The 72,089-nt window shown below is 37.6% G+C and overlaps 1 protein-coding gene and 1 long non-coding RNA gene across 2 annotated transcripts; both read right to left on the reverse strand.

The window, feature by feature from the left end:
- Positions 1–21,807: 21,807 nt before the first annotated feature.
- Positions 21,808–23,067, reverse strand: LOC125781109 (uncharacterized). Its single transcript, XR_007424254.1, has 4 exons — positions 22,824–23,067; positions 22,534–22,726; positions 22,269–22,443; positions 21,808–22,164 (listed from the first exon to the last, which is right to left on the reverse strand). It is a non-coding gene; the product is annotated as an uncharacterized LOC125781109 (long non-coding RNA).
- A 1,163-nt stretch (positions 23,068–24,230) lies between these two features.
- LOC111190046 (uncharacterized) lies at positions 24,231–40,732 on the reverse strand. The gene is made up of 4 exons (XM_049463632.1): positions 40,682–40,732; positions 34,901–34,929; positions 30,626–33,024; positions 24,231–29,647 (listed from the first exon to the last, which is right to left on the reverse strand). The coding sequence occupies exons 3-4, from the start codon at positions 33,022–33,024 to the stop codon at positions 24,271–24,273; spliced, it is 7,776 nt and encodes a 2,591-aa protein (XP_049319589.1). The 5' UTR covers positions 34,901–34,929; positions 40,682–40,732; the 3' UTR covers positions 24,231–24,270.
- Between the last annotated feature and the right edge of the window lie 31,357 nt (positions 40,733–72,089).

The raw sequence follows: 72,089 nt of genomic DNA on the forward strand, positions 1-72,089 counted from the left end.
TGGGCCAATGCTCGATAGCTGTTTCTCTAGAACCATACAAGCTATCAAGGTCATCCTAGCCAATTATCATCTATGGCCCATGCACTAATGGTACACCAAATGAAAATTTGATATGGACACTTTTGTGGTCACTATTAGCCAATCACATTCCAGCAAGCTTTTAACAGGCGGAATGTTAATCAGGTCAAAACTTATATACTATATACGGGTTATTTATATGCCCTTTTTATGCCTTGTGTTTTTTCAATTTAAGAACTGAATTTGTTTCACCAAATGCCCACTAGAGTGCAGTAAGACACCACATAAAACCTGATGAACACTACAGCTCAATTTATCAATGCTTTTCAACTAGTTTACTCACACCACTCATCTAGCATTGCCATTATGGTCTTTATGGTCACGCTGGTCACCCAGCTTGGTCATGCTGGCCATTCACATTGGTCATTATGGTCCTGCTGGTCATTCAGCTTTGTCCTCATAGTAATGGTGGTCTTCCAGCTTGGTCATACTGGCCAACCACCTTTGCCATGCTGGTCATCCAGTTTGGTCATTATGGTCTTCCAGCTTGGTCAATATGGTCAACAAGTTTGTCATCCAGATTAGTCATGCTGGTAATCTAGCTTGGTCTTCACGGTCATGCTGGTCATCCTCATCCAGTTTGGCGATGCCGGTCAACCAGCAACATGTTTTAAGCCTAACTGGCCTCCAGGGGTCTCTTTGCCTGTAACGCTCGAACCCCGTAAATCGCCGCTTGCGGCTATATTTATTAGGGGTTCGAGCACGTAGTGCTAGAAACCCTATTGTAATTGTTCTGATTATTAGGGGTTCGAGCACGTAGTGCTAGAAACCCTATTGTAATTGTTCTGATTATTAGGGGTTCGAGCACGTAGTGCTAGAAACCCTATTGTAATTGTTCTGATTATTATTATTATTATTATTATTATTATTATTCTTATTCTTTTTCTGCCATAGAAGTGATTGGGCAGAAGAAACCGTAAGGCCTACAGGGCTGAGACTTGGTCATATGGTAGTACTTCTCACCGCTACTCGGATTCAAAAGATGAGCCCGATCGGCCTCAAGGGGGCGCTATGGCGAAGGTCAACGCGTTTGGCCTCGTAACTCCCACGCCCTGATAGCTAGAGCAAAAATTCTTGCATTATATGATTCCTTGGTTAATGGCAAATCAAAAAGGTCAATAGAACCACTAAGCTCCGCCCACTTAGATTTTTTGCTATTTAGCATAATATGCAAAACCTACTTTTGAGAACTTGTCCTAGGGTCATTGACCAATGCTGTCATATTTGGTGTCAAACAACTCAGCAGAGTCCCAAACTCAATAATTATCGAAAAAATTGTGAAATTTGTAAACAATATGGCCGCCATATGCAAATTAATCTTACTGTGGCACACCCAAATTTACTCTAACAGCTGTAACTTTTGAATGCTTAAACCTACACTAATGCCACTTTACAACTTTGATGCCACCATGATTCTGAGGTAGCCCGTCAATCTGTGTAGACATACGCCCCCAGGGGGCGGAGCCAAAGCTAAAAATCTGTTTCTCAGGAACCGTACAAGCTATGAAGCTCTCCTTTGACATGTATCATCTATGGCCTATGTCCTAATGTTTTCCAGAAGGAAAATTTGATATGCAAATTTTTGCGATCGTTATTAGCCAATCAGATTCCAGCAAGCTTTTGACATGCTAAACAATGACCAATCAGGACGATACTTATACCCTACATGTATCTCAGTGCCTTCTATCATCCATTAAAATATGGCGTTGATTGGCCTCAAGGGGGCGCTATAGCAGAAAATCAGTTATATCTAAAGGTACAAGTGGCCTAGGCTTGTTATTCTTTTTTGGTTGTATACTTTGCTGTACCCTTTACAACTTTGTAATTACATATGTTTACCAAAAATGCAAAGATTTTCATCAGTGGCCAAAAGAGTAAAAATTGCTCTTTTCGAACTTGTCTTTAAGTCCTTAATCAATCAAAACAAATTTGGTCTTGATGCAATCTTGAGACCCTGTAGGTAAATAATTATCAAAAAAATCTTGACATTTTAACTATTTGAGGCCCATAAACCTTGATCAAACATGTACGTGAAAGCCTTTTCAGAGTTATTTGGCCAAAACTCTGTCAAAGTTTAAAACATGCCAAAACTGTTGAAGCTACTAATTAACAATGACATTTGAAGTACATGTGCCAAGTATGAGCCAAATAAGTCTTCAGTAGGCTCTACAGTGAAAAAATAACTATTTTCAATTTATTCTATTTATCGCTATTTTCCAACCTAAATGGACAGAAGACAGGAACCTTTCACCCTATCAACACACAAATTTGTACACATATATAGACTGATAATCAGATCTTGATTGCAAATTTTCAGCCAAATCGGACATGTTTTGTCTCTACAACGGCTGGAAAACTACAGCGATTTTGTAGGCCTCAAGCCTGTATTATCGCTTTTTTCAAATCTAAATGGACAGAAGTCAGGAACCTTTGACCCTATTGACACAGAAATTGACACACATATATAGACTGATATTGTGATCCTGATTGCAAATTCTGAGCCAAATCAGATATTTTTTGCCTCTAATATGGCCAAAGAGCAACAGCCATTTTGTAGGCCATAAGCCTGTATTATCGCTTTTTTCAAGCCTAAATGGACAGAAGTCAGGAACCTTTGACCCTATCAACACACAAATTTACACACATATATATACAGACATCTTGATCATGAGTACCAATTTTGAGCCCAATCGGACTTTTCCTCTCTTTGTAATAAATAGAAACACACTGATAGGGAATGTTCTGTCTTACTTATAGAGTGATAGATTTCCAGCAGGTTATATGTGGTCTCTTGCTGCGCTCTGGTGGTCATTTGGTGAAACAGCTACAGGTGAATTATTCTAAATTAAAGCTCTGCTGAACTTATTCAATCTTGCTTGTCTTGCTTAATTGAACATATTTATCCTTCTTGTTCATGCTGGTCAGCCGCCTGGGTCATTCTTGTTTATGTTCCACCCACTTAATTTTTTTTAAAATTAGCATAATATGCAAAACCTACTTTTGAGATCTTGTCCTTGGATCCTTGACCAATCATGACATGTTTGGTATCAAACAGTTCAGCAGAGCTTACTCCTCAATAATTATTAAAAAAATCTTTACATTTATAAACAATATGGCCGCCATATGCAAATGAGTTCTACCATGGTGCAGTAAAATCTCTTTAACACTTATAACTTTTGAATGCTTAACCTGACACTAATACCACTTCAGTCCTTTGATCATTACATGATTCTCAGATACCCTGTCAGTTTAAGTAGACATACACCCCCCCAGGGGGCGGGGCCAATGCTCGATAGCTGTTTCTCTAGAACCATACAAGCTATCAAGGTCGTCCTTGCCAATTATCATCTATGGCCCATGCACTAATGGTACACCAAATGAAAATTTGATATGGACACTTTTGTGGTCACTATTAGCCAATCACATTCCAGCAAGCTTTTAACAGGCAGAATGTTAATCAGGTCAAAACTTATATACTATATACGGGTTATTTATATGCCCTTTTTATGCCTTGTGTTTTTTCAATTTAAGAACTGAATTTGTTTCACCAAATGCCCACTAGAGTGCAGTAAGAGACCACATAAAACCTGATGAACACTACAGCTCAATTTATCAATGCTTTTCAACTAGTTTACTCACACCACTCATCTAGCATTGCCATTATGGTCTTTATGGTCACGCTGGTCACCCAGCTTGGTTATGCTGGCCATCCAGCTTGGTCATGCTGGCCATTCACATTGGTCATTATGGTCCTGCTGGTCATTCAGCTTTGTCCTCATAGTAATGGTGGTCTTCCAGCTTGGTCATTCTGGCCAACCACCTTTGCCATGCTGATCATCCAGTTTGGTCATTATGGTCTTCCAGCTTGGTCAATATGGTCAACAAGTTTGTCATCCAGATTAGTCATGCTGGTAATCTAGCTTGGTCTTCACGGTCATGCTGGTCATCCTCATCCAGTTTGGCGATGCCGGTCAACCGGCAACATGTTTTAAGCCTAACTGGCCTCCAGGGGTCTCTTTGCCTGTAACGCTCGAACCCCGTAAATCGCCGCTTGCGGCTATATTTAGGGGTTCGAGCACGTAGTGCTAGAAACCCTATTGTAATTGTTCTGATTATTATTATTATTATTATTATTATTATTATTATTATAGTTCTTATTCTTTTTCTGCCATAGAAGTGATTGGGCAGAAGAAACCGTAAGGCCTACAGGGCTGAGACTTGGTCATATGGTAGTACTTCTCACCGCTACTCAGATTCAAAAGATGAGCCCGATCGGCCTCAAGGGGGCGCTATGGCGAAGGTCAACGCGTTTGGCCTCGTAACTCCTACACCCTGATAGCTAGAGCAAAAATTCTTGCATTATATGATTCCTTGGTTAATGGCAAATCAAAAAGGTCAATAGAACCACTAAGCTCCGCCCACTTAGATTTTTTGCTATTTAGCATAATATGCAAAACATACTTTTGAGAACTTGTCCTAGGGTCATTGACCAATCCTGTCATATTTGGTGTCAAACAACTCAGCAGAGTCCCAACCTCAATAATTATCAAAAAAACTGTGAAATTTGCAAACAGTATGGCCGCCATATGCAAATTAATCTTACCGTGGCACACCCAAATTTACTCTAACAGCTGTAACTTTTGAATGCTTAAACCTACACTAATGCCACTTTAAACCTATGATGCCAACATGATTCTGAGGTAGCCCGTCAATCTGTGTAGACATATGCCCCCAGGGGGCGGAGCCAAAGCTAAAAATCTGTTTCTCAGGAACCATACAAGCTACGAAGCTCTCCTTTGGCATGTATCATCTATGGCCTATGTCCTAATGTTTTACAGAAGGAAAATTTGATATGCAAATTTTTGCGATCACTATTAGCCAATCAGTTTCCAGCCAGCTTTTGACAGGCTAAACAATGACCAATCAGGACGATACTTATACCCTACATGTATATGAGGGCCTTCTATCATCCATTAAAATATGGCGTTCATTGGCCTCAAGGGGGCGCTATAGCAGAAAATCAGTTATATCTAAAGGTACATGTGGCCTAGGCTTGTAGTTCTTTTTTAGTTGTATACTTTGCTGTAGCCTTTACAACTTCCTAATTGCATGTGTTTACCAAAAATGCAAAGATTTTCTTCAGTGGCCAAAAGAGTAAAAATTGCTCTTTTCGAACTTGTCTTTAAGTCCTTAATCAATCAAAAGAATTTTGGTCTTGATGCAATCTTGAGACCCTGTAGGTAAATAATTATCAAAAAAATCTTGACATTTTAACTATTTGAGGCCCATAAACCTTGATCAAACATGTACGTGAAAGCCTTTTCAGAGTTATTTGGCCAAAACTCTGTCAAAGTTTAAAACATGCCAAAACTGTTGAAGCTACTAATTAACAATGACATTTGAAGTACATGTGCCAAGTATGAGCCAAATAAGTCTTCAGTAGGCTCTACAGTGAAAAAATAACTATTTTCAATTTATTCTATTTATCGCTATTTTCCAACCTAAATGGACAGAAGACAGGAACCTTTCAGCCTATCAACACACAAATTTATACACATATATAGACTGATAATCTGATCTTGATTGCAAATTTTCAGCCAAATCGGACATGTTTTGCCTCTACAACGGCTGGAAAACTACAGCGATTTTGTAGGCCTCAAGCCTGTATTATCGCTTTTTTCAAACCTTAATGGACAGAAGTCAGGAACCTTTGACCCTATTGACACAGAAATTGACATACATATATAGACTGATATTGTGATCTTGATTGCAAATTTTGAGCCAAATCAGATATTTTTTGCCTCTAATATGGCCAAAGAGCAACAGCCATGTTGTAGGCCATAAGCCTGTATTATCGCTTTTGTCAAGCCTAAATGGACAGAAGTCAGGAACCTTTGACCCTATCAACACACAAATTTACACACATATATATACAGACCACTTGATCATGAGAACCAATTTGGAGCCCAATCGGACTTTTCCTCTCTTTGTAATAAATAGAAACACACTGATAGGGAATGTTCTGTCTTACTTATAGAGTGATAGATTTCCAGCAGGTTATATGTGGTCTTTTGCTGCGCTCTGGTGGTCATTTGGTGAAATAGCTACAGGTGAATTATTCTAAATTAAAGCTCTGCTGAACTTATTCAATCTTGCTTGTCTTGCTTAATTGAACATATTTATCCTTCTTGGTCATGCTACTCAGCCACCTGGGTCATTCTTGTTTATGTTCCACACACTTAATTTTTTTTTTATTTGCATAATATGCAAAACTTACTTTTGAGATCTTGTCCTTGGATCCTTGACCAATCATGACATGTTTGGTGTCAAACATTTCAGCAGAGCTTACTCCTCAATAATCATTAAAAAAATCTTTACATTTATAAACAATATGGCCGCCATATGCAAATGAGTTCTACCATGGTGCAGTAAAATGTCTTTAACACTTATAACTTTTGAATGCTTAACCTAACACTAATACCACTTCAGTCCTTTGATCATTACATGATTCTCAGATACCCTGTCAGTTTAAGTAGACATACACCCAGGGGGCGGAGCCAATGCTCGATAGCTGTTTCTCTAGAACCATACAAGCTATCAAGGTCATCCTAGCCAATTATCATCTATGGCCCATGCACTAATGGTACACCAAATGAAAATTTGATATGGACACTTTTGTGGTCACTATTAGCCAATCACATTCCAGCAAGCTTTTAACAGGCGGAATGTTAATCAGGTCAAAACTTATATACTATATACGGGTTATTTATATGCCCTTTTTATGCCTTGTGTTTTTTCAATTTAAGAACTGAATTTGTTTCACCAAATGCGCACTAGAGTGCAGTAAGACACCACATAAAACCTGATGAACACTACAGCTCAATTTATCAATGCTTTTCAACTAGTTTACTCACACCACTCATCTAGCATTGCCATTATGGTCACGCTGGTCACCCAGCTTGGTTATGCTGGCCATCCAGCTTGGTCATGCTGGCCATTCACATTGGTCATTATGGTCCTGCTGGTCATTCAGCTTTGTCCTCATAGTAATGGTGGTCTTCCAGCTTGGTCATACTGGCCAACCACCTTTGCCATGCTGGTCATCCAGTTTGGTGATGCCGGTCAACCAGCAACATGTTTTAAGCCTAACTGGCCTCCAGGGGTCTCTTTGCCTGTAACGCTCGAACCCCGTAAATCGCCGCTTGCGGCTATATTTATTATTATTATAGTTCTTATTCTTTTTCTGCCATAGAAGTGATTGGGCAGAAGAAACCGTAAGGCCTACAGGGCTGAGACTTGGTCATATGGTAGTACTTCTCACCGCTACTCAGATTCAAAAGATGAGCCCGATCGGCCTCAAGGGGGCGCTATGGCGAAGGTCAACGCGTTTGGCCTCGTAACTCCCACGCCCTGATAGCTAGAGCAAAAATTCTTGCATTATATGATTCCTTGGTTAATGGCAAATCAAAACGGTCAGTAGAACCACTAAGCTCCGCCCACTTAGATTTTTTGCTATTTAGCATAAAATGCAAAACCTACTTTTGCGAACTAGTCTGTGGATTTTTGACCAATCCTGACAAGTTTGGTGTCAAACAACTCAGCAGAGTCCCAACCTCAATAATTATCGAAAAAATCTTGAAACTTGTAAACAATATGGCCGCCATATTTAAATTAATCTTACCGTGGCACACCAAAATTCACTCTAACAGCTGTAACTTTTGAATGCTTAAACTGACACTAATGCCGCTTTAGACCTTTGGTAATAACATGATTCTGAGGTAGCCTGTCAATCTGTGTAGACGTACGCCCCCAGGGGGCGGAGCCAAAGCTAAAAATCTGTTTCTCAGGAACCGTACAAGCTATCAAGCTCTCGTTTGGCATGTATCCTCTGTGGCCTATGTCCTAATGGTCTACCGAAGGATATTTTGATGTGTGAATTTTTGTGGTCGCTATTAGCCAATCAGATTACAGCAAGCTTTTGACAGGCTAAACAATCACCAATCAGGACGATACTTATATTGTACATGTATATGAGGGCCTTTTATCATCCATTAAAATATGGCGTTGATTGGCCTCTAGGGGGCGCTATAGCAGAAAATCAGTTATATCTAAAGGTACAAGTGACCTAGGCTTGTTATTCTTTTTGAGTTGTATGCTTTGCTGTAACCTTTACAACTTTGTAATTACATGTCTTTACCAAAAATGTACTGTTTTGCATCAGTGGCCAGTAGAGTAAAAATTGCACTTTTCGAACTAGTCCCTGGATATTCAACCAATTAAATCAACTTTGGTCTTTTCACAATCTTGAGACCGTGTAGGTAAATAATTATCAAAAAAATGTTGGAATTTTAACTTTTTATGGCCCCAACACCTTGATCAAACATGTACGTGAAAGCCTTTTCAGAGTTATTTGGCCAAAACTCTGTCAAAGTTTAAAACATGCCAAAACTGTTGAAGCTACTAATTAACAATGACATTTGAAGTACATGTGCCAATTATGAGCCAAATAAGTCTTCAGTAGGCTCTACAGTGAAAAAATAACTATTTTCAATTTATTCTATTTATCGCTTTTTTCCAACCTAAATGGACAGAAGACAGGAACCTTTCACCCTATCAACACACAAATTTATACACATATATAGACTGATAATCTGATCTTGATTGCAAATTTTAAGCCAAATCGGACATGTTTTGCCTCTACAACGGCTGGAAAACTACAGCGATTTTGTAGGCCTCAAGCCTGTATTATCGCTTTTTTCAAATCTAAATGGACAGAAGACAGGAACCTTTGACCCTATTGACACAGAAATTGACATACATATATAGATTGATATTGTGATCTTGATTGCAAATTTTGAGCCAAATCAGATATTTTTTTGCCTCTAATATGGCCAAAGAGCAACAGCCATTTTGTAGGCCATAAGCCTGTATTATCACTTTTTTCAAACCTAAATGGTCAGAAGTCAGGAACCTTTGACCCTATCAACACACAAATTTACATTCATGTATATACAGACCACTTGATCATGAGTACCAATTTGGAGCCCAATCGGACGTTTCTTCTCTTTTTGATAAATAGAAACACACTGATAGGGAATGTTCTGTCTTTCTGATAGAGTGATAGATTTCCAGCAGGTTATATGTGGTCTCTTGCTGCGCTCTGGTGGTCATTTGGTGAAACAGCTACAGGTGAATTATTCTAAATTAAAGCTCTGCTGAACTTATTCAAACTTGCTTGTCTTGCTTAATTGAACATATTTATCCTTCTTGTTCATGCTGGTCAGCCGCCTGGGTCATTCTTGTTTATGCTCCACCCACTTAATTTTTTTTTAAATTTGCATAATATGCAAAACCTACTTTTGAGATCTTGTCCTTGGATCCTTGACCAATCATGACATGTTTGGTGTCAAACAGTTCAGCAGAGCTTACTCCTCAATAATTATTAAAAAAATCTTTACATTTATAAACAATATGGCCGCCATATGCAAATGAGTTCTACCATGGTGCAGTAAAATGTCTTTAACACTTATAACTTTTGAATGCTTAACCTGACACTAATACCACTTCAGTCCTTTGATCATTACATGATTCTCAGATACCCTGTCAGTTTAAGTAGACATACACCCCCCCAGGGGGCGGGGCCAATGCTCGATAGCTGTTTCTCTAGAACCATACAAGCTATCAAGGTCATCCTAGCCAATTATCATCTATGGCCCATGCACTAATGGTACACCAAATGAAAATTTGATATGGACACTTTTGTGGTCACTATTAGCCAATCACATTCCAGTGAACTTTTAACAGGCGGAATGTTAATCAGGTCAAAACTTATATACTATATACGGGTTATTTATATGCCCTTTTTATGCCTTGTGTTTTTTCAATTTAAGAACTGAATTTGTTTCACCAAATGCCCACTAGAGTGCAGTAAGACACCACATAAAACCTGATGAACACTACAGCTCAATTTACCAATGCTTTTCAACTAGTTTACTCACACCACTCATCTAGCATTGTCATTATGGTCTTTATGGTCACGCTGGTTACCGAGCTTGGTTATCCAGTTTGGTGATGACGGTCAACCAGCAACAGGTTTTAAACCTAATTGGCCTCCAGGGGCCTCTTTGCCTGTGACGCTCGAACCCCGTAAATCGCCGCTTGCGGCTATATTTATTAGGGGTTCGAGCACGTAGTGCTAGAAACCCTATTGTAATTGTTCTGATTATTATTATTATTATTATTATTATTATTCTTATTCTTTTTCTGCCATAGAAGTGATCGGGCAGAAGAAACCGTAAGGCCTACAGGGCTGAGACTTGGTCATATGGTAGTACTTCTCACCGCTACTCAGATTCAAAAGATGAGCCCGATCGGCCTCAAGGGGGCGCTATGGTGAAGGTCAACGCGTTTGGCCCCGTAACTCCTACGCCCTGATAGCTAGAGCAAAAATTCTTGCATTATATGATTCCTTGGTTAATGGCAAATCAAAAAGGTCAATAGAACCACTAAGCTCCGCCCACTTAGATTTTTTGCTATTTAGCATAATATGCAAAACCTACTTTTGAGAACTTGTCCTAGGGTCATTGACCAATCCTGTCATTTTTGGTGTCAAACAACTCAGCAGAGTCCCAACCTCAATAATTATCAAAAAAATTGTGAAATTTGTAAACAATATGGCCGCCATATGCAAATTAATCTTACCGTGGCACACCCAAATTTACTCTAACAGCTGTAACTTTTGAATGCTTAAACCTACACTAATGCCACTTTAGACCGTTGATGCCAACATGATTCTGAGGTAGCCCGTCAATCTGTGTAGACATACGCCCCCAGGGGGCGGAGCCAAAGCTAAAAATCTGTTTCTCAGGAACCGTACAAGCTATGAAGCTCTCCTTTGGCATGTATCATCTATGGCCTATGTCCTAATGTTTTACAGAAGGAAAATTTGATATGCAAATTTTTGCGATCGTTATTAGCCAATTAGTTTCCAGCAAGCTTTTGACATGCTAAACAATGACCAATCAGGACGATACTTATACCCTACATGTATCTCAGGGCCTTCTATCATCCATTAAAATATGGCGTTGATTGGCCTCAAGGGGGCGCTATAGCAGAAAATCAGTTATATCTAAAGGTACAAGTGGCCTAGGCTTGTTATTCTTTTTTAGTTGTATACTTTGCTGTAGCCTTTACAACTTTGTAATTACATGTGTTTACCAAAAATGCAAAGATTTTCATCAGTGGCCAAAAGAGTAAAAATTGCTCTTTTCGAACTTGTCTTTAAGTCCTTAATCAATCAAAATAACTTTGGTCTTGATGCAATCTTGAGACCATGTAGGTAAATAATTATCAAAAAAATCTTGACAATTTAACTATTTGAGGCCCATAAACCTTGATCAAACATGTACGTGAAAGCCTTTTCAGAGTTATTTGGCCAAAACTCTGTCAAAGTTTTAAACATGCCAAAACTGTTGAAGCTACTAATTAACAATGACATTTGAAGCACATTTGCCAAGTATGAGCCAAATAAGTCTTCAGTAGGCTCTACAGTGAAAAAATAACTATTTTCAATTTATTCTATTTATCGCTATTTTCCAACCTAAATGGACAGAAGACAGGAACCTTTCACCCTATCAACACACAAATTTATACACATATATAGACTGATAATCTGATCTTGATTGCAAATTTTCAGCCAAATCGGACATGTTTTGCCTCTACAACGGCTGGAAAACTACAGCGATTTTGTAGGCCTCAAGCCTGTATTATCGCTTTTTTCAAACCTAAATGGACAGAAGTCAGGAACCTTTGACCCTATCGACACAGAAATTGACATACATATATAGACTGATATTGTGATCCTGATTGCAAATTTTGAGCCAAATCAGATATTTTTTGCCTCTAATATGGCCAAAGAGCAACAGCCATTTTGTAGGCCATAAGCCTGTATTATCGCTTTTTTCAAACCTAAATGGTCAGAAGTCAGGAACCTTTGACCCTATCAACACACAAATTTACATACATGTATATACAGACCACTTGATCATGAATACCAATTTGGAGCCCAATCGGACTTTTCTTCTCTTTTTAATAAATAGAAACACACTGATAGGGAATGTTCTGTCTTACTTATAGAGTGATAGATTTCCAGCAGGTTATATGTGGTCTCTTGCTGCGCTCTGGTGGTCATTTGGTGAAACAGCTACATTTGAATTATTCTAAATTAAAGCTCTGCTGAACTTATTTAATCTTTTTTGTCTTGCTTAATTGAACATATTTATCCTTCTTGGTCATGCTAGTCAGCCACCTGGGTCATTCTTATTTATGCTCCACCCACTTAATTTTTTTTTAATTTGCATAATATGCAAAACCTACTTTTGAGATCTTGTCTTTGCCTCCTTGACCAATCATGACATGTTTGGTGTCAAACAGTTCAGCAGAGCTTACTCCTCAATAATTATTAAAAAAAAATCTTTACATTTATAAACAATATGGCCGCCATATGCAAATTAGTTTTACCATGGTGCAGTAAAATGTCTTCTAACACTTATAACTTTTGAATGCTTAACCTGACATTAATACCACTTCAGTCCTTTGATCATTACATGATTCTCAGATACCCTGTCAGTTCAAGTAGACATACACCCCCAGGGGGCAGAGCCAATGCTCAATAGCTGTTTCTCTACAACCATACAAGCTATCAAGGTCATCCTTGCCAATTATCATCTATGGCCCATGCACTAATGGTACACCAAATGAAAATTTGATATGGACACTTTTGTGGTCACTATTAGCCAATCACATTCCAGCAAGCTTTTGACAGGCAGAATGTTTATCAGGTCAAAACTTATACACTATATATGGGTTATTTATATGCCCTTTTTATGCCTTGTGTTTTTTGAATTTAAGAACTGAAGTTGTTTCACCAAATGCCCACTAGAGTGCAGCAAGACACCACATAAAACCTGATGAACACTACAGCTCAATTTATCAATGCTTTTCAACTAGTTTACTCACACCACTCATCTAGCATTGTCATTTTGGTCTTTATGGTCACGCTGGTTACCCAGCTTGATTATCCAGTTTGGTGATGACGGTCAACCAGCAACAGGTTTTAAGCCTAACTGGCCTCCAGGGGCCTCTTTGCCTGTGACGCTCGAACCCCGTAAATCGCCGCTTGCGGCTATATTTATTATTATTATTATTCTTATTCTTTTTCTGCCATAGAAGTGATTGGGCAGAAGAAACCGTAAGGCCTACAGGGCTGAGACTTGGTCATATGGTAGTACTTCTCACCGCTACTCAGATTCAAAAGATGAGCCCGATCGGCCTCAAGGGGGCGCTATGGCGAAGGTCAACGCGTTTGGCCTCGTAACTCCTACGCCCTGATAGCTAGAGCAAAAATTCTTGCATTATATGATTCCTTGGTTAATGGCAAATCAAAAAGGTCAATAGAACCACTAAGCTCCGCCCACTTAGATTTTTTGCTATTTAGCATAATATGAAAAACCTACTTTTGAGAACTTGTCCTAGGGTCATTGACCAATCCTGTCATATTTGGTGTCAAACAACTCAGCAGAGTCCCAACCTCAATAATTATCAAAAAAATTGTGAAATTTGTAAACAATATGGCCGTCATATGCAAATTAATCTTACCGTGGCACACCCAAATTTACTCTAACAGCTGTAACTTTTGAATGCTTAAACCTACACTAATGCCACTTTAGACCTTTGATGCCAACATGATTCTGAGGTAGCCCGTCAATCTGAGTAGACATACGCCCCCAGGGGGCGGAGCCAAAGCTAAAAATCTGTTTCTCAGGAACCGTACAAGCTATGAAGCTCTCCTTTGGCATGTATCATCTATGACCTATGTCCTAATGTTTTACAGAAGGAAAATTTGATATGCAAATTTTTGCGATCGTTATTAGCCAATCAGATTCCAGCAAGCTTTTGACATGCTAAACAATGACCAATCAGGACGATACTTATACCCTACATGTATCTCAGGGCCTTCTATCATCCATTAAAATATGGCGTTGATTGGCCTCAAGGGGGCGCTATGGCAGAAAATCAGTTATATCTAAAGGTACAAGTGGCCTAGGCTTGTTATTCTTTTTTAGTTGTATACTTTGCTGTAGCATTTACAACTTTGTAATTACATGTATTTACCAAAAATGCAAAGATTTTCATCAGTGGCCAAAAGAGTAAAAATTGCTCTTTTCGAACTTGTCTTTAAGTCCTTAATCAATCAAAACAAATTTGGTCTTGATGCAATCTTGAGACCCTGTAGGTAAATAATTATCAAAAGAATCTTGACATTTTAACTATTTGAGGCCCATAAACCTTGATCAAACATGTACGTGAAAGCCTTTTCAGAGTTATTTGGCCAAAACTCTGTCAAAGTTTAAAACATGCCAAAACTGTTGAAGCTACTAATTAACAATGACATTTGAAGCACATGTGCCAAGTATGAGCCAAATAAGTCTTCAGTAGGCTCTACAGTGAAAAAATAACTATTTTCAATTTATTCTATTTATCGCTATTTTCCAACCTAAATGGACAGAAGACAGGAACCTTTCACCCTATCAACACACAAATTTATACACATATATAGACTGATAATCTGATCTTGATTGCAAATTTTCAGCCAAATCGGACATGTTTTGCCTCTACAACGGCTGGAAAACTACAGCGATTTTGTAGGCCTCAAGCCTGTATTATCGCTTTTTTCAAACCTAAATGGACATAAGTCAGGAACCTTTGACCCTATCGACACAGAAATTGACATACATATATAGACTGATATTGTGATCTTGATTGCAAATTTTGAGCCAAAACAGATATTTTTTGCCTCTAATATGGCCAAAGAGCAACAGCCATTTTGTAGGCCATAAGCCTGTATTATCGCTTTTTTCAAACCTAAATGGACAGAAGTCAGGAACCTTTGACCCTATCAACACACAAATTTACACACATATATATGCAGACCACTTAATCATGAGTACCAATTTGGAGCCCAATCGGACTTTTCTTCTCTTTTTAATAAATAGAAACACACTGATAGGGAATGTTCTGTCTTACTTATAGAGTGATAGATTTCCAGCAGGTTATATGTGGTCTCTTGCTGCGCTCTGGTGGTCATTTGGTGAAACAGCTACAGGTGAATTATTCTAAATTAAAGCTCTGCTGAACTTATTCAATCTTGCTTGTCTTGCTTAATTGAACATATTTATCCTTCTTGGTCATGCTGGTCAGCCGCCTGGGTCATTCTTGTTTATGTTCCACCCACTTAATTTTTTTTTTATTTGCATAATATGCAAAACTTACTTTTGAGATCTTGTCCTTGGATCCTTGACCAATCATGACATGTTTGGTATCAAACAGTTCAGCAGAGCTTACTCCTCAATAATTATAAAAAAAATCTTTACATTTATAAACAATATGGCCGCCATATGCAAATGAGTTCTACCATGGTGCAGTAAAATGTCTTTAACACTTATAACTTTTGAATGCTTAACCTGACACTAATACCACTTCAGTCCTTTGATCATTACATGATTCTCAGATACCCTGTCAGTATAAGTAGACATACACCCCCCCAGGGGGCGGGGCCAATGCTCGATAGCTGTTTCTCTAGAACCATACAAGCTATCAAGGTCATCCTAGCCAATTATCATCTATGGCCCATGCACTAATGGTACACCAAATGAAAATTTGATATGGACACTTTTGTGGTCACTATTAGCCAATCACATTCCAGCAAGCTTTTAACAGGCGGAATGTTAATCAGGTCAAAACTTATATACTATATACGGGTTATTTATATGCCCTTTTTATGCCTTGTGTTTTTTCAATTTAAGAACTGAATTTGTTTCACCAAATGCGCACTAGAGTGCAGTAAGACACCACATAAAACCTGATGAACACTACAGCTCAATTTATCAATGCTTTTCAACTAGTTTACTCACACCACTTATCTAGCATTGCCATTATGGTCTTTATGGTCACGCTGGTCACCCAGCTTGGTTATGCTGGCCATCCAGCTTGGTCATGCTGGCCATTCACATTGGTCATTATGGTCCTGCTGGTCATTCAGCTTTGTCCTCATAGTAATGGTGGTCTTCCAGCTTGGTCATACTGGCCAACCACCTTTGCCATGCTGGTCATCCAGTTTGGTCATTATGGTCTTCCAGCTTGGTCAATATGGTCAACAAGTTTGTCATCCAGATTAGTCATGCTGGTAATCTAGCTTGGTCTTCACGGTCATGATGGTCATCCTCATCCAGTTTGGCGATGCCGGTCAACCGGCAACATGTTTTAAGCCTAACTGGCCTCCAGGGGTCTCTTTGCCTGTAACGCTCGAACCCCGTAAATCGCCGCTTGCGGCTATATTTATTAGGGGTTCGAGCACGTAGTGCTAGAAACCCTATTGTAATTGTTCTGATTATTATTATTATTATTATTAGGGGTTCGAGCACGTAGTGCTAGAAACCCTATTGTAATTGTTCTGATTATTATTATTATTATTATTATTATTATTATTATTATTATTATTATTATTATTATTATTATTATAGTTCTTATTCTTTTTCTGCCATAGAAGTGATTGGGCAGAAGAAACCGTAAGGCCTACAGGGCTGAGACTTGGTCATATGGTAGTACTTCTCACCGCTACTCAGATTCAAAAGATGAGCCCGATCGGCCTCAAGGGGGCGCTATGGCGAAGGTCAACGCGTTTGGCCTCGTAACTCCTACGCCCTGATAGCTAGAGCAAAAATTCTTGCATTATATGATTCCTTGGTTAATGACAAATCAAAAAGGTCAATAGAACCACTAAGCTCCGCCCACTTAGATTTTTTGCTATTTAGCATAATATGCAAAACCTACTTTTGAGAACTTGTCCTAGGGTCATTGACCAATCCTGTCATATTTGGTGTCAAACAACTCAGCAGAGTCCCAACCTCAATAATTATCGAAAAAATTGAGAAATTTTTAAACAATATGGCCGCCATATGCAAATTAATCTTACCGTGGCACACCCAAATTTACTCTAACAGATGTAACTTTTGAATGCTTAAACCTACACTAATGCCACTTTAATACTTTGATGCCAACATGATTCTGAGGTAGCCCGTCAATCTGTGTAGACATACGCCCCCAGGGGGCGGAGCCAAAGCTAAAAATCTGTTTCTCAGGAACCGTACAAGCTATGAAGCTCTCCTTTGGCATGTATCATCTATGGCCTATGTCCTAATGTTTAACAGAAGGAAAATTTGATATGCAAATTTTTGCGATCGTTATTAGCCAATCAGTTTCCAGCAAGCTTTTGACAGGCTAAACAATGACCAATCAGGACGATACTTATACCCTACATGTATCTCAGGGCCTTCTATCATCCTTTAAAATATGGCGTTGATTGGCCTCAAGGGGGCGCTATAGCAGAAAATCAGTTATATCTAAAGGTACAAGTGGCCTAGGCTTGTTATTCTTTTTTAGTTGTATACTTTGCTGTAGCCTTTACAACTTTGTAATTACATGTGTTTACCAAAAATGCAAAGATTTTCATCAGTGGCCAAAAGAGTAAAAATTGCTCTTTTCGAACTTGTCTTTAAGTCCTTAATCAATCAAAACAAATTTGGTCTTGATGCAATCTTGAGACCCTGTAGGTAAATAATTATCAAAAAAATCTTGACATTTTAACTATTTGAGGCCCATAAACCTTGATCAAACATGTACGTGAAAGCCTTTTCAGACTTATTTGGCCAAAACTCTGTCAAAGTTTAAAACATGCCAAAACTGTTGAAGCTACTAATTAACAATGACATTTGAAGTACATGTGCCAAGTATGAGCCAAATAAGTCTTCAGTAGGCTCTACAGTGAAAAAAAAACTATTTTCAATTTATTCTATTTATCGCTATTATCCAACCTAAATGGACAGAAGACAGGAACCTTTCACCCTATCAACACACAAATTTATACACATATATAGACTGATAATCTGATCTTGTTTGCAAATTTTCAGCCAAATCGGACATGTTTTGCCTCTACAACGGCTGGAAAACTACAGCGATTTTGTAGGCCTCAAGCCTGTATAATCGCTTTTTTCAAATCTAAATGGACAGAAGTCAGGAACCTTTGACCCTATTGACACAGAAATTGACATACATATATAGACTGATATTGTGATCTTGATTGCAAATTTTGAGCCAAATCAGATATTTTTTGCCTCTAATATGGCCAAAGAGCAACAGCCATTTTGTAGGCCATAAGCCTGTATTATCACTTTTTTCAAGCCTAAATGGACAGAAGTCAGGAACCTTTGACCCTATCAACACACAAATTTACACACATATATATACAGACCACTTGATCATGAGTACCAATTTGGAGCCCAATCAGACTTTTCTTCTCTTTTTAATAAATAGAAACACACTGATAGGGAATGTTCTGTCTTACTTATAGAGTGATAGATTTCCAGCAGGTTATATGTGGTCTCTTGCTGCGCTCTGCTGGTCATTTGGTGAAACAGCTACTGGTGAATTATTCTAAATTAAAGCTCTGCTGAACTTATTCAATCTTGCTTGTCTTGCTTAATTGAAGATCTTTATCCTTCTTGGTCATGCTAGTCAGCCAACTGGGTCATTCTTGTTTATGCTCCACCCACTTAATTTTTTTTTATTTGCATAATATGCAAAACTTACTTTTGAGATCTTGTCCTTGGCTCCTTGACCAATCATGACATGTTTGGTGTCAAACAGTTCAGCAGACCTTACTCCTCAATAATTATTAAAAAAATCTTTACATTTATAAACAATATGGCCGCCATATGCAAATGAGTTCTACCATGGTGCAGTGAAATGTCTTTAACACTTATAACTTTTGAATGCTTAACCTGACACTAATACCCCTTCAGTCCTTTGATCATTACATGATTCTCAGATACCCTGTCAGTTTAAGTAGACATACACCCCCAAGGGGCGGGTCCAATGCTAGATAAGTGTTTCTCTAGAACCTTACAAGGTTTCAAGCTCAACCTTGGCAATTATCATCTACGGCCCATGCACTAGTGGTACACCAAAGGAAAATTTGATACGTTCTTGTGGTCACTATTAGCCAATGACTTTCCAGCAAGCTTTTTACAGGCTGAATGTTAATCATTTTAAAACATATACACTATTTGTGGATTATTTGTATGTGGCATTTTTATTTCTCACTACTAGGCTCTCATCATGGTCATGCTAGTCAACCAGCTTGATCTTTATGTTTAAGTTGGTCATCCATCTTGGTCATGCTTTGATGATTGGTTACTGAGAGATTAGGTACTGAGAGATTTGCAATGTCCGACAGTTCGGCCTGGGTAATAGTTTAATATGAATACATGGTGTGATAGAAATTCATAGTTTTTTTTTTCATTTAATTATTTAGAAGATAACATGAGACTAATTGTTTTAGTGAACTTCTAGTGTGTACAGACAAGGTACAGACACCGGGCCTAGAGCAGTGCAAATGTTACCATGGAATTCAGAATGTTACCATAGGGAGTAACATGAAAATTAGCTATTGAAAAACAGTAAATTATATCTGCATTTAATAAGAGCGGCACATAAGCAGATTTAGGCTGAATGTCCACTAGAGGGTGGTAATGGATCATTTTTTTTCAGGTTTATCCTGTTTTATATGCTGCCAGTCCTTAGTTCACTGGTCCACTCTCTCTGAGTTCTGTCTGGTACTGATACTGTTGCATTCCTGGTGGTGCGGTGTGTTTTTAACATGTGTTAAGTCTTAAAATAGATTATTGCAGGAGAACTCCGCTCTCAGCGTTTTTTACCCATATTTTTTACACCTTTCTGCTGCTCTGTGTTTATTTCACAACAGCAGTGCCTTACTTTATAGTCTCACACCTTTTTGATTGTGTGTCCAGAAACCCTTGTATAGTATTGTAGTGCTCTGAAAACTTCTCCTGTCCCTATTACTTAGTAAAAGTTTTAATTTTATATACACACTAACCCCATGATTGTTGACTTATGTTCAAACACGTCAATTTCACTGGTTCTGGCTTTGAGAAATTGTGATGTTTGAATATATCATCATGGTATTAGGGCATATGAAAGCGTCATGCTTCTTTTAAAAAAACATGTGGGAGATCAGCCATTTCAGAAAGCCAAACAGGGTTGACGGATTTGCAATCAGCAGCTTTAGTGTGGGTTTACAAAACCAACGGCAATGTAAGGAAACTAATTTTTCTCCTAAAACACACAAGATAACAACCTTTTGTCCATGCAGCTGCTTAGTTGACCAGTGTTCCTGATTGCTGGCTATGCATGAATTGGAATTTACGGGGTACCTAATTTTAAATAATACAATTAATACAAATTTTGCAGTTATACCTTTGTGGAGTAATGATAGCTTGCATGTTTGAGCTGACTGTAGTGGCAGTTCAAATATGTTCTCATCAATGTAATAAAAGGCATAGATCAATTTAAATTCCCACAGGTTGGTATGTGAAAGCATTTACAAAACATAAAAAGACCATTAGGTCTAGACAATAATTTAATATCAATACAGATAGAAAATGTTTCTATAAAGGCGATATGTTGTATCATTATTTCCTCATTTATAAGGTTACATTGCATTAGACTGAAGTTTAGTGTTGCTTTTAGTGTGCAGGTACAGAGAGTATGAAATGCAGGTAGCTTCTAACCAGAGATGCTATATGCATTATTATTTACACAAAATGCTGGAGGGTACCATAGCAAATGCTATAGTAACTTTTTAGAAATATGAAATACAGTGTTTAATACATATGTAATCATACAAATGTATGTAAACATTCAGGCTATACATCTATAGTGAGTAGAGGAATGCAGTCCACATTTAGTAAGAGCTATTAATATATTAGGATATTAATAAATTTGTACCCACTGATCAGTAGAGGGAAGTGAACACAAGTCTGTAATGGACACCATAGAGGAATTCTAAATAATCTCAAATTCTTCTTTATTAGAAGTTATTATAAAAATAATATATATATATATATATATATATATATATATATATATATATATATATATATATATATATATATATATATATATATATAATAAGATAATTGTGTGTCCAGAAAGTCCTGGTAAAATATGTTAGTGATCATTAAAATTTTAAATAAAGGTAATTTAATGGATCACACTGTTCTTATGTTGAATGAAGATGTAATATTTATATATACATGAACAGTACTTTAATCCATCTGCTTTTTAAAAATAATATTATTTAAAGACCTTTTCAAATCTGTTGTTTTAGAATTTCTTTTATTTAATCATATATTTATTGTATATACACAATCCCATATATAATTCAATAAACCCCCCACCCCACACCCATCCCCCCCAAACACACACACACACACACGCACACAAAATAAATAAATAATAAAACAACTTGTGGTATGAATAATAAATTGATAGAGCTTTGTGCAGGATATATATGAATATTACTGCTGTCCACAAAAAAACATCTGCCTACATAGTAACATTTTTCCCCTGCAGTGATTATTTTTCCCCACTGCTTCTGTTTATATTATATACATATTTCTTTATGATTAGACAAATACCAATCTATGTTCATTGTGTAAAATATGACACAATTTGACTACATTTTGTTTCACATTGGGATTGTTTTTCCTTTTTTCTGTAAACTAACTATTTTGGACACATGTGATTTTGTTTGGACAGTAGCAAAATTAAATCCATAAAAACAATAACAGGTATGATTAAACATTATTATATAGTGTACATAAAACAGATGTATTGTTAGCATGCCAGCTTGAATACAGTAGTAGAGTTGGGAGTTGTCATAGAGTAATAGTCCAATAGTCCAAGTGCAAAGGATGCATCCAAGAGGAAATTAAAGTGAAGTAAGTGGAATACTTGTCCATGCATAGGTCGATGTAGTGTGAGTTAGCCTTCGCGATTACAGTTCAATTTGGCTATAATGAGTCATTGTCCACATGAGAGCACCTGTTCCGGTTTAGACATCTGTTGTTCATTGTAGCATCAGCCTGGCTTAGTTGTCTTATTCACAGACTGGCAGAGACAGAGAGAAAGAACAAGAAGAAATGTGTGAGAAATAAAAAATGTCTTGAGAAAAGATTAGCTATGCAGAGAATTGAGTGTGTATTTAAAGTTACCTTATATGAGGAATGCTGCATGAATGATATCTTGGTGTGAGAGACTTAGGGGAATACAGCACACTCTGGGTATGATGAATCCTCACCCAGACTACTGCACCACTTCCAGTTTAAGCATCTTCTATTGACTGGAGTCTCAACTTGGCTTAGCTGTCACACACTGGCAACGTTGTCTCTGAGAATGAGAAGGGACAAGAAGACATGTGTGAGCACTATTAAATGAAAACAATTTCTATGCTGAAAATTGTCTATATATTTGACTTACCTTATATGAAGAATGCTGCAACTGCATGGATGATATCTTGGTGTAAGATACTGAAGCTTTTGGGAATACAGCACAGTCTGGGTATTATGAATCATGGCCCATACTGTTGCACCACTTCCAGTTTATGCATTCTCTGTTGACTGGAGCCTCTACTTGGCTTAGTTGTCTCATTTTCAGACTGGCAAAGTTGTCTCTAAGAAAGAGAACGAACAAGAAGACCTGTGTGAGCACTATTAAATGTTGTGCGAAAACATTATCTATACAGAGAATTGTCTATATATTTGACTTACCTGATATGAAGAATGCTGCAACTGCATGGATGATATCTTGGTGTGAGATACTGAAACTTTGGTGAATACTGCACACTCTGGGTATGATGAATCTTTGTCCAGACTACTGCACCACCTTCAGTTTGAGCATTCTCTGTTGACTGGAGCCCCAACTTGGCTTAGTTGTGTCATTTTCAGACTGGCAACGCTGTCTCTGAGAATGAGAAGGGACAAGAAAATATGTATGAGAACTATTAAATGTCATGTGAAAAGACTTTCTATGCAGAGAGTTGGCTATGTATATCTAGTTACCTTTTATAAAGAATGCTGCAACTGCATAGATGTCGTCTTTGGTGCTTGGAGTCAGTGGACAGCTTTGTGACTGTTGCTGTAATGTTGGAGGTCTTGGATGATTTTTAACAAGTGCATATATATTACATAACATACATTTACATATTATAAACAAATAAAATTTTAAGACATGCATAATTTGTAATATTAAATATATCTTGCACAAAGCTCTATCTCAAAAAAATAAAATAAATAAAAACAAAATAGAGCTGAGGTGCCCTATAGTGATTGCCAGCAAATGATTTTTAGAAATCGACGCAGTACATGTAACAATATACACATTTTGTGTGTTCAAGCAACCCTCTGCAAGTTTTAGGGCAAACTACATAATTAAAGTAATATTAAGTACCATATTTTTCGCACTATAAGGCGCACTTACAAATCCAGTGCTCCTTATGTATGAATTTTACCATTCAAGTATTAAGAAGCAGTGAAGCCACTCTGCTGAATACAGCATTATACAGGAGTTTCAGTTTAGTTATCCAGCAGTATTAGCATTAGGTGCTAACTGCGGTAAACTTTAGCTTTTTGCCCGTTCAGAGGCGAGTATATTGGCCTGTAGCCAGAGCCTTTACAATGTTAAAACAAGCTACATGAGATGAAGAGGTAGGTAATATCTCCCTGGTTTAATAGAACACGCAGGGTTCCTGGGGAAGTCTGGAAATCTAAGCTTACTGTAAAAAAAAACAGAAGTGCTTTACTCACCCAAATAAACAGTTTTCAGGGGAGAATTGTGTGTAGAATAGCGTCCAGCACTTGTTTAACTTATCTGACTCTTCAGATTTTTTGCTGTTGTAAGAATTAGTTTTGTTTGGTTAGGTTAGTTGCTCTGAATTAGAAGGAAAACATGTTTTTTTTTTACACTGTTTCTTACCAGTGTCACATAATGCACCTTATAATCCGGTGCACCTTAATATTTGTTGAAAGTGCGCCTTATAGTGCGAAAAATACAGTATGCTGTAAACCAGTTAATAGGGCACCTCAGCTCTAGCCTATACCCACTTCCCACAGGGGCCGTCCAGCTTTTTGTCATACCCCTGTCTCCCCCACCCCCACCCCCCAGGTGGTGGACGAATCTTATGGGACTGCTCTCCATATACTAGTCATTACCTAACCTTTAATACGAGAAATTTAAGACAACACATTCATGATAGCTGAAATAAGTAGGCATTACAGAAACACATATACTCTCAATTGCAATGTCTTTAATATAGATATGATCAATTAAAGTGCCATTTTCAGTGGTTGCATCTTTCACAATTTGAGTGAAGCCATTATGCTGCATCATTTCACTCACTGTATTGGACACAAAAAGGTTTTCATTGAAGTCACCCATAATAATTTTTCCTCCTGCAAACGTGTCAATGACACTGATTACATTTGACAGCTTGTTAACAAATGCTTTTAAACTGTATGAAGGTGGTCTATACACAATTGCAGCTGTTGAGTTCAGGTGGGGAATAGTAAACTGCATGCACTCTATGTTCATACAGGGTAAATCAACAAAACTACAGTTGATCTGTGTTTTGTAATACACACCAACACCACCATGTTCTTTTTCTTGCAACTTAGCAAAGAGTTCCTCACTTTTGTCATATGAAACAGACCTTGGGCTGTTGCAGAATGAAAATCCACTTATTTGTAGATCATTTTCAGTATGACTTGACTGTATCCATGTTTCTGTCATGCAAATAATATCAGCTTCCATATACCTTTTGTCTTGTTTTATGTCTTCCAGGTGACATGACAACCCTTGAACATTGTGCAGAAGTACTTTACATGATAATGATGACAGATGTGTTTCTCTAAGTGGCTCCACAAATGCGGGCATAGTTTGCATGAAACTTTCTATATCAGGTTTTGCATAAATAGCTGTTTCCTTGAAATCTTCTATAATGAGACCTTCCAGAGAAGTCACACGACTTAATGCCACATATGCTTGTCCAGGTGCAAATATCTTTTTAAGTGACACAACAGCTTTATCCACAGTTAGACCTTGTACTTTGTGAATAGTGCAAGCCCAAGATAATTTCAGGGGAAACTGTCGTCGTATGCCACCACTTCTTGTGACTCTCTCTTCTTCTGGTTCAATTGGTGTAGCCTTTTCCAGTCCTGGTTTTAAGGAAGGCCGTTTTGCTCGTAAGCCTCTACCAGCTCTTTCATTGTCAAATGTCACATATACTTTTGATGGGAAATCTTCTCCAGGATTAAAATGTATATCACTAACTGTACCAAAAGCACCATTCACAAGTCCATCTGAAACATCAATGTTTTTAAGGAGCATGACTCTTGCATTAACTGCAATGTGAAGTGATCGTGAAAGACATGTCTTGCAAACATTGCTGTGGTGGCCCTTTACTTTTTGAAAGTGTCCAGTTTTCGGGTCTCTCTCATAATCTTGTGCTCGAATAACTATAGTATCTTTGCATGTCTTGTGAAGCATTTCTCTATTGTGGTCATCAACTTCATTATTTGTGGCATAAATATGCAAATTGGAAGTCATGTGTTCTTCACCAGTTTCACACTGTTTCAGCATACTTATATCTTTTTCCAGCAATGGATGAGACTTCTGTCGTTTCCTTAATCGATTGAGCAACTGTGCGAATTCCACATCTTTCTGTCTCATTATCTGACTCAACTCAGCCAAAGCAAAATGGTCTTGCCACAGATTCATTCCCACATGATCAGCATATAAAGCTTTACCCTTAACTGGATTGAGCTGATAAAAGTCTCCAACTGCGATGATAGAAACCTTTCCAAAAGGTGAATAATCTCCAGTTTGTTTGATCTGCCTCAGTCTGCCATGAACATATGCAAGGAGTTTGTGATCAACCATTGAAATTTCATCAATAATTAATATATCCAGGTTTCCCAACTTTGTTCTCAGAGAATTAATTTTCTCATCTCCCAGTGGTTGATATGGTAGCTTTACATCTGTACCAATAGCTAAAGAAGTATGTATTGTTGCAGCATTAATGTTATAAGCACTTACACCAGTTGGAGCTGTCAGTAACACACGTGTGTCATCAGGATTATTTGATAAGCGAGATAGGATACGATGTGCTTCATAATGTATTGCTTTAATCAGCATAGATTTCCCTACACCTCCAGGGCCTGATATAAACACATGAAAGGGTTCTGGAGTGTCACCACGTGCCTTTTGTAAACACCAGTGTCGGATTTTATAAAATATCTGGGACTGTGTCTCATTCATTGAACGTAGTAGAGCCATGGCTTCTTCCTTTGGCATGTTATGAGAATTATCCTGTAATGAATAGATTTCCTTGGGAAAAAGGTCAGGTATAATGTCATTGTTTTCAGTTATTTCTGGAGTTTCCTTCTGTTTCTGCTCAATGCATTCTAAACGTTCACGCTCAGTCTCTGGACAAAGTTGTGCCCATGCATCTTCCATTGGACCATGTGCATCTAGGTCTTCCTGAGCTTTGTCTATGGAGTCACTCTCTTTTTCAAACATGGCCATATTTGTGTCTACTGTGACTTTCACTGAGACAAGTTCATTATCAGAATATTTCACAGACCCAGTTTCATAAAACTCTTGATATGTCTGGAAAGTGGATGGTTTTAGTTGTGATTTGAGGTAGTGAGGCAAAAACAACTCTAAAATGCTTTCATGATATTTCTCTGGATTTTTTGTTGGTGAGAAACGGGCATATCGAATCACAGCAGCTTCTGTTCGTGACCTTTTCTTGGCAAATCCTGATCCTTTCAAAAGTTTGATGCTGTCACTGGATGAATGTTCCGATTTAGACAATATTCTATATTCTGATGCAAACCTTGCCAAACACATTTCTTCAAATTCCTTGCTTTTAGGTCTGTTCTTATATCTGTCAGAAATGCTATACATCCAAATATTGTCACCGTCATCATCGCCGCACTGAGCTTTCCTCTGTATGACATTTAGTGGAAGACTCATTCTGATTGTGTCACCAGTTGGAACAAATTGCACTTTGCGAGATGCCTGTTTTAATTTCATATTCGTAAGACGATACACACTTTCTTGAGCTGAAACTTCACGATTATGCAAGAAAACACTGCCAAGTTTGCGCATAGCTTGTTTAGCATCAAGATTGCCTTGCTCTGACGCTTCTTTTTGTGCATGTGACAACAACAGCCCCATTTCTCTCTCTGCTTTTGATATGTATGAGATGATATAAACAATACAGGAATATGCATCGACTACAAACTGTATGTCCATATTTGCATTCCATGCTTTCAGAAGATGTGTGTTATACTGATTCACCCAAACATCACATGGTTTCCTCTTCAACACAACACTGGTTTTCTTGGTCATTGTTTGATATGCTGCTTCAAAGATTTCTTGATTTATATCAAGGGAAGCAAATAAAGAGTCAACAGAGTCAAATGTGGCCTCAGTATTTAATAAAGCATTTCTGACTCCTTTTAATATTGTACTTGCTAATTCTACTTCCATCGTCTTTGTGGATTTGCTAGCTTTTTCATTTTCATCATTATTTTCATTTTTATGTTCTTCAGTCTTACATCGTGTAATAAATGTTCTGTTACTTGGAGGACGTGGAAAGTTAAATCTGCATGTCGTTCCCTTTTTTTTGCATGTTTTTGAGTGTCTCTTGCTGTGCATCTGAACTTGTGACACTATGTCATGCATTTCTCTGTCCTCATCTGAAGGCAATTCACATGTGACATACTGATTAATAAACTGACAAACACGCACATCATCATCTCTGTCTATCTGTGGAGCATCTTTTACCCAGAAAAGACAATGAGTGTGAGGTGAACCACGATTCTGGAACTCAACTCTCATGAAAAAATCAGTGATCTCTCCAATTGGTTTGGCTTCAGACATGATGACATCTTTAAGGAAACAGTGAAATCGATGGTCAAACATTCTAGCAGCAGTCACAGGGTTACTTTTCAGCAGGTGACATCTCTCTGACCAATCAAGCTCATCAGCTGATACATGTTTTCCTTCTTGTTTCAGGATTGTTTGCATGAGTTCTGGCCACCGGAGGTCAGCAGAGGAAAACGAAGCAAACCAGGTTGGAATTCCTAGTTGTCTGACCATTGCAAACAAATCTTTCTGCACGCTTTGCCAGAACACTGGAGTACCTCTGATAGGTTTTAAGAATTTATAGCCTTCATCAAAATGTAAAATGCGTCGTAAGGATTCATGGTTTGTCAACATTTCTGAAGTAACTTCTGATTTCTGTGTGGAATGTCCTTTTCTCAATGCGATTGATACATTTGATACAACCTGATTTAGGTCTGACAAATACTGGCCATAAAAGATAAAGTCCAAGTTTTTAGCAAATCTTCCATCTGCATTGAGTATTCTTGAGTTTAAATATTGACATAATGTCAGCCTTTCTGGTCTTGTCTCATGAAAAGTACCTGTGCCTTTAGGGAACAGAACTGGGAAGCATTTGGCCTCGTTTGACTCATCAGTTAATAGCCTGACTGGACTATTTCCTTCTGCAGGTGCTACAGACATGATTCCATCAAAATGCTGATCCAGAACCTCTTGTGCTACATCAACAGGTTGTAAACAAGTATCCATAAACATGCCATGCTGTTGTCGGTCAAGAAGAGTTTCATCAATGTTCTCATCCTCATTGGTATGCTCAGTGTGTTCCTCATTACCAGCTTGTTCACTTTGGTCATCACACTCATCTGCTTCTGCAGTGTTGCTCAGTGGATTAATCCAATCATTGTTGAATTTAACATCACTGTAGAATTTGTTATGGTTTTTGAGGTACATCAGTGCATTTTGAATTTTCTCTGGGTGGACAAATTCATACTTATAATGCCCCTTGTATGTCAACTTTCTTTTCAATTTCACACGGATCATGAGATCAGCATTTTCTGATCTTGGTAAAAGCTCAGCTGCATCAGCTACATTTGATGGCACACAGGTTATTGGGCCTACGACAGAGCTCTGTGATCCTTTTGGCAGTGGCACAATCTTCATGAATGGTATATGCATAGCAATCAAATGACATTCCAATGAATTTAATGTTTGCAATTCATGAGGGACTGGATCCAATGAAAGATTATTCACAACACTCTGTTCTGGCATTTTTGCATTACAAATCTTTCTGTGACAAGTATAACAAACCCAAAGAGAACCAGCTGGACCAGTTTTAATGGCACAATGTACATCACAGCTCTCATTGCAAATATGCAAATAATCCTCAGTGACACACCTTTCCGCTATACATGCAACTGCTGGATCTTTTTTCAAATATTCATGTTTTCGACATCGTATGACTTGGTGTTTGAACAGAGCTCTGTGACAAACCGCACACACGTATTCTGGACCTGTGCTTATTTTGTTTTTGAACTGTTCAATTACATACTCAATGTCTTTTCTTTTGTTTTTATTTGTGTGTCTTCTCTCTATGTTTTTGTTTTTCACAACCTGAGCAAATGAGCTGTCTGTTTTGTATTTTAAAATGGAAATCTGCTTTACATGCTCTCTGTGTTCCTCATCTGTTCTATATTTCATAACACTGTTCGTTTTTACAATTTCTCTGTGTTCCTCATCTGTTCTATATTTCATAACACTGTTCGTTTTTACAATTTCTCTGTGTTCCTCATCTGTTCTATATTTCATAACACTGTTCATTTTTACAATTTCTCTGTGTTCCTCATCTGTTCTATATTTCATAACACTGTTCGTTTTTACAATTTCTCTGTGTTCCTCATCTGTTCTATATTTCATAACACTGTTCGTTTTTACAATTTCTCTGTGTTCCTCATCTGTTCTATATTTCATAACACTGTTCGTTTTTACAATTTCTCTGTGTTCCTCATCTGTTCTATATTTCATAACACTGTTCGTTTTTACAATTTTTCTGTGTTCCTCATCTGTTCTATATTTCATAACACTGTTCGTTTTTACAATTTCTCTGTGTTCCTCATCTGTTCTATATTTCATAACACTGTTCGTTTTTACAATTTCTCTGTGTTCCTCATCTGTTCTATATTTCATAACACTGTTCGTTTTTACAATTTCTCTGTGTTCCTCATCTGTTCTATATTTCATAACACTGTTCGTTTTTACAATTTCTCTGTGTTCCTCATCTGTTCTATATTTCATAACACTGTTCATTTTTACAATTTCTCTGTGTTCCTCATCTGTTCTATATTTCATAACACTGTTCATTTTTACAATTTCTCTGTGTTCCTCATCTGTTCTATATTTCATAACACTGTTCATTTTTACAATTTCTCTGTGTTCCTCATCTGTTCTATATTTCATAACACTGTTCATTTTTACAATTTCTCTGTGTTCCTCATCTGTTCTATATTTCATAACACTGTTCATTTTTACAATTTCTCTGTGTTCCTCATCTGTTCTATATTTCATAACACTGTTCATTTTTACAATTTCTCTGTGTTCCTCATCTGTTCTATATTTCATAACACTGTTTGTTTTTACACTTTCTCTGTGTTCCTCATCCGTTTTATACCTCAGCACACTGGAACGTTTTTCATGTTCCCTACGTTCCTCGTCTGTATTGTATTTGATTATACGTGAAGCTTTTTTATATTCTCTGTATTCGTGATCTGTGGCATATTTACGTTTACTTGTTTTTTTAAGGTGATTCCTGTAATCTTCATTTTCAGAATATTTTTTGACACTTTCAGATTTTTTGTATTGCCTGTATTGGTCACTGCATGAATATTGCTCAACTGCTCTTTTTTTAACACAATTCCGAAAATCCTCATTTTCATGGTACTTTGTCAGAATTTTTCTAACTTTGTCCTCTTTGTTTTGTTCATTTGTTTCATACTGTCTTTTCATACTTTGAAGTTTGCGATGGCTTGATGCAGTTTCAGGTTGTAGGTTCCTGCAGAACGCTGAACACAGTCCAGAACACACACCATCTCTTACTTTCATGCAAATTACCACTTCATAATGGGACTGATTGCAGTGTTTCAGATAAATTCCAGACTGTTGATGGCTGCGAGCACCTGAGTCGTAGTGCGTACTGTACTTCAACCACTTACTGTTAGTGTATGTGAAAATATCTACTTCAAGTAGATCTGCAGCAGCTTGAATTTCAACCTCTGTGGCCCATGTTCCAGTATATTTTATTCTGCTGCTACTGATATAATCTGAAAGAGAGCTGTACCCTTGCCTGAGATGATTAACATACTGAGCCTCATTTTTTTCCATGTGTCTCACAACAGCACGTCTGATTTTTAAGTGCTCCGTTTCACTCCCACTGATTGAAAACGCCAGACATCGGAAGAAGCAGTTCCCGTCACCTGTTATCCTCTGCGTTTCACAGGGTTCTCCTACTGAAACCAGTTCACTCTGTTGTTTCTGTGGGGATTCACTGTACACAACATTGAGTTTCAGACACAGGTTTTTTTGTTGCTGAACTGTTATTGGACCATACTGAAAGCTTTCGCTTGGAGTCTCGCTCATAAACATGACATCAGAGTCACTTGTGAGAACCTGATTGGCTGAACTTGTCACATGTTTAGCTTTCCTTTCTGCTGTAACCTGCGGTTCACTATTTGCTTTCAGACGTTGAATTTTGCACACATGTTTAGCTTTTACAGCTTCACTATAGAGCAGCCTGTTGCTTACCCTGTCTTTCACAGTGTTCATTTTATCTGCAGCATCTTTCAGTTCATTCCTCACATTTACACCCTCAGTTACCTGCGTGTGTGCTTCAGAAGTCTGCTGCCCCATGTAATTTGAAACCACTACAACACCAGTTACTTCAAACGGCTCACCTTCTGCTTGCAATGACAGACCCAGGATTGTGACGTGGTTGAGAAGTGACTCCAAGTTAGCATAATAAGCTAGTAAGCTTTTACCTGAACCATCTACTGCACCGTGTGTGTTTCTCGCATGCGAGTCAATAATGACGTACCACGAGTCCTGTTTGATGATAGCACATGTATTGACTTTCACAGTAAACAGACAAGCATCAAACTGAGATAGCACTCTTACAATGGCTTCATCATGTGACATGTACACATTCTGCATATCTCCATATTCAGTAACACCAAACAGTCCTGTAAACATTTCATCACTGAAATTCAGTTCAAACCTATGACCATGTAGTGCATATTCTGTAGGCAAATCTTGTACAAAGAGGTATCCTGAAGCATCATGAATCCTGCCAGCATCTCTAATGTGAGTGTAGAACTGATCTCCATCAAGCAGGACTGCATCCAGGTCTTGTGTTGTCCATGTCAGCACATTCTTTATTCTACTAGTCATAACTGCAGTTACACTGTTAGCAACACACTGTTTATTACTGTTAATGCCAAACCGTGAGTGTGCTTGATGAAAAGAACCAGTCAGTCTCTGGGCCTGAGGATAAACAGCACAAACATGTGAAGACATACAATTTTGACTGGCAGAGAGATTGGTAGAGAGAGCTGCAGAGAGTTTTGCAGAGAGGTTGACTGAGACATTGCTTGAGACATTGCTTGAGACATTGCTTGAGACATTGCTTGAGACATTGCTTGAGACATTGCTTGTGACATTGCTTGTGACATTGCTTGTGACATTGCTTGTGACATTGCTTGTGACATTGCTTGTGACATTGCTTGAGAGATTGGCTTTTGGGTCAGTGTTAGAGCGTTTTTCATAATGGGGAAAAAGCGTAACCCCGTCAGTCAGGTCTTTTTTGTCAGGGGATGAAGACGTAACCCCGTCAGTCAGAGGTAAAGAAGTGTCAGCTGCTGCTTGGCCCACAGGTGGGCTGTGGCTTGCAGGAACAGAGTCAGTCAGATCTTTTTTGTCAGGGGATGAAGAAGTAACCCCGTCAGTCTTAGCCACAGCCCTGTCTGCCATCCTCTTCTTCGCAGCAGCTGACCTCCGGGATGCTTTGCTGGGCGGCATCTGCAAACAAAACAAACAAAAAACAGTATTATAATATACTATACATGTTGTATGTGGTATACCAATGTTTCACCACATTCATTACTAAAACTTCAAATTTAACCATATTGCAAAACATTACGCATCACTTCACAGCTTTAACCACTTACTCTAATGATACAACCCATTTATTCAGCTTGTGACATACTAGACTCAAAACTCATGGGTAATACAAAATATTGTACAGTTTATGTGTAAAATGTCCATAAGCTTATTAATTTTGATTCACTGAAATATGTCACATTCTGTGACTCTTATCATGCAGAGTACATTCATCTAAACGAGCTAAGATGTTGATTGTTTAATTTTTTATAAGATTTAATTTATGTTAATTACGAAAGTTAACCATGTTATAATCAGTTCCAATGTGTACATTAATTTAAACTGCATTTGCATAATATTATTATATTCTAATTATAAGTGTAAATAGATTTTAAACTGAAAATAATAATTACAGTTATTTATTTTTTAGACAATATTTCATCCAAAGAAAAATAGTTATGAAGTGTCTACTCATTAATAAAATATTACATACACAAGAAATAAGAATAAAAACATTGTAGTATGATCATTTTGACAGTACATAACATTTTGTTTCCTGTTTTAATGTAAACACTGTATATTATAAGTTCATTGTTCTTTTTAAGTGCAATTGTATTATACTATTCTAATTATCAGTGGTGTAAACGGATCTTAAACTAACATTACATTTATTACATTTATTTATTTGAGACATTCCTATGTATTTATTCCAAACAAAAAAAGTTATTATGAAGTGTCCACTCATGAGTAAATTTGTACACATACAACAAACACTAAATAATTTGTGTGGTGTGATAATTTTGATACTATATAACAAAAACCAGATTCATTTCTACTTTACTGCTTTCAAGTAAACACTGTATATTTTAGTTTTTGTTCATATAACAGGCTTTAACTAACACATCCTTCTAGCTCCTTCTTTGGCACAGAAGTACACAAGTTGAAATTGTGTCAACCTCACCACTCATCAGCTGTTGTAAGTCCTCCAGTACTGCACATGAAGCATTGCCATAAATAAATCCAACTACAGATTATATTTATTTTACTACTACTATGTAATGAAAGCACTACATTTTGTGTACAAGTGACAACAGGTTTCACAATGATTTGTATCACACACACCACACGTTCCACTAGAATCCTAGTTCCAAAAATGGTGTATAAATTTGTGGAACAAACTCTAAAAATCCCTGTCTGACTGGAACAAGATTGATGGTAAATGCTGTATGCTGGTGATCTCAATTAATCTGACAGTTTTTCATTTTACACTAAGTTAAATAACCATCAACCCAGAGAATACAGCAACATTTGTGTTCATCAGTGGACAACACAACTGTATATTTTCATCCAATAATTGCTATACATAAAACCTAGTCAACACAAATTCAGTTTAATTGGTTACATGTAGCAACCAATTCACTAAACCAGCTTTGTTGACTACATAACTAAATTATCAATTATTGATGAGACAAATGTTGTGTGTGTTCTATGTTTGGTGTTGTTTTACTTTAAATTCTTAACTTCATGTATTGTCTCTGCTACAGGTGTTGTAAATTTCGCAATAGCATTTCTGCTGTTGCTTATTTGCTAATCCCACAACACAAACATCTTGCTGGGTTCTGTCAAGGAACATGCAGTGATGCACATGCATGTCAGCATGTGTTTCATTTTATCAGTGATTTTTGATGCCAATATTGTGTGTACATGCCACACCCAAATGCCACACTTCACAACCAAAATATTTGCTTGTACATATAATTCCCTACAAAGTTGAGATTACATATTAAAAACAAACCTTCGACAACTGTTTCCTCTCCAATACTCCTTTTCACCAGTAGGGAGTTTCCGAAAACACAAAGAGAATGGAGTTAGTGACAAGATTGGAAACCTACACATTTTGATAACCGTACACAGTTTGTAAAAGTTGCAATACACATCAGACAATATTTAATTAAGTATTTCCCTACAATGCTTCTTATATTACTTAAAAGGTACATTTCAAGACCGTGTGTTTCCATTCTTACTGTAACATTTTTATTAATGATTTAATATGTATCAAAATATACCAATTTCTGTTTAAATTCAACCATTTTCAACACTTGTATACACAAATATAATTGTTAATTCCAATGAAATGTCCTCACTCACACCTAGTTGACTTGGGTTCAAGTTTTCTTCTTATAAAAAGAATTACTGATAATTTAATGTGAATTAGTTAGCCCCACAGCTCCAAACTAAAACACAAATTACACATGCCAAATAAACATAATAAAGTAAACAACTATGTTGCTTATTAATAGGCCTAGACAATTTGAATATTATAATATATTTTAACATACAACCAACTAGCATTAATTAAATATTTCATCAATAACTCATCATATGATATCTGAACACCATGTATGAAACCCTATACAAACTGTAACCTGTGAAAACACCACTTGTGCAAAGCTTTTAATAATTAGCCAAGCTGAAAACACGGTATAACACTGCCACCTAGTGTTCACATTAATTTTCTACTGTCAGTTTATTAGTCAATGACCTGCCCAAATGAGGTTATTTACACAAATAAATCTGCATTATGCTTTCAGAAAACCCAGCTAAAGACCATTACTTCCTGGTAATTGGTTTTAGATGGTCACGGAAATCAAAAAGCTAATAATCCATGCTGATTCACCAGGCTAGCTAAATCAGCATAGTATAAAAAAAAATCTTCTGGACAGACACACACACACACACACACATTATATATATATATATATTCATAAAAATACAGTCAATTTTATATTACCAGATACAAATGTAAAATACTATAAATAAACAGAGAAACTCATTTAGGTTTGCCGAATTCACCCCACAGGGTATTTTAATCTTTACATATGATTCACTGACATAACGATTCTTCCACAGTCGGAATCTCTTTATAGATATCCAGATTTAGCACCAAGTGTCAGTTTTCTAGCTATCTATGTTAAGCTAAGCTAGTTTACCTAACATCCGATACTATGCTGTGTTTAGGTTTAAATGTTTTACAAGAGAAATTAGGGAAATAAATAACCAGTGGGAGTTCTGAAAATGTTTATCCACGTGTATGAATGCAGTAAAGCGATAGTTAATGCTTTTTGCTAGCTAGTGCTAATCGCTAAGCTAAAGTTAGTCAGTTAGTACATGCACTGCTAACACAGCGTGAAGACTTTAAGAGACAACGAAGTTGAAGTTAGCGTCTTATTAGCCAGTGTCTTATTCCGATTTTCCGGTCCACCTTAAAACGTCGAAATAACAAATATTCGCCAGTAGAGAGCAGAGTTGAGCCAAGCAAAACGAATTTGGCATTTAGGGCATAAACATTGAGAATACATTGCCTGTTCTGGGTATTTCCAGTTGCCCTAACTCCAGATTATCAAATAGTCAGTTGAATTTGACACCACATTATGAAAATAGAACTATTCTATGTATAGACTAAAGAGATAAAAATATTACTGTGCAGCTTTTTTATTATGACCCTCTGAACTTGGCATTTGAGTAGATGTCAGTAGAATAAGTAGTCTGTTCTGCATATTCCCAGTTGCATTAACTCCAGATTATCAAATAGTCTGTTGAATTCGACACCACATTATGAAAACATACCTATTATACTGTAAACAGCTTTAATAACTAAAAATATTACTGTACAGTTTTTATTATGACCCTCTGAACTTGGCATTTCAGAAGATTAAAGGAGAATAAATTGCCTGTTCTGCATATTTCCAGTTACCCTAACTCCAGATTGTCAAATAGTCTGTCCAACTCGACACCACATTATGAAAACATACCTATTAGACTGTGGTTAGCCTTAATGAATAAAAATATTACTGTACCGTTTTTTTTATTATGACCCTCTGAACTTGGCATTTAAGAAGATGTCAGTTGAATGAATTGCCTGTTCTGCATATTCCCAGATGTCCTAAATCCAGATTGTGAAATAGTCTGTTAAATTTGACACACAATTATGAAAATATACCTTTTAGCCTGTGATTTGCCTTAATAACTAAAAATATTACTGTACAGTTTTTTTTTATTATGACCCTCTGAACTTGGCATTTGTGAAGATTAAAGGAGAATAAATTGCCTGTTCTGCATATTTTCAGTCACCCTAACTCCAGATTATCAAATAGTCTGTTGAATTCAACACCACATTATGAAAATAGAACTATTATTCTTTGAATAGCCTAAAGAGATAAAAATATTACTGTACATTTGTTTTATTATGACCCAATGAACTTGGCATTTGAGAAGATTAATGGAGAATAAATTGCCTGTTCTGCATATTTCCAGTTGCCCTAACTCCAGATTACCAAATATTCTGTTGAATTCGACACCAATTTATGAAAATAGAACTATTAGTCTGTGAATAGCCTAAAGAACTAGAAATATTACTGTACCTTTTTATTATGACTCTCTGATCTTAGCACTTAAAACAATATTGAAGTAGAATAAATTGCCTGTTCTACATGTTTCTAGTTGCTCTTATTCCACATTATCAGTCCGTTAAAATGCATGCTTATTTCTCACCTCTATATAACTATATTTCATGCAAGTGAAAACTGAAAAAATAATATATTTCAGGCTTCAAACAAAGATATGAAATTGTAATTTTTTTGTGAAGAATCAACAACAAGTGGGACACAATTGTGAAGTGGAATGAAAATTACTGGCTATTTTAAACTTTTGTAGAAATAAATAACTGAAAGGTGAAGCGTGCAACATTTTTCAGCCCCTTTACTTTTAGTGCAGCAAACTACAAGACCAAGGAACAAACCAGGCAGGTCTGAGATACTGTAGTGGAGACGTTTAAAGCTGAATTTGAATACAAAAAGATTTCCCAAGCTTTAAACAAACTCAATGAGCACTGTGCAAGGGATCATATTGAAATGGAATGAGTATCAGACCACTGCAAATCTACCAAAATGGAACTTTTTGGCCAAAATGCGAAATAAGCGTAAAAGCGAATATTGAATATTGATGTCATTTCTTTGTGCATACTCAAACTTTTTTGGTCTAAAATTAAAAATGTCACATAGTTTTAGTGATAAGTAAGAATACAATATACAATTACTCATAGTGTAGCTTACCAAAGCACTAAAAAGTGTGAAATATTTTGAAAGTTGTCTATAACACCTTTTTTTTGTGCATGCTTCGCAGAGTACTTTGTGCGTGGTAGTATTACAATGCTAACAATTTTGTAATAGGTAAGGATTCAAATATGACACACACTTGCATGAAATATTGTTATATAGAAGTGGGAAATAAGCTTGAATTTCAAAAACAAACTGATAATGTGAAGTAAGATCAACTGGAAATATGCAGAACAGTCTGTTCATTGTCAATGAATGTTCTCAAATCCAGAGTTCAGAGGGTCATAATATAAAATGGTACAGTAATATTTCTAGTTCTTTAGGCAATTCACAGTATAATAGTTATATTGTCATAATGTTGTCTCAAATTCAACAGACTATTTGATAATCTGGAGTCCCCTAGGTAAAAAGGAATCATGCAAAACAGGCCATTTGTTCTTATTCAATATTGCTTAAGTGCTAAGTTCAGTGTCATAACAAAAACATTGTACAGTAATATTTCTAGTTCTTTAAGCTATTCATAGTCTAAATATTCTATTTTGATAGTTTTGTGTCAAATTCAACAGACTATTAAACAATCTGGATTTAGGGCAACTGGAATTATGCAGAACAGGCAATTTATTCAACTGACATCTTAAATGCCAAGTTCAGAGGGTCATAATAAAAAAAACGGTACAGTAATATTTTTATAATTTTTAGGCTATACACAGTCTATTAGTTCTATTTTCATAATGTGGTGTCAAATTCAACAGACTATTTTTTTTAATCTGGAGTTAGGGCAACTGGAAATATGCAGAACAGGCAATTGATTCTACTGACATCTTCTGAAATGCCAGTTCAGATGGTCATAATAAAAAAACTTTACAGTAATACTTTTTAGCTCTTTAGGCTAATCACAGTCTAATAGGTATGTTTTCATGATTTTGTGTCAAATTTAACAGACTATTTGAGAATCTGGATTTAGGACATCTGGAAATATGCAGAACAGGCAATTTATTCTACTGACATCTTCTCAAATGCCAAGTTCAGAGGGTCATAATAAAAAAAAACTGTACAGTAATATTTTTTATATTTTTAGGCTATTCACAGTCTATTAGTTCTATTTTCATAATGTGCTGTCAAATTCAACAGACTATTTTTAATCTGGAGTTAGGGCAACTGGAAATATGCAGAACAGGCAATTTATTCTTCTTTAATCTTCTCAAATGCCAAATTCAGAGGGTCATAATAAAAAAAACTGTACATTAATATTTTCAGTTATTGAAGCTCCTCACAGTTTAATAGGTACATTTTCATAATGTGGTGTTGGATTCAGTAGACTATTTAACAATCTGGATTTAGGGCATCTGGGAATATGCAGAAAAGGCCATTTATTCTTCTTTAATCTTCTCAAATGCCAAGTTCAGAGTGTCATAATAAAAAAAAACTATACAGTAATATTTTTATCTCTTTAGGCTATTCACAGTATAATAGTTCTATTTTCATAATGTAGTGTCGAGTTCAACAGAATATTTAACAATCTGGATTTAAGTCATCTGGAAATATGGAAAACAGGCAATTTATTCTTCTCAAATGCCAAGTTCAGAGGGTCATAATAAAAAAAACTGTACAGTAATATTTTTAGTTATTTAGGCTCCTCACAGTCTAATAGGTATATTTTCATAATTTTGTGTCACATTCAACAGACTATTTGACAATCTGGAGTTAGGGCATCTGGGAATATGCAGAACAGGCCATTTATTCTCCTTTACTCTTCTCAAATGCCAAGTTCAGAGGGGTCATAATAAAAAAAACTGTACAGTAATATTTTTGTATTTTTAGGCAATTCACAGTCTATTAGTTCTATTTTCATAATGTGGTGTCAGAGTCAACAGACTATTTTTTAATCTGGAGTTAGGGAAACTGGAAATACCCAGAACAGGCAATCTATTGTAAATGTTTATGCCAAACTCGTTTTGCTCGGCTCAACCCTGCTCTCTACTGGTGAATAATTGGTACTTCGACTTTTTAAGGTGGACCGGAAAATCTGAATAAGACACTGGCAAATAAAACGCCAACTTCAGCTTAGTTAAGAGACAGTAGATGAATTCTGTTGACTTTCATACATTATGTTGGTTGAATGCATGTGCTTTAATAGTTCCTAGCTACATAGTTAACTAATTAACTACCTACCCAAGACATGAAAGACGACTGCTAACACGACAGTTTGCGTGTAAATAACTTAATATGACTGGGAATTCGATTAGCATTTAATTGACTAGATAGCCAGCTCACGACCTAATTAGTCACACGTGCTATTTTTAATATTCATCTGCTTAAACCGCCTCAACAAATGTTAATTTAAGCAGCTACACAAATTTTACATTATTTTACCACTACACCCATTTTATATCGCAGTTTAAAACTACCTCAATGCATTTAGCTAACACAATTCAGCTTTAAAATGGCAAGGTGCGTCTTACCTCATGTACAGGAACTTACCACTGAAGAGTCTGCAGGATAAGTGAAGCATGTGACCAGCCGCGGAGCTCAGTGATTTCAATATAAAAGTCCTCAATCCCTGTTCTTCAATAGTTATGCCTAAATGTACATTTAACCATAAATGCCATCCTGTATTTTGCATTCCATGGACTGTGACTTAATGCTAGTCCACAAACAAAGTATGGCACTATAAAGTGCTTTGTGTGTGTATATACATATATACTCAATTTTCTACTTACATCATGTTTTCATTGTATTCATACTGCTATCCTTAACACCAATGTATACAAATTTACAGATTTGTATAAATGTATAAAATATATGTAACTCAATATATAATTCATACAATCTGTACTGATGCAGCAAGGTTTGTATATTGGTGCATACAAATTGACATTTTCAGACAGTAGATGCCTGTCTCATTTTACTTGTTAGGGGGGAAACTGGCTCTAAATAGATTGCTTCAACTTGTGATGCCTACAAACACAAGGAGCGATGCTGCAATCTGGAGATTTTGTAAATACAAAATAAACCAATAAACAATGATCTAATTGTAAATGTATATTTATTATTATTATTATTAGGGGTTCGAGCACACAGTGCTAGAAACCCTATTGTCATTGTTCTGATTATTATTATTATTATTAGGGGTTCGAGCACGTAGTGCTAGAAACCCTATTGTAATTGTTCTGATTATTAGGGGTTCGAGCACGTAGTGCTAAAAACCCTATTGTAATTGTTCTGATTATTATTATTATTATTAGGGGTTCGAGCACGCAGTGCTAGAAACCCTATTGTAATTGTTCTGATTATTATTAGGGGTTCGAGCACGTAGTGCTAGAAACCCAATTGTAATTGTTCTGATTATCATTAGGGGTTTGAGCACGTAGTGCTAGAAACCCTATTGTAATTGTTCTGATTATTATTATTAGGGGTTAGAGCACGCAGTGCTAGAAACCCTATTGTAATTGTTCTGATTATTATTATTATTATTATAGTTAGGGGTTCGAGCACGTAGTGCTAGAAACCCTATTGTAATTGTTCTGATTATTAGGGGTTCGAGCACATAGTGCCAGAAACCCTATTGTAATTGTTCTGATTATTATTATTATTATTAGGGGTTCGAGCACGTAGTGCTAGAAACCCTATTGTAATTGTTCTGATTATTAGGGGTTCGAGCACATAGTGCCAGAAACCCTATTGTAATTGTTCTGATTATTATTATTATTATTAGGGGTTCGAGCACGTAGTGCTAGAAACCCTATTGTAATTGTTCTGATTATTAGGGGTTCGAGCACGCAGACCACTTGATCATGAGTACCAATTTGGAGCCCAATCGGACTTTTCTTCTCTTTTTAATAAATAGAAACACACTCATAGGGAATGTTCTGTCTTACTTATAGAGTGATAGATTTCCAGCAGGTTATATGTGGTCTCTTGCTGCGCTCTGGTGGTCATTTGGTGAAACAGCAACAGGTGAATTATTCTAAATTAAAGCTCTGCTGAACTTATTCAATCTTGCTTGTCTTGCTTAATTGAACATATTTATCCTTCTTGTTCATGATGGTCAGCCACCTGGGTCATTCTTGTTTATGCTCCACCCGCTTAATTTTTTTTAAATTTGCATAATATGCAAAACCTACTTTTGAGATCTTGTCCTTGGATCCTTGACCAATCATGACATGTTTGGTGTCAAACAGTTCAGCAGAGCTTACTCCTCAATAATTATTTAAAAAATCTTTACATTTATAAACAATATGGCCGCCATATGCAAATGAGTTCTACCATGGTGCAGTAAAATGTCTTTAACACATAACTTTTGAATGCTTAACCTGACACTAATACCACTTCAGTCCTTTGATCATTACATGATTCTCAGATACCCTGTCAGTTTAAGTAGACATACACCCCCAGGGGGCGGGGCCAATGCTCGATAGCTGTTTCTCTAGAACCATACAAGCTATCAAGGTCATCCTAGCCAATTATCATCTATGGCCCATGCACTAATGGTACACCAAATGAAAATTTGATATGGACACTTTTGTGGTCACTATTAGCCAATCACATTCCAGCAAGCTTTTTACAGGCGGAATGTTAATCAGGTCAAAACTTTTGCACTATATATAGGTTATTTATATGATCTTTTTATGCCTTGTGTTTTTTCAATTTAAGAACTGAAGTTGTTTCACCAAATGCCCACTAGAGTGCAGCAACACACCACATAAAACCTGATGAACACTACAGCTCAATTTATCAATGTTTTTCAACTAGTTTACTCACACCACTCATCTAGCATTGTCATTATGGTCTTTATGGTCACGCTGGTCACCCAGCTGGGTTATGCTGGCCATCCAACTTGGTCTTGCTGGTCATTCACATTGGTCATTATGGTCCTGCTGGTCATTCATATTGGTCATTATGGTCCTGCTGGTCATTCAGCTTTGTCCTCATAGTAATGCTGGTCATCTAGCTTGCTCATACTGGCCAACCACTTTTGCTATGCTGGTCATCCAGTTTGCTCATACAGGTCAACCCCCTTTGCCGTGCTGGTCATCCAGCTTGGTCAATATGGTCAACAACTTTGTTCTTGCTGGTCAATCAGCTTGGTCATCTTTCAGTTTAAGTAGACATACACCCCCAGGGGGTGGAGCCAATGCTTGATAGCTGTTTCTCTAGAACCATACAAGCTATCAAGGTCATCCTTGCCAATTATCATCTATGGCCCATGCACTAATGGTACACTAAATGAAAATTTGATTTTAATATGGACACTTTTGTGGTCACTATTAGCCAATCACAATCCAGCAAGCTTTTGAAAGGCTGAATGTTAATCAGGTCAAAACTTATACACTATTGTTGATATTATTGGTTATTGGTATGTGCCCTTTTCATGTCTCACTGCTAGGCTCTCAGCAGAATAAATGTGGCTTGTATTTTTTCAATATAAGAACTGAAGATGTTTCACCAAATGCCCACTAGAGTGCAGCAAGACACCACATAAAACCTGATGAACACAACAGCTCAATTTATCAATGCATTTCAACTAGTTTACTCACACCACTCATCTAGCATTGTCATTATGATCTTTATGGTCACGCTGGTCACCTAGCTTGGTTATGCTGCTCATCCAGCTAGGTCATTCTGGTCTTTCACATTGCTCATTATGGTCCTGCTGGTCATTCAGCTTTGTCCTCATAGCAATGGTGGTCATCCAGCTTGGTCATACTGGCCAACCACCTTTGCCATGCTGGTCATCCAGTTTGGTCATTATGGTCTTCCAGCTTGGTCAATATGGTCAACAAGTTTGTCATCCAGATTAGTCATGCTGGTAATCTAGCTTGGTCTTTATGGTCATGCTAGTCATCCTCATCCAGTTTGGCGATGCCGGTCAACCGGCAACAAGTTTTAAGCCTAACTGGCCTCCGGGGGCCTCTTTGCCTGTAACGCTCGAACCCCGTAAATCGCCGCTTGCGGCTATATTTATTATTATTCTTATTCTTTTTCTGCCATAGAAGTGATTGGGCAGAAGAAACCGTAAGGCCTACAGGGCTGAGACTTGGTCATATGGTAGTACTTCTCACCGCTACTCAGATTCAAAAGATGAGCCCGATCGGCCTCAAGGGGGCGCTATGGCGAAGGTCAACGCGTTTGGCCCCGTAACTCCTACGCCCTGATAGCTAGAGCAAAAATTCTTGCATTATATGATTCCTTGGTTAATGGCAAATCAAAAAGGTCAATAGAACTACTAAGCTCCGCCAACTTAGATTTTTTGCTATTTAGCATAATATGCAAAACCTACTTTTGAGAACTTGTCCTAAACTCATTGACCAATCCTGACATGTTTGGTGTCAAACAACTCAGCAGAGTCCCAACCTCAATAATTATCAAAAAAATTGTGAAATTTGTAAACAATATGGCCGCCATATGCAAATTAATCTTACCGTGGCACACCCAAATTTACTCTAACAGCTGTAACTTTTGAATGCTTAAACCTACACTAATGCCACTTTAGCCCTTTGATGCCAACATGATTCTGAGGTAGCCCGTCAATCTGTGTAGACATACGCCCCCAGGGGGCGGAGCCAAAGCTAAAAATCTGTTTCTCAGGAACCGTACAAGCTATGAAGCTCTCCTTTGGCATGTATCATCTATGGCCTATGTCCTAATGTTCGACAGAAGGAAAATTTGATATGCAAATTTTTGCGATCGTTATTAGCCAATCAGATTCCAGCAAGCTTTTGACAGGCTAAACAATGACCAATCAGGACGATACTTATACCCTACATGTATCTCAGGGCCTTCTATCATCCATTAAAATATGGCGTTGATTGGCCTCAAGGGGGCGCTATAGCAGAAAATCAGTTATATCTAAAGGTACAAGTGGCCTAGGCTTGTTATTCTTTTTAAGTTGTATACTTTGCTGTAGCCTTTACAACTTTGTAATTACATATGTTTACCAAAAATGCAAAGATTTTCATCAGTGGCCAAAAGAGTAAAAATGTCTCTTTTCGAACTTGTCTTTAAATCCTCAATCAATCAAAACAAATTTGGTCTTGATGCAATCTTGAGACCCTGTAGGTAAATAATTATCAAAAAAATCTTGACATTTTAACTATTTGAGGCCCATAAACCTTGATCAAACATGTACGTGAAAGCCTTTTCAGAGTTATTTGGCCAAAACTCTGTCAAAGTTTAAAACATGCCAAAACTGTTGAAGCTACTAATTAAGAATGACATTTGAAGTACATGTGCCAAGTATAAGCCAAATAAGTCTTCAGTAGGCTCTACAGTGAAAAAATAACTATTTTCAATTTATTCTATTTATCGCTATTTTCCAACCTAAATGGACAGAAGACAGGAACCTTTCACCCTATTAACACACAAATTTATACACATATATAGACTGATAATCTGATCTTGATTGCAAATTTTCAGCCAAATCGGACATGTTTTGCCTCTACAACGGCTGGAAAACTACAGCGATTTTGTAGGCCTCAAGCCTGTATTATCGCTTTTTTCAAATCTAAATGGACAGAAGTCAGGAACCTTTGACCCTATTGACACAGAAATTGACAGAGATATATAGACTGATATTGTGATCCTGATTGCAAATTTTGAGCCAAATCAGATATTTTTTGCCTCTAATATGGCCAAAGAGCAACAGCCATTTTGTAGGCCATAAGCCTGTATTATCACTTTTTTCAAACCTAAAGGGTCAGAAGTCAGGAACCTTTGACCCTATCAACACACAAATTTACATACATGTATTTACAGACCACTTGATCATGAGTACCAATTTGGAGCCCAATCGTACTTTTCTTCTCTTTTTAATAAATAGAAACACACTGATAGGGAATGTTCTGTCTTTCTGATAGAGTGATAGATTTCCAGCAGGTTATATGTGGTCTCTTGCTGCGCTCTGGTGGTCATTTGGTGAAATAGCTACAGGTGAATTATTCTAAATTAAAGCTCTGCTGAACTTATTCAATCTTACTTGTCTTGCTTAATTGAACATATTTATCCTTCTTGTTCATGCTGGTCAGCCGCCTGGGTCATTCTTGTTTATGCTCCACCCACTTAATTTTTTTTTAAATTTGCATAATATGCAAAACCTACTTTTGAGATCTTGTCCTTGGATCCTTGACCAATCATGACATGTTTGGAGTCAAACAGTTCAGCAGAGCTTACTCCTCAATAATTATTTAAAAAATCTTTACATTTATAAACAATATGGCCACCATATGCAAATGAGTTCTACCATGGTGCAGTAAAATCTCTTTAACACTTATAACTTTTGAATGCTTAACCTGACACTAATACCACTTCAGTCCTTTGATCATTACATGATTCTCAGATACCCTGTCAGTTTAAGTAGACATACACCCCCCCAGGGGGCGGGGCCAATGCTCTATAGCTGTTTCTCTAGAACCATACAAGCTATCAAGGTCATCCTAGCCAATTATCATCTATGGCCCATGCACTAATGGTACACCAAATGAAAATTTGATATGGACACTTTTGTGGTCACTATTAGCCAATAACATTCCAGCAAGCTTTTAACAGGCGGAATGTTAATCAGGTCAAAACTTATATACTATATACGGGTTATTTATATGCCCTTTTTATGCCTTGTGTTTTTTCAATTTAAGAACTGAATTTGTTTCACCAAATGCCCACTAGAGTGCAGTAAGACACCACATAAAACCTGATGAACACTACAGCTCAATTTATCAATGCTTTTCAACTAGTTTACTCACACCACTCATCTAGCATTGCCATTATGGTCTTTATGGTCACGCTGGTCACCCAGCTTGGTTATGCTGGCCATCCAGCTTGGTCATGCTGGCCATTCACATTGGTCATTATGGTCCTGCTGGTCATTCAGCTTTGTCCTCATAGTAATGGTGGTCTTCCAGCTTGGTCATACTGGCCAACCACCTTTGCCATGCTGGTCATCCAGTTTGGTCATTATGGTCTTCCAGCTTGGTCAATATGGTCAACAAGTTTGTCATCCAGATTAGTCATGCTGGTAATCTAGCTTGGTCTTCACGGTCATGCTGGTCATCCTCATCCAGTTTGGCGATGCCGGTCAACCGGCAACATGTTTTAAGCCTAACTGGCCTCCAGGGGTCTCTTTGCCTGTAACGCTCGAACCCCGTAAATCGCCGCTTGCGGCTATATTTATTATTATTCTTATTCTTTTTCTGCCATAGAAGTGATCGGGCAGAAGAAACCGTAAGGCCTACAGGGCTGAGACTTGGTCATATGGTAGTACTTCTCACCGCTACTCAGATTCAAAAGATGAGCCCGATCGGCCTCAAGGGGGCGCTATGGCGAAGGTCAACGCGTTAGGCCTCGTAACTGCCACGCCCTGATAGCTAGAGCAAAAATTCTTGCACTATATGATTCCTTGGTTAATGGCAAATCAAAAAGGTCAATAGAACCACTAAGCTCCGCCCACTTAGATTTTTTGCTATTTAGCATAATATGCAAAACCTACTTTTGAGAACTTGTCCTAGGGTCATTGACCAATCCTGTCATATTTGGTGTCAAACAACTCAGCAGAGTCCCAACCTCAATAATTATCAAAAAAATTGTGAAATTTGTAAACAATATGGCCGCCATATGCAAATTAATCTTACCGTGGCACACCCAAATTTACTCTAACAGCTGTAACTTTTGAATGCTTAAACCTACACTAATGCCACTTTAGACCATTGATGCCAACATGATTCTGAGGTAGCCCGTCAATCTGTGTAGACATACGCCCCCAGGGGGCGGAGCCAAAGCTAAAAATCTGTTTCTCAGGAACCGTACAAGCTATGAAGCTCTCCTTTGGCATGTATCATCTATGGCCTATGTCCTAATGTTTTACAGAAGGAAAATTTGATATGCAAATTTTTGCGATCGTTATTAGCCAATCAGATTCCAGCAAGCTTTTGACATGCTAAACAATGACCAATCAGGACGATACTTATACCCTACATGTATCTCAGGGCCTTCTATCATCCATTAAAATATGGCGTTGATTGGCCTCAAGGGGGCGCTATAGCAGAAAATCAGTTATATCTAAAGGTACAAGTGGCCTAGGCTTGTTATTCTTTTTTAGTTGTATACTTTGCTGTAGCCTTTACAACTTTGTAATTACATGTATTTACCAAAAATGGAAAGATTTTCATCAGTGGCCAAAAGAGTAAAAATTGCTCTTTTCGAACTTGTCTTTAAGTCCTTAATCAATCAAAATAACTTTGGTCTTGATGCAATCTTGAGACCCTGTAGGTAAATAATTATCAAAAAAATCTTGACATTTTAACTATTTGAGGCCCATAAACCTTGATCAAACATGTACGTGAAAGCCTTTTCAGAGTTATTTGGCCAAAACTCTGTCAAAGTTTAAAACATGCCAAAACTGTTGAAGCTACTAATTAACAATGACATTTGAAGCACATTTGCCAAGTATGAGCCAAATAAGTCTTCAGTAGGCTCTACAGTGAAAAAATAACTATTTTCAATTTATTCTATTTATCGCTATTTTCCAACCTAAATGGACAGAAGACAGGAACCTTTCACCCTATCAACACACAAATTTATACACATATATAGACTGATAATCTGATCTTGACTGCAAATTTTCAGCCAAATCGGACATGTTTTCCCTCTACAACGGCTGGAAAACTACAGCGATTTTGTAGGCCTCAAGCCTGTATTATCGCTTTTTTCAAACCTAAATGGACATAAGTCAGGAACCTTTGACCCTATCGACACAGAAATTGACATACATATATAGACTGATATTGTGATCTTGATTGCAAATTTTGAGCCAAAACAGATATTTTTTGCCTCTAATATGGCCAAAGAGCAACAGCCATTTTGTAGGCCATAAGCCTGTATTATCGCTTTTTTCAAACCTAAATGGACAGAAGTCAGGAACCTTTGACCCTATCAACACACAAATTTACACACATATATATGCAGACCACTTAATCATGAGTACCAATTTGGAGCCCAATCGGACTTTTCTTCTCTTTTTAATAAATAGAAACACACTGATAGGGAATGTTCTGTCTTACTTATAGAGTGATAGATTTCCAGCAGGTTATATGTGGTCTCTTGCTGCGCTCTGGTGGTCATTTGGTGAAACAGCTACATTTGAATTATTCTAAATTGAAGCTCTGCTGAACTTATTTAATCATTTTTGTCTTGCTTAATTGAACATATTTATCCTTCTTGGTCATGCTAGTCAGCCACCTGGGTCATTCTTATTTATGCTCCACCCACTTAATTTTTTTTAAATTTGCATAATATGCAAAACCTACTTTTGAGATCTTGTCTTTGCCTCCTTGACCAATCATGACATGTTTGGTGTCAAACAGTTCAGCAGAGCTTACTCCTCAATAATTATAAAAAAGAATCTTTACATTTATAAACAATATGGCCGCCATATGCAAATTAGTTTTACCATGGTGCAGTAAAATGTCTTTAACACTTATAACTTTTGAATGCTTAACCTGACACTAATACCACTTCAGACCTTTGATCATTACATGATTCTCAGATACCCTGTGAGTTTAAGTAGACATACACCCCCCCAGGGGGCGGGGCCAATGCTCGATAGCTGTTTCTCTACAACCATACAAGCTATCAAGGTCATCCTTGCCAATTATCATCTATGGCCCATGCACTAATGGTACACCAAATGAAAATTTGATATGGACACTTTTGTGGTCACTATTAGCCAATCACATTCCAGCAAGCTTTTGACAGGCAGAATGTTTATCAGGTCAAAACTTATACACTATATATGGGTTATTTATATGCCCTTTTTATGCCTTGTGTTTTTTGAATTTAAGAACTGAAGTTGTTTCACCAAATGCCCACTAGAGTGCAGCAAGACACCACATAAAACCTGATGAACACTACAGCTCAATTTATCAATGCTTTTCAACTAGTTTACTCACACCACTCATCTAGCATTGTCATTTTGGTCTTTATGGTCACGCTGGTTACCCAGCTTGGTTATCCAGTTTGGTGATGACGGTCAACCAGCAACAGGTTTTAAGCCTAACTGGCCTCCAGGGGCCTCTTTGCCTGTGACGCTCGAACCCCGTAAATCGCCGCTTGCGGCTATATTTATTAGGGGTTCGAGCACGTAGTGCTAGAAACCCTATTGTAATTGTTCTGATTATTATTATTATAGTTCTTATTCTTTTTCTGCCATAGAAGTGATTGGGCAGAAGACACCGTAAGGCCTACAGGGCTGAGACTTGGTCATATGGTAGTACTTCTCACCGCTACTCAGATTCAAAAGATGAGCCTGATCGGCCTCAAGGGGGCGCTATGGCGAAGGTCAACGCGTTTGGCCCCGTAACTCCTACGCCCTGATAGCTAGAGCAAAAATTCTTGCATTATATGATTCCTTGGTTAATGGCAAATCAAAAAGGTCAATAGAGCCACTAAGCTCCGCCCACTTAGATTTTTTGCTATTTAGCATAATATGCAAAACCTACTTTTGAGAACTTGTCCTAGGGTCATTGACCAATCCTGTCATATTTGGTGTCAAACAACTCAGCAGAGTCCCATCCTCAATAATTATCGAAAAAATTGAGAAATTTTTAAACAATATGGCCACCATATGCAAATTAATCTTACCGTGGCACACCCAAATTTACTCTAACAGCTGTAACTTTTGAATGCTTAAACCTACACTAATGCCACTTTACAACTTTGATGCCAACATGATTCTGAGGTAGCCCGTCAATCTGTGTAGACATACGCCCCCAGGGGGCGGAGCCAAAGCTAAAAATCTGTTTCTCAGGAACCGTACAAGCTATGAAGCTCTCCTTTGGCATGTATCATCTATGGCCTATGTCCTAATGTTTTAAAGAAGGAAAATTTGATATGCAAATTTTTGCAATCGTTATTAGCCAATCAGATTCCAGCAAGCTTTTGACAGGCTAAACAATGACCAATCAGGACGATACTTATACCCTACATGTATCTCAGGGCCTTCTATCATCCATTAAAATATGGCGTTGATTGGCCTCAAGGGGGCGCTATAGCAGAAAATAAGTTATATCTAAAGGTACAAGTGGCCTAGGCTTGTTATTCTTTTTTAGTTGTATACTTTGCTGTAGCCTTTACAACTTTGTAATTACATATGTTTACCAAAAATGCAAAGATTTTCATCAGTGGCCAAAAGAGTAAAAATTGCTCTTTTCGAACTTGTCTTTAAGTCCTTAATCAATCAAAACAAATTTGGTCTTTATGCAATCTTGAGACCCTGTAGGTAAATAATTATCAAAAAAATCTTGACATTTTAACTATTTGAGGCCCATAAACCTTGATCAAACATGTACGTGAAAGCCTTTTCAGAGTTATTTGGCCAAAACTCTGTCAAAGTTTAAAACATGCCAAAACTGTTGAAGCTACTAATTAACAATGACATTTGAAGTACATGTGCCAAGTATGAGCCAAATAAGTCTTCAGTAGGCTCTACAGTGAAAAAATAACTATTTTCAATTTATTCTATTTATCGCTATTTTCCAACCTAAATGGACAGAAGGCAGGAACCTTTCACCCTATCAACACACAAATTTATACACATATATAGACTGATAATCTGATCTTGATTGCAAATTTTCAGCCAAATCGGACATGTTTTGCCTCTACAACGGCTGGAAAACTACAGCGATTTTGTAGGCCTCAAGCCTGTATTATCGCTTTTTTCAAATCTAAATGGACAGAAGTCAGGAACCTTTGACCCTATTGACACAGAAATTGACATACATATATAGACTGATATTGTGATCCTGATTGCAAATTTTGAGCCAAATCAGATATTTTTTGCCTCTAATATGGCCAAAGAGCAACAGCCATTTTGTAGGCCATAAGCCTGTATCATCACTTTTTTCAAACCTAAATGGTCAGAAGTCAGGAACCTTTGACCCTATCAACACACAAATTTACATACATGTATATACAGACCACTTGATCATGAGTACCAATTTGGAGCCCAATCGGACTTTTCTTCTCTTTGTAATAAATAGAAACACACTGATAGGGAATGTTCTGTCTTACTTATAGAGTGATAGATTTCCAGCAGGTTATATGTGGTCTCTTGCTGCGCTCTGGTGGTCATTTGGTGAAACAGCTACAGGTGAATTATTCTAAATTAAAGCTCTGCTGAACTTATTCAATCTCGCTTGTCTTGCTTAATTGAACATATTTATCCTTCTTGGTCATGCTGGTCAGCCGCCTGGGTCATTCTTGTTTATGCTCCACCCACTTAATTTTTTTTAAATTTGCATAATATGCAAAACCTACTTTTGAGATCTTGTCCTTGGATCCTTGACCAATCATGACATGTTTGGTGTCAAACAGTTCAGCAGAGCTTACTCCTCAATAATTATTAAAAAAATCTTTACATTTATAAACAATATGGCCGCCATATGCAAATGAGTTCTACCATGGTGCAGTAAAATGTCTTTAACACTTATAACTTTTGAATGCTTAACCTGACACTAATACCACTTCAGTCCTTTGATCATTACATGATTCTCAGATACCCTGTCAGTTTAAGTAGACATACACACCCAGGGGGCGGGGCCAATGCTCGATAGCTGTTTCTCTAGAACCATACAAGCTATCAAGGTCATCCTTGCCAATTATCATCTATGGCCCATGCACTAATGGTACACCAAATGAAAATTTTATATGGACACTTTTGTGGTCACTATTAGCCAATCACATTCCAGCAAGCTTTTAACAGGCGGAATGTTAATCAGGTCAAAACTTATATACTATATACGGGTTATTTATATGCCCTTTTTATGCCTTGTGTTTTTTCAATTTAAGAACTGAATTTGTTTCACCAAATGCCCACTAGAGTGCAGTAAGACACCACATAAAACCTGATGAACACTACAGCTCAATTTATCAATGCTTTTCAACTAGTTTACTCACACCACTCATCTAGCATTGCCATTATGGTCTTTATGGTCACGCTGGTCACCCAGCTTGGTTATGCTGGCCATCCAGCTTGGTCATGCTGGCCATTCACATTGGTCATTATGGTCCTGCTGGTCATTCAGCTTTGTCCTCATAGTAATGGTGGTCTTCCAGCTTGGTCATACTGGCCAACCACCTTTGCCATGCTGGTCATCCAGTTTGGTCATTATGGTCTTCCAGCTTGGTCAATATGGTCAACAAGTTTGTCATCCAGATTAGTCATGCTGGTAATCTAGCTTGGTCTTCACGGTCATGCTGGTCATCCTCATCCAGTTTGGCGATGCCGGTCAACCGGCAACATGTTTTAAGCCTAACTGGCCTCCAGGGGTCTCTTTGCCTGTAACGCTCGAACCCCGTAAATCGCCGCTTGCGGCTATATTTATTATTATAGTTCTTATTCTTTTTCTGCCATAGAAGTGATTGGGCAGAAGAAACCGTAAGGCCTACAGGGCTGAGACTTGGTCATATGGTAGTACTTCTCACCGCTACTCAGATTCAAAAGATGAGCCCGATCGGCCTCAAGGGGGCGCTATGGCGAAGGTCAACGCGTTTGGCCTCGTAACTCCTACGCCCTGATAGCTAGAGCAAAAATTCTTGCATTATATGATTCCTTTTTTAATGGCAAATCAAAAAGGTCGATAGAACCACTAAGCTCCGCCCACTTAGATTTTTTGCTATTTAGCATAATATGCAAAACCTACTTTTGAGAACTTGTCCTAGGGTCATTGACCAATCCTGTCATATTTGGTGTCAAACAACTCAGCAGAGTCCCATCCTCAATAATTATCGAAAAAATTGAGAACTTTTTAAACAATATGGCCGCCATATGCAAATTAATCTTACCGTGGCACACCCAAATTTACTCTAACAGCTGTAACTTTTGAATGCTTAAACCTACACTAATGCCACTTTACAACTTTGATGCCAACATGATTCTGAGGTAGCCCGTCAATCTGTGTAGACATACGCCCCCAGGGGGCGGAGCCAAAGCTAAAAATCTGTTTCTCAGGAACCGTACAAGCTATCAAGCTCTCCTTTGGCATGTATCATCTATGGCCTATGTCCTAATGTTTTACAGAAGGAAAATTTGATATGCAAATTTTTGCGATCGTTATTAGCCAATCAGATTCCAGCAAGCTTTTGACAGGATAAACAATGACCAATCAGGACGATACTTATACCCTACATGTATCTCAGGGCCTTCTATCATCCATTAAAATATGGCGTTGATTGGCCTCAAGGGGGCGCTATAGCAGAAAATCAGTTATATCTAAAGGTACAAGTGGCCTAGGCTTGTTATTCTTTTTTAGTTGTATACTTTGCTGTAGCCATTAAAACTTTGTAATTACATATGTTTACCAAAAATGCAAAGATTTTCATCAGTGGCCAAAAGAGTAAAAATTGCTCTTTTCGAACTTGTCTTTAAGTCCTTAATCAATCAAAACAATTTTGGTCTTGATGCAATCTTGAGACCCTGTAGGTAAATAATTATCAAAAAAATCTTGACATTTTAACTATTTGAGGCCCATAAACCTTGATCAAACATGTACGTGAAAGCCTTTTCAGAGTTATTTGGCCAAAACTCTGTCAAAGTTTAAAACATGCCAAAACTGTTGAAGCTACTAATTAACAATGACATTTGAAGTACATGTGCCAAGTATGAGCCAAATAAGTCTTCAGTAGGCTCTACAGTGAAAAAATAACTATTTTCAATTTATTCTATTTATCGCTATTTTCCAACCTAAATGGACAGAAGACAGGAACCTTTCACCCTATCAACACACAAATTTATACACATATATAGACTGATAATCTGATCTTGATTGCAAATTTTCAGCCAAATCGGACATGTTTTGCCTCTACAACGGCTGGAAAACTACAGCGATTTTGTAGGCCTCAAGCCTGTATTATCGCTTTTTTCAAATCTAAATGGACAGAAGTCAGGAGCCTTTGACCCTATTGACATTGAAATTGACATACATATATAGATTGATATTGTGATCCTGATTGCAAATTTTGAGCCAAATCAGATATTTTTTGCCTCTAATATGGCCAAAGAGCAACAGCCATTTTGTAGGCCATAAGCCTGTATTATCACTTTTTTCAAACCTAAATGGTCAGAAGTCAGGAACCTTTGACCCTATCAACACACAAATTTACAAACATGTATATACAGACCACTTGATCATGAATACCAATTTGGAGCCCAATCGGACTTTTCTTCTCTTTTTAATAAATAGAAACACACTGATAGGGAATGTTCTGTCTTTCTGATAGAGTGATAGATTTCCAGCAGGTTATATGTGGTCTCTTGCTGCGCTCTGGTGGTCATTTGGTGAAACAGCTACAGGTGAATTATTCTAAATTAAAGCTCTGCTGAACTTATTCAATCTTGCTTGTCTTTCTTAATTGAACATATTTATCCTTCTTGTTCATGCTGGTCAGCCGCCTGGGTCATTCTTGTTTATGCTCCACCCACTTAATTTTTTTTTTAATTTGCATAATATGCAAAACCTACTTTTGAGATCTTGTCCTTGGATCCTTGACCAATCATGACATGTTTGGTGTCAAACAGTTCAGCAGAGCTTACTCCTCAATAATTATTAAAAAAATCTTTACATTTATAAACAATATGGCCGCCATATGCAAATGAGTTCTACCATGGTGCAGTAAAATGTCTTTAACACTTATAACTTTTGAATGCTTAACCTGACACTAATACCACTTCAGTCCTTTGATCATTACATGATTCTCAGATACCCTGTCAGTTTAAGTAGACATACACCCCCCCAGGGGGCGGGGCCAATGCTCGATAGCTGTTTCTCTAGAACCATACAAGCTATCAAGGTCATCCTAACCAATTATCATCTATGGCCCATGCACTAATGGTACACCAAATGAAAATTTGATATGGACACTTTTGTGGTCACTATTAGCCAATCACATTCCAGCAAGCTTTTAACAGGCGGAATATTAATCAGGTCAAAACTTATATACTATATACGGGTTATTTATATGCCCTTTTTATGCCTTGTGTTTTTTCAATTTAAGAACTGAATTTGTTTCACCAAATGCCCACTAGAGTGCAGTAAGACACCACATAAAACCTGATGAACACTACAGCTCAATTTATCAATGCTTTTCAACTAGTTTACTCACACCACTCATCTAGCATTGTCATTATGGTCTTTATGGTCACGCTGGTCACCTAGCTTGGTTATGCTGCCCATCCAGCTAGGTCATTGTGGTCATTCACATTGGTCATTATGGTCCTGCTGGTCATTCAGCTTTGTCATCATAGCAATGCTGGTCATCCAGCTTGGTCATACTGGCCAAACACCTTTGCCATGCTGGTCATCCAGTTTGGTGATGCCGGTCAACAGGCAACATGTTTTAAGCCTAACTGGCCTCCAGGGGCCTCTTTGTCTGTAACGCTCGAACCCCGTAAATCGCCGCTTACGGCTATATTTATTATTAGGGTTCAAGCACCGAAGGTGCGTAGAACCCTATTGTTTTTGCTAAGATTTTTCTTATTATTATTATTATTCTTTTTCTCCTGTAAAAACAGTTGTGCAGCATAAACCGTACGTCATAGAGAAATGAAACTTGGTAGGTAGATGTAGGATCAGTGCATCTCGGTGGACAACAAAAATGGCACCGATTGGTCAAGTGGTGGCGCTATAAACAAGGAAATTCATTTTTCACAATTTTCTCAATAACTCAAAAACCATAAGACCTACATTCAAAATTCTTTGTTTGATGGATTCCTTGGGTCAATACCTACAACTTTCCAATTTGGACCATGCACTTCCGTCTATATAGATTTTTTGCTAATTTGCATAATATGCAAAACATACTTTTGCGAACTAGTCCTAGGAATTTTGATCAATCCTGGCATGTTTGGTATCAAAACACTCGTGAGAGCATGGCCTTCAATATTCATTAAGAAAAAGTTGAAATTTGTAAACAATATGGCCACCATATGCAAATTAGTCCTTCCGGATATATGCCCCATTCACTTCAATTGTTAAATTTGGAACACTGTTTCTCAGCAACCGTGCAACCTAGCAAGCTGAAACTTTGCATGCAGAATCTGTCATACAGCCTCTAAAGGATGTTCAAAGGGCAACTTAATCAATCAACATGGCTGAACACCATCAGCCAATCAGCATTCAGCAGACATTTTGGCAGGCTGAATGTTGCCCAATCTGGATGACACTTGGCAGTTATGTTCAGGTGGAGACGCTGTAGTGACCTGCAAATTGCTGAAACAATCCGACCACTGGGGGGCGCTGTTCCAACAAATCGAATACATGTCAATCATACTATACTATTTTGACATCTAAATGTTTGTGCCATATTTAGTACAGTGGCTCTGACAAATTTGTCAATACAACTATGTTTAAAAAGTGCTTTGTTTATTCAGAACTGCTAATTGTTTGAAAATAGCAATATTGATACTAGTCTCTGGATATTTGGCCTATCACCGCCATTTCAGACTTGTTGCACACTGTAGAGTCTCTAGGTTAAGATTCAATAAAAACATTTGTGAAAATTTCACATACAATAGTGTCCAGGCATCAAGCAGTCTGAGCGTCCTTGAAATTTTCAACCTAAATTGCTGTAACTCTGCAGTATTTGCTGTAATCTCACAATGTCAAAGACCTCTGTACAATATCACTCTGATGAAGCGCCATTTAATACAGAACTAGATTTAGAATATATTTGTAATTACATGTCATATCAGAACATGCACTCCTTTGTGCCTCTTCTCAACATTAATAACAGGTGAAAGACTTTTGATAATTTCTCAATGTGACAGAGTGTCTCCAATTGTGTTACACCTTCTTACACATCACCATCCTATGCTCTAGTAGGCACCATTGTGCCAGTTGCTGTTTGATGAAGCGCCATTTAATTCAGAACTAGATTTAGAATAACTTTGTAATTACATGTCATGTCAGACAATGAACTCATTTGTGTTAATGTAAACTTGTTTGGTAAAACATTTCAGCTTGTTTTGCAAAGGTCAAAAGGTCAATCTGAACACCACTTTGTAAACATTCTGGTTGAAACCACCTGATCAATACCAATAACATGTAGACACATTTTGACTAGATCTAACTCACTTGATGAATATCCTACAAACTTCACTAGATTGACATTACAATTACAATTTACAATTTAAGCACTGATCACGTTGAAAGGCTTCTGCTCAACATTAATAACAGGTGAAAAATTTTTAATAATCTCTAAATGTGACAGGGCATCTCCAATCATATTAGCCCTTTTTACACATCACCATTCAGTTCTCTAGTATGCACCATTGTGCCAGTTGGTGCTTGAACCCGATGATTGCCGCTTGCGGCTATATTTAGGGGTTCGAGCACGTAGTGCTAGAAACCCTATTGTAATTGTTCTGATTATTATTATTATTATTAGGGGTTCGAGCACGTAGTGCTAGAAACCCTATTGTAATTGTTCTGATTATTATTATTATTATTATTATTATTATTATTATTATTATTATTATTATTATTATTATTATAGTTCTTATTCTTTTTCTGCCATAGAAGTGATTGGGCAGAAGAAACCGTAAGGCCTACAGAGCTGAGACTTGGTCATATGGTAGTACTTCTCACCGCTACTCAGATTCAAAAGATGAGCCCGATCGGCCTCAAGGGGGCGCTATGGCGAAGGTCAACGCGTTTGGCCTCGTAACTCCTACGCCCTGATAGCTAGAGCAAAAATTCTTGCATTATATGATTCCTTGGTTAATGAGAAATCAAAAAGGTCAATAGAACCACTAAGCTCCGCCCACTTAGATTTTTTGCTATTTAGCATAATATGCAAAACCTACTTTTGAGAACTTGTCCTAGGGTCATTGACCAATCCTGTCATATTTGGTGTCAAACAACTCAGCAGAGTCCCAACCTCAATAATTATCAAAAAAATTTTGAAATTTGTAAACAATATGGCCGCCATATGCAAATTAATCTTACCGTGGCACACCCAAATTTACTCTAACAGCTGTAACTTTTGAATGCTTAAACCTACACTAATGCCACTTTAGAACTTTGATGCCAACATGATTCGGAGGTAGCCCGTCAATCTGTGTAGACATACGCCCCCAGGGGGCGGAGCCAAAGCCAAAAATCTGTTTCTCAGGAACCGTACAAGCTATGAAGCTCTCCTTTGGCATGTATCATCTATGGCCTATGTCCTAATGTTTTACAGAAGGAAAATTTGATATGCAAATTTTTGCGATCGTTATTAGCCAATCAGTTTCCAGCAAGCTTTTGACAGGCTAAACAATGACCAATCAGGACGATACTTATACCCTACATGTATCTCAGGGCCTTCTATCATCCATTAAAATATGGTGTTGATTGGCCTCAAGGGGGCGCTATAGCAGAAAATCAGTTATATCTGAAGGTACAAGTGGCCTAGGCTTGTTATTCTTTTTTAGTTGTATACTTTGCTGTAGCCTTTACAACTTTGTAATTACATATGTTTACCAATAATGCAAAGATTTTCATCAGTGGCCAAAAGAGTAAAAATTGCTCTTTTCGAACTTGTCTTTAAGTCCTTAATCAATCAAAACAAATTTGGTCTTGATGCAATCTTGAGACCCTGTAGGTAAATAATTATTAAAAAAATCTTGACATTTAAACTATTTGAGGCCCATAAACCTTGATCAAACATGTACGTGAAAGCCTTTTCAGAGTTATTTGGCCAAAACTCTGTCAAAGTTTAAAATATGCCAAAACTGTTGAAGCTACTAATTAACAATGACATTTGAAGTACATGTGCCAAGTATGAGCCAAATAAGTCTTCAGTAGGCTCTACAGTGAAAAAATAACTATTTTCAATTTATTCTATTTATCGCTATTTTCCAACCTAAATGGACAGAAGACAGGAACCTTTCACCCTATCAACACACAAATTTATACACATATATAGACTGATAATCTGATCTTGATTGCAAATTTTCAGCCAAATCGGACATGTTTTGCCTCTACAACGGCTGGAAAACTACAGCGATTTTGTAGGCCTCAAGCCTGTATTATCGCTTTTTTCAAATCTAAATGGACAGAAGTCAGGAACCTTTGACCCTATTGACACAGAAATTGACATACATATATAGACTGATATTGTGATCCTGATTGCAAATTTTGAGCCAAATCAGATATTTTTTGCCTCTAATATGGCCAAAGAGCAACAGCCATTTTGTAGGCCATAAGCCTGTATTATCACTTTTTTCAAACCTAAATGGTCAGAAGTCAGGAACCTTTGACCCTATCAACAAACAAATTTACATACATGTATATACAGACCACTTGATCATGAGTACCAATTTGGAGCTCAATCGGACTTTTCTTCTCTTTTTAATAAATAGAAACACACTGATAGGGAATGTTCTGTCTTTCTGATAGAGTGATAGATTTCCAGCAGGTTATATGTGGTCTCTTGCTGCGCTCTGGTGGTCATTTGGTGAAACAGCTACAGGTGAATTATTCTAAATTAAAGCTCTGCTGAACTTATTCAATCTTGCTTGTCTTGCTTAATTGAACATATTTATCCTTCTTGTTCATGCTGGTCAGCCGCCTGGGTCATTCTTGTTTATGCTCCACCCACTTAATTTTTTTTTAAATTTGCATAATATGCAAAACCTTCTTTTGAGATCTTGTCCTTGGATCCTTGACCAATCATGACATGTTTGGTGTCAAACAGTTCAGCAGAGCTTACTCCTCAATAATTATTAAAAAAATCTTTACATTTATAAACAATATGGCCGCCATATGCAAATGAGTTCTACCATGGTGCAGTAAAATGTCTTTAACACTTATAACTTTTGAATGCTTAACCTGACACTAATACCACTTCAGTCCTTTGATCATTACATGATTCTCAGATACCCTGTCAGTTTAAGTAGACATACACCCCCAGGGGGCAGAGCCAATGCTCGATAGCTGTTTCTCTAGAACCATACAAGCTATCAAGGTCATCCTAGCCAATTATCATCTATGGCCCATGCACTAATGGTACACCAAATGAAAATTTGATATGGACACTTTTGTGGTCACTATTAGCCAATCACATTCCAGCAAGCTTTTGACAGGCTGAATGTTAATCAGGTCAAAACTTATATACTATATACGGGTTATTTATATGCCCTTTTTATGCCTTGTGTTTTTTCAATTTAAGAACTGAATTTGTTTCACCAAATGCGCACTAGAGTGCAGTAAGACACCACATAAAACCTGATGAACACTACAGCTCAATTTATCAATGCTTTTTTCAACTAGTTTACTCACACCACTCATCTAGCATTGCCATTATGGTCTTTATGGTCACGCTGGTCACCCAGCTTGGTTATGCTGGCCATCCAGCTTGGTCATGCTGGCCATTCACATTGGTCATTATGGTCCTGCTGGTCATTCAGCTTTGTCCTCATAGTAATGGTGGTCTTCCAGCTTGTTCATACTGGCCAACCACCTTTGCCATGCTGGTCATCCAGTTTGGTCATTATGGTCAACAAGTTTGTCATCCAGATTAGTCATGCTGGTAATCTAGCTTGGTCTTCACGGTCATGCTGGTCATCCTCATCCAGTTTAAGCCTAACTGGCCTCCAGGGGTCTCTTTGCCTGTAACGCTCGAACCCCGTAAATCGCCGCTTGCGGCTATATTTATTATAGTTCTTATTCTTTTTCTGCCATAGAAGTGATTGGGCAGAAGAAACCGTAAGGCCTACAGGGCTGAGACTTGGTCATATGGTAGTACTTCTCACCGCTACTCAGATTCAAAAGATGAGCCAAATCGGCCTCAAGGGGGCGCTATGGCGAAGGTCAACGCGTTTGGCCCCGTAACTCCTACGCCCTGATAGCTAGAGCAAAAATTCTTGCATTATATGATTCCCTGGTTAATGGCAAATCAAAAAGGTCAATAGAACCACTAAGCTCCGCCCACTTAGATTTTTTGCTATTTAGCATAATATGCAAAACCTACTTTTGAGAACTTGTCCTAAACTCATTGACCAATCCTGTCATATTTGGTGTCAAACAACTCAGCAGAGTCCCAAACTCAATAATTATCAAAAAAATTGTGAAATTTGTAAACAATATGGCCGCCATATGCAAATTAATCTTACCGTGGCACACCCAAATTTACTCTAACAGCTGTAACTTTTGAATGCTTAAACCTACACTAATGCCACTTTAGACCTTTGATGCCAACATGATTCTGAGGTAGCCCGTCAATCTGTGTAGAAGTACGCCTCCAGGGGGCGGAGCCAAAGCTAAAAATCTGTTTCTCAGGAACCGTACAAGTTATGAAGCTCTCCTTTGGCATGTATCATCTATGGCCTATGTCCTAATGTTTTACAGAAGGAAAATTTGATATGCAAATTTTTGCGATCGTTATTAGCCAATCAGATTCCAGCAAGCTTTTGACATGCTAAACAATGACCAATCAGGACGATACTTATACCCTACATGTATCTCAGGGCCTTCTATCATCCATTAAAATATGGCGTTGATTGGCCTCAAGGGGGCGCTATAGCAGAAAATCAGTTATATCTAAAGGTACAAGTGGCCTAGGCATGTTATTCTTTTTTAGTTGTATACTTTGCTGTAGCCTTTACAACTTTGTAATTACATGTGTTTACCAAAAATGCAAAGATTTTCATCAGTGGCCAAAAGAGTAAAAATTGCTCTTTTCGAACTTGTCTTTAAGTCCTTAATCAATCAAAACAAATTTGGTCTTGATGCAATCTTGAGACCCTGTAGGTAAATAATTATCAAAAAAATCTTGACATTTTAACTATTTGAGGCCCATAAACCTTGATCAAACATGTACGTGAAAGCCTTTTCAGAGTTATTTGGCCAAAACTCTGTCAAAGTTTAAAACATGCCAAAACTGTTGAAGCTACTAATTACCAATGACATTTGAAGCACATGTGCCAAGTATGAGCCAAATAAGTCTTCAGTAGGCTCTACAGTGAAAAAATAACTATTTTCAATTTATTCTATTTATCGCTATTTTCCAACCTAAATGGACAGAAGACAGGAACCTTTCACCCTATCGACACACAAATTTATACACATATATAGACTGATAATCTGATCTTGATTGCAAATTTTCAGCCAAATCGGACATGTTTTGCCTCTACAACGGCTGGAAAACTATAGCGATTTTGTAGGCCTCAAGCCTGTATTATCGCTTTTTTCAAATCTAAATGGACAGAAGTCAGGAACCTTTGACCCTATCGACACAGAAATTGACATACATATATAGACTGATATTGTGATCTTGATTGCAAATTTTGAGCCAAATCAGATATTTTTTGCCTCTAATATGGCCAAAGAGCAACAGCCATTTTGTAGGCCATAAGCCTGTATTATCGCTTTTTTCAAGCCTAAATGGACAGAAGTCAGGAACCTTTGACCCTATCAACACACAAATTTACACACGTATATATATACAGACCACTTGATCATGAGTACTAATTTGGAGCCCAATCGGACTTTTCTTCTCTTTTTAATAAATAGAAACACACTGATAGGGAATGTTCTGTCTTACTTATAGAGTGATAGATTTCCAGCAGGTTATATGTGGTCTCTTGCTGCGCTCTGGTGGTCATTTGGTGAAACAGCTACAGGTGAATTATTCTAAATTAAAGCTCTGCTGAACTTATTCAATCTTGCTTGTCTTGCTTAATTGAACATCTTTATCCTTCTTGTTCATGATGGTCAGCCGCCTGGGTCATTCTTGTTTATGCTCCACCCACTTAATTTTTTTTTAAATTAGCATAATATGCAAAACCTACTTTTGAGATCTTGTCCTTGGATCCTTGACCAATCATGACATGTTTGGTGTCAAACAGTTCAGCAGAGCTTACTCCTCAATAATTATTTAAAAAAAATCTTTACATTTGTAAACAATATGGCCGCTATATGCAAATTAGTTCTACCACAGTGCAGTAAAATGTCTTTAACACTTATAACTTTTGAATGCTTAACCTGACACTAATACCACTTCAGTCCTTTCATCATTACATGATTCTCAGATACCCTGTCAGTTTAAGTAGACATACACCCCCCCAGGGGGCGCAGCCAATGCTCGATAGCTGTTTCTCTAGAACCATACAAGCTATCAAGGTCATCCTAGCCAATTATCATCTATGGCCCATGCACTAATGGTACACCAAATGAAAATTTGATATGGACACTTTTGTGGTCACTATTAGCCAATCACATTCCAGCAAGCTTTTAACAGGCTGAATGTTAATCAGGTCAAAACTTATATACTATATACGGGTTATTTATATGCCCTTTTTATGCCTTGTGTTTTTTCAATTTAAGAACTGAATTTGTTTCACCAAATGCCCACTAGAGTGCAGTAAGACACCACATAAAACCTGATGAACACTACAGCTCAATTTATCAATGCTTTTCAACTAGTTTACTCACACCATTCATCTAGCATTGCCATTATGGTCTTTATGGTCACGCTGGTTACCCAGCTTGGTTATCCAGTTTGGTGATGACGGTCAACCAGCAACAGGTTTTAAGCCTAACTGGCCTCCAGGGGCCTCTTTGCCTGTGACGCTCGAACCCCGTAAATCGCCGCTTGCGGCTATATTTATTATTCTTATTCTTTTTCTGCCATAGAAGTGATCGGGCAGAAGAAACCGTAAGGCCTACAGGGCTGAGACTTGGTCATATGGTAGTACTTCTCACCGCTACTCAGATTCAAAAGATGAGCCCGATCGGCCTCAAGGGGGCGCTATGGCGAAGGTCAACGCGTTAGGCCTTGTAACTGCCACGCCCTGATAGCTAGAGCAAAAATTCTTGCATTATATGATTCCTTGGTTAATGGCAAATCAAAAAGGTCAATAGAACCACTAAGCTCCGCCCACTTAGATTTTTTGCTATTTAGCATAATATGCAAAACCTACTTTTGAGAACTTGTCCTAGGGTCATTGACCAATCCTGTCATATTTGGTGTCAAACAACTCAGCAGAGTCCCAACCTCAATAATTATCAAAAAAATTGTGAAATTTGTAAACAATATGGCCGCCATATGCAAATTAATCTTACCGTGGCACACCCAAATTTACTCTAACAGCTGTAACTTTTGAATGCTTAAACCTACACTAATGCCACTTTAGACCTATGATGCCAACATGATTCTGAGGTAGCATGTCAATGTGTGTAGACATACGCCCCCAGGGGGCGGAGCCAAAGCTAAAAATCTGTTTCTCAGGAACCGTACAAGCTATGAAGCTCTCCTTTGGCATGTATCATCTATGGCCTATTACCAAATGATTCACTGAAGGAAAATTTGATATGCAAATTTTTGCGATCGTTATTAGCCAATCAGATTCCAGCAAGCTTTTGACAGGCTAAACAATGACCAATCAGGACGATACTTATACCCTACATGTATCTCAGGGCCTTCTATCATCCATTAAAATATGGCGTTGATTGGACTCATAGGGGGCGCTATAGCAAAAAATCAGTTATATCTAAAGGTACAAGTGGCCTAGGCTTGATATTCTTTTTTAGTTGTATACTTTGCTGTAGCCTTTACAACTTTGTAATTACATGTGTTTACCAAAAATGCAAAGATTATCATCAGTGGCCAAAAGAGTAAAAATGGCTCTTTTCGAACTTGTCTTTAAATCCTTAATCAATCAAAACAAATTTGGTCTTGATGCAATCTTGAGACCCTGTAGGTAAATAATTATCAAAAAAATCTTGACATTTTAACTATTTCAGGCCCGTAAACCTTGATCAAACATGTACGTGAAAGCCTTTTCAGAGTTATTTGGCCAAAACTCTGTCAAAGTTTTAAACAGGCCAAAACTGTTGAAGCTACTAATTAACAATGACATTTCAAGCACATGTGCCAAGTATGAGCCAAATAAGTCTTCAGTAGGCTCTACAGTGAAAAAATAACTATTTTCAATTTATTCCATTTATCGCTATTTTCTAACCTAAATGGACAGAAGACATGAACCTTTCACCCTATCAACACACAAATTTATACACATATATATACTGATAATCTGATCTTGATTGCAAATTATCAGTCACATCGGACATGTTTTGCCTCTACAACGGCTGGAAAACTACAGCGATTTTGTAGGCCTCAACCTGTATTATCGCTTTTTTCAAACCTAAATGGGCAGAAGTCAGGAACCTTTGACCCTATTGACACAGAAATTTACATACATATATAGACTGATATTGTGATCTTGGTTGCAAATTTTGAGCCAAATCAGATATTTTTTGCCTCTAATATGGCCAAAGAGCAACAGCCATTTTGTAGGCCATAAGCCTGTATTATCGCTTTTTTCAAGCCTAAATGGACAGAAGTCAGGAACCTTTGACCCTATCAACACACAAATTTACACACATATATATACAGACCACTTGATCATGAGTACCAATTTGGAGCCGAATCGGACTTTTCTTCTCTTTTTAATAAATAGAAACACACTGATAGGGAATGTTCTGTCTTACTTATAGAGTGATAGATTTCCAGCAGGTTATATGTGGTCTCTTGCTGCGCTCTGGTGGTCATTTGGTGAAACAGTTACAGTTGAATTATTCTAAATAAAAGCTCTGCTGAACTTATTTAATCTTGCTTGTCTTGCTTAATTGAACATCTCTATCCTTCTTGGTCATGCTGGTCAGCCACCTGGGTCATTCTTGTTTATGCTCCACCCAATTTTTTTTTTTTAATTTGCATAATATGCAAAACCTACTTTTGAGAACTTGTCTTTGCCTCCTTGTCCAATCATGATATGTTTGGTGTCAAACAGTTCAGCAGAGCTTACTCCTCAATAATTATTAAACAAAATCTTTACATTTATAAACAATATGGCCGCCATATGCAAATTACTTTTTCCATGGTGCAGTAAAATGTCTTTAACACTTATAACTTTTGAATGCTTAACCTGACACTAATACCACTTCAGTCCTTTGATCATTACATGACTCTCAGATACCCTGTCAGTTTAAGTAGACATACACCCCCAGGGGGCGGAGCCAATGCTCGATAGCTGTTTCTCTAGAACCATACAAGCTATCAAGGTCATCCTTGCCAATTATCATCTATGGCCCATGCACTAATGGTACACCAAATGAAAATTTGATATGGACACTTTTGTGGTCACTATAAGCCAATCGCATTCCAGTAAGCTTTTGACAGGCTAAATGTTAATCAGGTCAAAACTTATACACTATTATTGATATTATTGGTTATTGATATGTGCCCTTTTATGCCTCACTGCTAGGCTCTCCGAATGCCCACTAGAGTGCAGCAAGAGACCACATAAAACCTGCTGAACACTACAGCACAATTTATCAATGCATTTCAACTAGTTTACTCACACCACTCATCTAGCATTGTCATTATGGTCTTTATGGTCACGCTGTTCACCTAGCTTGGTTATGCTGCGGATCCAGCTAGGTAATTCTGGTCATTCACATTGGTCATTATGGTCCTGCTGGTCATTCAGCTTTGTCATTATAGCAATGCTGGTCATCAAGCTTGGTCATACTGGCCAAACACCTTTGCCATGCTGGTCATCCAGTTTGGTGATGCCGGTCAACCAGCAACATGTTTTAAGCCTAACTGGCCTCCAGGGGCCTCTTTGACTGTAACGCTCGAACCCCGTAAATCGCCGCTTGCGGCTATATTTATTATTATTAGGGGTTCGAGCACGTAGTGCTAGAAACCCTATTGTAATTGTTCTGATTATTATTATTATTATTATTATTATTATTATTAGGGGTTCGAGCACGTAGTGCTAGAAACCCTATTGTAATTGTTCCGATTATTATTCTTATTCTTTTTCTGCCATAGAAGTGATCGGGCAGAAGAAACCGTAAGGCCTACAGGGCTGAGACTTGGTCATATGGTAGTACTTCTCACCGCTACTCAGATTCAAAAGATGAGCCCGATCGGCCTCAAGGGGGCGCTATGGCGAAGGTCAACGCGTTAGGCCTCGTAACTCCCACGCCCTGATAGCTAGAGCAAAAGTTCTTGCATTATATGATTCCTTGGTTAATGGCAAATCAAAAAGGTCAATAGAACCACTAAGCTCCGCCCACTTAGATTTTTTGCTATTTAGCATAATATGCAAAACCTACTTTTGAGAACTTGTCCTAGGGTCATTGACCAATCCTGTCATATTTGGTGTCAAACAACTCAGCAGAGTCCCATCCTCAATAATTATCAAAAAAATTGTGAAATTTGCAAACAATATGGCCGCCATATGCAAATTAATCTTACCGTGGCACACCCAAATTTACTCTAACAGCTGTAACTTTTGAATGCTTAAACCTACACTAATGCCACTTTAGACCTATGATGCCAACATGACTCTGAGGTAGCCCATCAATCTGTGTAGACATACGCCCCCAGGGGGCGGAGCCAAAGCTAAAAATCTGTTTCTCAGGAACCGTACAAGCTATGAAGTTCTCCTTTGGCATGTATCATCTATGGCCTATGTCCTAATGTTTTACCGAAGGAAAATTTGATAAGCAAATTTTTGTGATCGCTATTAGCCAATCAGATTCCAGCCAGCTTTTGACAGGCTAAACAATGACCAATCAGGAAGATACTTATACCCTACATGTATATGAGGGCCTTCTATCATCCATTAAAATATGGCTTTGATTGGCCTCAAGGGGGCGCTATAGCAGAAAATCAGTTATATCTAAAGGTACCAGTGGCCTAGGCTTGTAATTCTTTTTGAGTTGTATACTTTGCTGTAGCCTTTACAACTTTGTAATTACATGTGTTTACCAAAAATGCAAAGATTTTCATCAGTGGCCAAAAGAGTAAAAATGGCTCTTTTCGAACTTGTCTTTAAGTCTTCAATCAATCAAAACAAATTTGGTCTTGATGCAATCTTGAGACCCTGTAGGTAAATAATTATCAAAAAAATCTTGACATTTTAATTATTTGAGGCCCATAAACCTTGATCAAACATGTACGTGAAAGCCTTTTCAGAGTTATTTGGCCAAAACTCTGTCAAAGTTTTAAACGTGCCAAAACTGTTGAAGCTACTAATTAACAATGACATTTGAAGCATATGTGCCAAGTATGAGCCAAATAAGTCTTCAGTAGGCTCTACAGTGAAAAAATAACTATTTTCAATTTATTCTATTTATCGCTATTTTCCAACCTAAATGGACAGAAGACAGGAACCTTTCACCCTATCAACACACAAATTTATAACCATATATAGACTGATAATCTGATCTTGATTGCAAATTTTCAGCCACATCGGACATGTTTTCCCTCTACAACGGCTGGAAAACTACAGCGATTTTGTAGGCCTCAAGCCTGTATTATCGCTTTTTTCAAACCTAAATGGACAGAAGTCAGGAACCTTTGAGCCTATCAACACAGAAATTTACATACATATATAGAATGATATTGTGATCTTGATTGCAAATTTTGAGCCAAATCAGATATTTGTTGCCTCTAATATGGCCAAAGAGCAACAGCCATTTTGTAGGCCACAAGCCTGTATTATCGCTTTTTTCAAGCCTAAATGGACAGAAGTCAGGAACCTTTGACCCTATCAACACACAAATTTACATACATGTATATACAGACCACTTGATCATGAGTACCAATTTGGAGCCCAATCGGACTTTTCTTCTCTTTTTAATAAATAGAAACACACTGATAGGGAATGTTCTGTCTTACTTATAGAGTGATAGATTTCCAGCAGGTTATATGTGGTCTCTTGCTGCGCTCTGGTGGTCATTTGGTGAAACAGCTACAGGTGAATTATTCTAAATTAAAGCTCTGCTGAACTTATTTAATCTTGCTTGTCTTGCTTAATTGAACATATTTATCCTTCTTGTTCATGCTGGTCAGCCGCCTGGGTCATTCTTGTTTATGCTCCACCCACTTAATTTCTTTTTAAATTTGCATAATATGCAAAACCTACTTTTGAGATCTTGTCCTTGGATCCTTGACCAATCATGACATGTTTGGTGTCAAACAGTTCAGCAGAGCTTACTCCTCAATAATTATTAAAAAAATCTTTACATTTATAAACAATATGGCCACCATATGCAAATGAGTTCTACCATGGTGCAGTAAAATGTCTTTAACACTTATAACTTTTGAATGCTTAACCTGACACTAATACCACTTCAGTCCTTTGATCATTACATGATTCTCAGATACCCTGTCAGTTCAAGTAGACATACACCCCCCCAGGGGGCGGGGCCAATGCTCGATAGCTGTTTCTCTAGAACCATACAAGCTATCAAGGTCATCCTAGCCAATTATCATCTATGGCCCATGCACTAATGGTACACCAAATGAAAATTTGATATGGACACTTTTGTGGTCACTATTAGCCAATCACATTCCAGCAAGCTTTTAACAGGCGGAATGTTAATCAGGTCAAAACTTATATACTATATACGGGTTATTTATATGCCCTTTTTATGCCTTGTGTTTTTTCAATTTAAGAACTGAATTTGTTTCACCAAATGCGCACTAGAGTGCAGTAAGACACCACATAAAACCTGATGAACACTACAGCTCAATTTATCAATGCTTTTCAACTAGTTTACTCACACCACTCATCTAGCATTGCCATTATGGTCTTTATGGTCACGCTGGTCACCCAGCTTGGTTATGCTGGCCATCCAGCTGGGTCATGCTGGCCATTCACATTGGTCATTATGGTCCTGCTGGTCATTCAGCTTTGTCCTCATAGTAATGGTGGTCTTCCAGCTTGGTCATACTGGCCAACCACCTTTCCCATGCTGGCCATCCAGTTTGGTCATTATGGTCTTCCAGCTTGGTCAATATGGTCAAATAGTTTGTCATCCAGATTAGTCATGCTGGTAATCTAGCTTGGTCTTCATGGTCATGCTGGTCATCCTCATCCAGTTTGGCGATGCCGGTCAACCGGCAACATGTTTTAAGGTCTCTTTGCCTGTAACGCTCGAACCCCGTAAATCGCCGCTTGCGGCTATATTTATTATTAGGGGTTCGAGCACGTAGTGCTAGAAGCCCTATTGTAATTGTTCTGATTATTATTATTAGGGGTTCGAGCACGTAGTGCTAGAAACCCTATTGTAATTGTTCCGATTATTATTCTTATTCTTTTTCTGCCATAGAAGTGATCGGGCAGAAGAAACCGTAAGGCCTACAGGGCTGAGACTTGGTCATATGGTCGTACTTCTCACCGCTACTCAGATTCAAAAGATGAGCCCGATCGGCCTCAAGGGGGCGCTATGGCGAAGGTCAATGCGTTAGGCCTCGTAACTCCCACGCCCTGATAGCTAGAGCAAAAATTTTTGCATTATATGATTCCTTGGTTAATGGCAAATCAAAAAGGTCAATAGAACCACTAAGCTCCGCCCACTTAGATTTTTTGCTATTTAGCATAATATGCAAAACCTACTTTTGAGAACTTGTCCTAGGGTCATTGACCAATCCTGTCATATTTGGTGTCAAACAACTCAGCAGAGTCCCAACCTCAATAATTATCAAAAAAATTGTGAAATTTGTAAACAATATGGCCGCCATATGCAAATTAATCTTACCGTGGCACACCCAAATTTACTCTAACAGCTGTAACTTTTGAATGCTTAAACCTACACTAATGCCACTTTACAACTTTGATGCCAACATGATTCTGAGGTAGCTCGTCAATCTGTGTAGACATACGCCCCCAGGGGGCGGAGCCAAAGCTAAAAATCTGTTTCTCAGGAACCGTACAAGCTATGAAGCTCTCCTTTGGCATGTATCATCTATGGCCTATGTCCTAATGTTTTACAGAAGGAAAATTTGATATGCAAATTTTTGCGATCGTTATTAGCCAATCAG

The sequence above is a fragment of the Astyanax mexicanus genome, chromosome 14 (genome assembly GCF_023375975.1).
Source record: "Astyanax mexicanus isolate ESR-SI-001 chromosome 14, AstMex3_surface, whole genome shotgun sequence".
In the NCBI taxonomy this organism is placed as follows: Eukaryota; Metazoa; Chordata; class Actinopteri; order Characiformes; family Acestrorhamphidae; genus Astyanax; species Astyanax mexicanus.

Coding starts and splice junctions, on each gene's coding strand:
- LOC111190046 (XM_049463632.1), bottom strand. CDS start 33,024: ATGCCGCCCAGCAAAGCATCCCGGAGGTCAGCTGCTGCGAAGAAGAGG. Junction 29,648..30,625: donor AAACGTTCCAGTGTGCTGAG/GTATAAAACGGA, acceptor TATGAAATATAG/AACAGATGAGGAACACAGAG.